Source organism: Delphinapterus leucas, chromosome 16 (genome assembly GCF_059928025.1).
Source record: "Delphinapterus leucas isolate spDelLeu-1000000601 "Yukka" chromosome 16, BTC_Dleu_Yukka2, whole genome shotgun sequence".
Lineage (NCBI taxonomy): Eukaryota > Metazoa > Chordata > Mammalia > Artiodactyla > Monodontidae > Delphinapterus > Delphinapterus leucas.
This window is the reverse complement of record NC_143144.1, coordinates 55,966,387-56,030,999: the sequence shown is the minus strand read 5'-3', so window position 1 is coordinate 56,030,999 and position 64,613 is coordinate 55,966,387. Positions and strand designations below refer to the sequence as shown.

Sequence of the window (64,613 nt, the reverse complement as noted above, 5' to 3'; positions counted from 1 at the left end):
CCAGCCCCCATCTCCCAGGCCCCTACATCGATGCTGGTGATGTGTTGACTCCATCATTGCTGGGATGGGGATCACGCCACGGCCTGGCAGCTGGAGGTGGAGTGGCCCGCCTCCCTCAGCCTGTGTAACCCATTGTTTCTAAAGAGATGTTGGTGCAGGAGTCGCCAGGCTCTCAGGCCAGCTCTGGGTTCTTTGCTGAGATGGAGGTGTAACCAAGGAAGGGGCTTGAAAAGTAAAAAGGACAGAAAATGAAGACGATGAAGGTAGATGACCTGGCCCTTACACAGTGGCCCTGAAGCAGAAGACCATCTTCCCCAAGGGGTGGGCCAAGGACTGGGCTCCTCCCCTGACCATAAATGGCTTGGCCAGAGCTCTGTGGGAGCCACCTCTTCTCCTGTCACCCTTGCTCTCCCAGCTGGATGTTCCTACAAATGCAAGACACAAGCCAATAACACCAGCAAGAAAGGAGTTTGCTGAGGGCAGTGTTTGGAGAAAGCTCTCGGGAGGCTGTCGGAAATGGTGAGTGCTGGTTAGCGTCTTTCCTCTGCCTAACCTTCATTTCTCTCTATAAAAAACAATCCCCAGACTTTTAGATTTCACATCTCCTAATTCAAATATAACTGTACCCTTGGGGCAAGAAGTTAAGGAGCTTGGCTTTTAATTCTTTTCCAATGTACCATCAGTTAAAAACATTCTATCTAGTATTTGATGATTCCATCTTATATTTTAATATTAAGGTTTTGTTTTTAAAACCCCACATACAAGGGTGCAAAGTAAATGTTTCGGCTAATTTCAGTTCCCAGTTGAAGCAATGGGTCCAACCCATGCCTTTATCCTTATTTGTTCAGTCTGCCTTCTGCTGCGAGATCAGCAACAGGGAGAGTCGTAAGTTGCATCAGAAACCCTCCACCTTCCTTATTGACTTGATACACGTTTGCTTATGACTCAGTCGAATGAAGCTTGGTAAGTTAGAAGAGGCTTCTGTGATTCCTTTTTAAAGAGATTATTAAAAGGAGTTGACATCTAGGAGTAAAGTCTGTTAGAAGCATGCACACGTGAACAGATGTAGGATGGGAGGGGTGAGTGACAGGAGGACTGAAGGGCTGCAGGCCCAGGTTAGAGGGCTGACCTCTCCCGCCTCTGGGCCTCAGGAGGTGGGGAGGGGCCCTGCCTGCTGGCACCACATTGGAAGAGCTCTCCTGATCCAGAACCCGCATTTCTATCTACTAGGAGCTGGGGGAGTAGCCAGACTAGAGACTTAGGGGTCAGAATTCAACAGTCAGGACCCAGTTCCTGGGGAAAGGGCGGTTCAGGGAGGGTTCAGAAGGTTAGGAAGAAGACTGTCCTCTAAAGAAGATGCCCTCTGCATTCTTGTTTCTTGAAAATCCTTTTTTTTTTTCCCAATAAATTTATTTTATTTTATTTATTTATTTTTGGTTGCATTGGGTCTTCGTTGTTGCACGCAGGCTTTCTCTAGTTGTGGTGAGTGGGGACTACTCTTCCTTGCGGTGCATGGGCTTCTCATTGTGGTGGCTTCTCTTGTTGCAGAGCATGGGATCTAGGCACGCCGGCTCAGTAGTTGTGGCTCGCGGGGTCTAGGGCGCGGGCTCAGTAGTTGTGGCACATGGGCTTTGTTGCTCCGCGGCATGTGGGCTCTTCCTGGACCAGGGCTTGAACCCGTGTCCCCTGCATTGGCAGGCAGATTCTTAATCACTGCACCACCAGGGAAGCCCTCTTGAAAGTCTTTTAACAAGAAGTTAAAACTTAAAAAAAGAACAAAAAGGAGTTGAATTCAGGCTTTGGAGTTGGGAAGATCTGTGATCTAGCCTCTCCCACTTACCACTTGGGGACCTTGAGAAAACTGTCCTGGTCTCGGTCACCTCACCCATGATGTAGAGGTGAGAGTGCCCCCCTTGTGGGGAGGTTATGAGTGAGTGTGACCACTCACTCATAACAGTGCGTGGTGGTTATCCCATCCCCCCTCCTTCCCATCACAAACAGCAGACTCATAATGAGTGACACTCAGCCACTGAGACCCTGATGTACCTTCAGAACCATTATGTAGATATCACCTAGTGCTTAGACTAGCAATGAGTGCCTTGTACCAAATCCCAGTACTTTGAATATTGCTAATCCATGTAGACAATCCCATCCAACAAGATCTTCTCAGGGGCTTCTCTGTGCCTCGCTCTGTGCTGACTAGGCCATGAAGAATATGACACCACGTGATCTTCCACCTGGAGTATTTTACAGTTTCGAAAGAGCTGCCACAGACATTATTTCCTTTGGGCTTAGTTAACAGTATCCCTGTTTTGAGGATGGAAAAACAGTGCCTGGTAGAATAGATTTGTTTTGAGGAAATGGAGACCAGAGAGTTTGATTCACTTTCCCCAGGCCACACAGCTACTAAGTGGCTGAGTCTGGACTCAAATCCAGATCAGGGGGCTCCAAGCCCAAGGGTGCCTTGCCCCACCCAGCTGCCTCTCTAAAGGACACTGCGTGAGATTCTTCTCCACCCACATTTACGTGATGTTTTTCTTTCCATGAGGGCGCTGTAGGGTGCTTCTACAAAATATAAATGTCTTTCTGAAATTAGCCAAAACCTTCGTCATCCAAATGTTGATAAACAGCACGTGCAATGGCCCACTTGTTGCTGCTCCTCCCTTCTGCTGTCCCCCCAAAGGAAGCTTTGTCCGGGGCCTGCTGACATCAGTACCCGGTGCTCACTGATGAGATAAGGCTCTGGGCAGCTGCGTTTGAGGCAGAGACCATCCAGTGTCCTCTGCAGGCTCAGTTGGCATTACCATGAAAGGTAGTGGTTAGGTCCCTTGAGCAGGAAGACCCTGACCTGAGGTGGCCCAGATGTCCCTCTTGTCCTAATACTGTCCTGGAAGAGGAGGTGCAGAATAATTGGGGGCTCCAGTTATTCTGCAGAAACTCTAGAAGTCCTGAGGAAGCCTGTAATGTAGTAGAAAGAGGCTGTCACCAAAAGACCCAGTCGTGTGAATTTGGGCAACTTGTTCAAATTCTTCACCGATTTTCTTCTCTATAAAGTGAGGGCCCCCTGTTGCTAAGAGACAGAGAAGTGAAGAGTCCCCACTGAAGCGTGCTGGCTGGCTGGGGACATCCTAATTGAAAGACATAATCTCTGGAGCAGGGAGTAGGGGGAACGATACATTGTAGGTGCTTGGAACATTTTTAGTTCACAAAGGGATTTCTCATTCATTAACCTCTCTGAATTCCAACCTTCCAGAAAGCTGGCTAAAACAGGTGTCTCATCAATTTTGCATATATTGGGACTATTGCCTCTATTGCCTCTAGAACCATCTTCCAGGTTGGATTTGAGTCACATGGACCAATCCCACTTGGCCTGTTTTAAAAGATAAGCTCCACCTGTTCTCACTTATCCGTGAGGTAATTTCTGAGGAGTCCTGGGCCTCAGCTTCCTCTTCTGTAAAATGAGAGTTCTGCCCTCTTGCACTGTTGGTGGGAATGTAAATTGATACAACCACTATGGAAAGCAGTATGGAGATTCCTTAAAAAACTAAAAATAGAACTGCCATATGACCCAGCAATCCCACTGCTGGGCATATACCCTGAGAAAACCCTAATTCAAAAAGAGTCATGTACCACAATGTTCACTGCAGCTCTATTTACAATAGCCAGGACATGAAACCAACCTAAGTGGACATCAACAGATGAATGGATAAAGAAGATGTGACACATATATACAATAGAATATTACTCAGCCATAAAAAAGGAATGAAATTGAATTATTTGTAGTGAGGTGGATGGACGTAGAGACTGTCATACAGAGTGAAGTAAGTCAAAAAGAGAAAAATACCGTACGCTAACGCACATATATGGAATCTAGAAAAATGGTACTGATGAACCTAGGGGCAGGGCAGGAATAAAGACGCAGATGTAGAGAACGGACTTGAGGACACGAGGGGGGAGGGGAGGCTGGGACGAAGTGAGAGAGGCATGGACATATATACACTACCAAATGTAAAGTGGATAGCTAGTGGGAAGCAGCCGCAGAGCACAGGGAGATCAGCTCGGTGCTTTGTGACCACCTAGAGGGGTGGGATGGGGAGGGTGGGAGGGAGACGCAAGAGGCAGGGGATATGGGGACATATGGAGACGTACAGCCGATTCACTTTGTTGTACAGCAGCAACTAACACAACGTTGTAAAGCAGTTATACTCTGATAAAGATGTATTAAAAAAATGAGAGTTCTGAGGTAGATGATCCTGAAGGCACCTCAGGTCTGAAATGTTAGGATTCTCTTGGATTCTCTAATCCTTCCCAATCTTCCCATTGTCGGCTACCATTTAATTTTAAAACTTACCAAACACATTGCTTCTAGAACGACAGAACCAGGTCTTGGGAAGCTTCAGGAAGATCAGAAGCTGGAGTTTAAGCCAAGCTGTGGGGAACCAGGGAGGCTGGGGCTGAATGAGAGCCCAGCCAGGAGGCAGGAATCAGGGCTGGTGGACACGAGCGGGGGGCGGGGCAGGGGTCCGGAAAGTAGAAACATGACTTCAGCTCCCTGAACAAGGGGCAGAGAGCGTCGCCAGCTGAGTTGGAGCAAAGTCCACCCATTTTTCACATCCAGGCAGAGAAGGGACTGGGTAAAGAGCAGCCTGGAAAAACTGGCATCAAAGAGCCCAAACTGGAGTGACAGGACATGGGGACAGGGAGGAGGAAGGAGCCACTGGAGGCCCTGGGCAGGGTCTGAGCCGGGTAGGTGGGCACGTGGGCAGGCTAACATGTTGGTGCCCCATCGAGCCAACAATCTTTAAATATTGATGCCATATTTGGGGGGGAGGTAAGGCTGGTTGCTGAGTGAGGGGAGGGCACAGAGGATTAGCATCTCCTCTGTCATTCTGACCAGCTCAGCTCCAGCCTGGAACCCCTGCCTCAGACTCTGCAAAAACAGAAGCTTGTCTTCCTCAGCTTCTCCTCCTGGGAGGGGGTTGAAGGAGCAGGTGGTTTGTTTTTTTTTTTGTGGTACGCGGGCCTCTCACTGTTGTGGCCTCTCCCATTGCGGGGCACAGGCTCCGGACGCGCAGGCTCAGGGGCCGTGGCTCACGGGCCCAGCCGCTCCGCGGCATGTGGGATCCTCCCGGACTGGGGCATGAACCCGCGTCCCCTGCATCGGCAGGCGGACTCCCAACCACTGCGCCACCAGGGAGGCCCGGAGCAGGTGTTCTTGTTGGAGCCTCTGGGGGGGTGGGTCTTACTTCCCATCCCAAGAAGAAAGCGCCATCACTTTACACAGTTTTCTCCCTGAAAGGAGTTCCGGGGGAAAAAGCAATTTTTAGCACTCTGCTGAATTTCTAGTGATGTTTCTGCTGCCCTTTTGGGTCAGGACTGCTCAGGCAATAGCTTCACTGGCTGGTCCCTTAATCTGGCCCTGGTTGAGGACCTGGAAAAGGAGAGAGGCCAAGACTGCCTTGATGCTGAGGGAGGAACTCATGACCTCAGGCTCCGCTGCTCCCCTGCCGTCTTTTGGGGCCAAGACTGGGAGGGGAGGCTGGGACTGACTGAGCCCGTGGGTCAGTAAATTCTCCCGGAATCCGCCAGGGCCAGTGACATTTGGTGGAGGGGTGAGGAGCCTGGCTGACCATTCCTGGGAGCTTTAATGTTTCCTTCTCTCTTCCAGAGCTTTTCGCTGAACTTCACACTCCCGGCCAACACAGTGAGTACAGCGGTCCCCGTTCGCCAGGCAGGTCAGCAGAGATCAATGCAGAGTTGACACTGGGCCTCCAGGATGCCAAAGCTCACGTGAAGCAACAAGTTACACGGGTTCCAAAGGAATTACGAAGAGCTGGGGGTGCTGAGAGAAATGTTTTCGATTATAAAAATTATAAATACACATTTTGAAAAGGAAAATAGCAAAAAACCAAAACAGCTAAATTGCCATCAGCAGAAAACACTGGGGACACTAATTCCAGTCCTGTCTGACTCTACATAAATTTTGAATTTTGTTGCATTTGTACCATGGTCTTCTGATTCTACCCATAATTTTATATGATAAATGTCTTCCATCCACCTTTATAACCGTACTGAGGGTGGTCACATGATATTTCTTCAAGTGAATTCTTTCTTTAAGTGATTAATCACTCTTAGGAATGATTTTGTGGTAAACGTAGGTATAGATAAATCCTTGTCAGCACGTAAGCTGATTCCCTTAGAATGTAGCCTAGAAGGGGAATTAGTGGGTCAAGAAGAATGAATGTTTTATGGCTCTGTGACATTTAGTTGCAAGTCCACATGGAGATTTGCAGTTGATGATGGTGGACCGTTTCAATCCAGAATTGGTCCTCCATCTTCTGTTCTTGTGCTGTGTAGAGGTAACACGCCAGGATTGTTTTCTGAGCGGAAGTGCTGCTGTGATGGAGCCAGGTGTTTTCCTGGCCCAGTTTTTCAGTGGTTTTGGCTGTGCCAAAGTTTTCTGAAAAGTCATATGGTTATTCAAAGAGAATAAACTGAATCATCAGGAAAGAGGACGCTTAAGCCCATGCTCGTGTTTACTGTACCGTGGGGGCGTCATTCTGGAGAGCAGCAGAAAGGTAGAACCTCGAGACTCACTGCCGGCCTTCTGCTGCCACTGGCGGCCCTGACATCTGTCCGTAACTCCCTGGCACCTGCTCTACCCTCCCGGGGCGGCCCTGCCTTCGGACCCTCCCTGACTTACTCTGCTCCCTGCTTCTGCCTCTGCCTGTTGTCTGCAGACAAATTCCCCTGTCCCTCTCCCTACCTGTCAAAACCTTTTAATATGGCCACTGCTGGCACTTCCCCCCGGCTGCTCGAAGCCAGCAGGTCCATAGAGACCCCGGGTTCTGTCTTATCCTGGCTTGGCCCAGCCTACGAAGGTAACTCAGAGAAGCAAGAAGCCGTTGCTTGGGGCAGTGAGGGTGGATGGGTTGAGAGGCAGGCCCTTACACTGTTAGTCATCACTTTGGGAGCATCTCCTTGGTTCACAGCACATTTCTCTGAGAACTGTCCCTCCTCCCTTTGAACCTATGTAGGACAACAGCCACCCCAGCCTGCCTGGGACTGTCTGGTTTTAGCACTGAATGCGCTACCACCTAGGCAATTTCTGTGGAAAACCAGGACGGCTGGCCACCCTACCTGGCAGTTATATTTCTACCATAGAACCCTTCCGTTTTGGTGCAACTGGATGACTGGGAACACCAGAGCCCTGGAAGGTAGGGAAAGGTGGATACTCAGCTCATGAGAGCTTCTCTGCAGGGAGCTGGGGACAGGGCCACATATGCAAGTCCGCCCCTACTGGGCCATACTGAACTGTCAAGTGTAAAAACTGGGTTGGGATGCTGCATTTGGTCATGGAAGGCAGAGTAGTCCAACGGTTAAGAACTTGGACCCTGGAGCCAGACCACTCGGCATCTGCCACTTATGGCTGTGTGACCTTGCACAAGTTACTTGACTCCTCTGTGCCTCACTCTTCTCTTCTGTAAAATGGGGATCGTTATAGTCCTGCTTCACTGGCTATGGTGAAGAATAAATGAGTTGATACAGGAAAAGTACTTGAACAGCCTGGCACATAGTAAGTTCTCCATAAGCATTAGCTGGTACGATTAGCAGGTGTCCATGAGGGCAGAAAAATCCATCTGGAGAGAGAAAGAAGGAAGCAAACAGGCAGAGAAAAGTACAGGTGAAAGGCCATTCTACCCAGGAGTGATGGAGAGATCCCAGGAGGGATGGCTTTGGTTCTGACAAGTTCTCGGTCCCCAGCTTCAGTCCCTAGAGAGGCCAGATTCCCACTGCCCATGGGCTCCATGAGGTACCCCTGAATCCTTAGAGGTAACTCATTTTGGGGGGCCAAAGCCAGCCCAAGTGAGTTTCTGTAACCTGAAGACAAAATATCTTACCCAAAACGATATGCAACTCTTGGCATCACCCTGAGAAATAGAACCCTTAAGGTAAATGCAGCTTTAAGGTGGGGGTGGGGTGAGATTGCACTTCGGTAAAACTGTAGCTATTTATTTTTTTAAATTTTATTTATCTATTTATTTATTTCTTAACACCTTTATTGGAGTATAATTCCTTTACAATGGTGTGTTAGTTTCTGCTGTACCACAAAGTGAATCAGTTATACATATACATATATCCCCATATCTCCTCCCTCTTGCGTCTCCCTCCCTCCCACCGTCCCTACCCCACCCCTCTAGGTGGTGACAAAGCACTGAGCTGATCTCCCTGTGCTATGCGGCTGCTTCCCACTAGCTATCTCTTTACATTTGGTAGTGTATATATGCCCATGCCACTCTCTCACTTCGTGCCAGCTTACCCTTCCCCCTCCCCGTGTCCTCAAGTCCATTCTCTGTGTCTGCGTCTTTATTCCTGTCCTGCCCCTAGGTTCTTCAGAACCATTTTTTAAAAAATTCTATATATATGCGTTAGCATACGGTATTTGTTTTTCTCTTTCTGACTTACTTCACTCTGTATGACAGACTCTAGGTTCATCCACCTCACTACAAATAGCTCAATTTCGTTTCTCTTTATGGCTGAGTAATATTCCATTGTATATATGTGCCACATCTTCTTTATCCATTCATCTGTCGATGGACACTTAGGTTGCTTCCATGTCCTGGCTATTGTAAATAGAGCTGCAATGAACATTGTGGTGCATGACTCTTTTTGAATTATGGTTTTCTCAGGGTATATGCCCAGCAGTGGGATTGCTGGGTCATATGGTAGTTCTATATATATGTATTTTTTGTGGTACGCAGGCCTCTCACTGCCGCGGCCTCTCCCGTCACGGAGCACAGGCTCCGGAGGTGCAGGCCCAGCAGCCACGGCTCACGGGCCCAGCTGCTCTGCGGCATGTGGGATCTTCCCGCACCGGGGCACGAACCCATGTCCCCCACATCAGCAGGCGGACTCCCAACCACTGCGCCACCAGGGAAGCCCCGGTAGTTCTATTTTTAAAAACTGTAGCCATGTAAGTACCAAGTGTCAATACCTGGTTAGCAAATCTCTCCTTTGATGAGAGCTCTCTGGGAAAGAGGCTTAGGCTCGGAATGCAAACATCCACATTTGGGTTAGATTTATGGTTACCTATGAAACCTGGGAGAAGACCTATAACTTCTCTGAGATCTGGATCATTTTTTTTTTTTTTGGTAAAATAGAGACAGGAACTGTCAAAAGTCCAAGCCCCTGGGATTCCAGTGTACTCGCTGAGGTTGATGAGAATATTCAATATATAACAGGTCTGGCCAGAGCTTTGCCAAGTTTAAAGGAATGACAAAAGCTTATACTCCTGGCGCTCATTTGATCCTTTTACCAATCCTAGAGGTAGGTACTCACAGCCCTATTGTATAGATGAAGAAATGAGGCTCGTTAGCTTGTGAGTGGAGAAATCGCCATTTCATTCCAGCTAGTGTGAGCCTAGGACTCGTGCTCTTAACCCCACGCGGCATCACCTAGCGTAGCTCACATGGGTCAGTTGCTAATGTGGAACTCTGTGCCATGAGATTTATTGATCCAGATAAGACTCTCATCTGATATATCTCATAAATGGGTAAAATCCAGTGCCCCTCCTTGAGTGGAGATGTGAAATGGGAACATGTACTGTGCTCATTCAACATAGAATTATCCCAGGAGCATGGATAATTCACAACTTCAGACACCTGCCCAAGCCATTTGCTTCATTGCAGTTTGGAAACAGGTAAGGCCTCCTTAAAGAGCCTGGCTTCCACTGGTATTGAACTTTTTTCCCTTCTAGCAACTGGGACAAGTAGGCCCAAAGTGTGCTGGGAAGGGTGTGGGGACTTGGGACAGGAGAAAAACTTTTTGAGTTCTGAAACCTGTTATGGCAAATCCACCAGGTGAATAATGAAGACCTCACCTGAATTTCTGATTTCTCTCTCCTTGTAACCCAATTTTATTCCTTCTTACCTGAGAAGCAATCAAAGAGGGTTCTGTTCGGCAGTTGTTTTTAATAAAAAGTTTAGCAAAGGTATATACTTCAGGCATTACAGCTTAGCCTTGGACAGACTGTGTTGTGTGACGTGCATTCTATAGATTTTGTTTTCTTAAGACGTATATTCTTTTTCCACCCAGACTTCCTCCCCAGCTGTTACCAGTGGGAAAGGAGCAGTAAGTATATCACTTAAATTATGGAGCCTTAGTTTGGTCATTTAGAAAATGGGGATAATGCTGTACCCATCTCATGCATTCGTTTTGAGGATTAAAGTTTGATATGTGAACTGTCACCAAGCACAGAATCTTCCTCAACTATTATTCTTATGACCAACTCAGTTCAAAAGTGAAGGAGAACACGCAAAATCACAGATGATTCCCAAAGTGTTGAACAAAAGAAGCTAGACACAAGAGACTACATACTTTCTACGTGCATCTAGATGACGTTGAAAAACAGACAAGACTAACCTACGGTGATGGATTTCAGGATAGAGGTTACACATGCAGTGACTGGAACGGAGCCCGAGGGGCTTCTGGGGGGCTGGTAATGTTCTGTTTCTTCATCTGGGTGCTGGTTACATGGGTGGGTTCATCACGTGAAAAGTCATCAAGCTGTATATTTATAATGTATATACTTTTATGTATCATGTCATTCTTTAATAAAATCACCCCCCCCCAAAAATGAAGAAGAATCCAGTATTATACGACATTGCATGTGTGTAGAGATTCTGAACACTATCTTTGGTATTTTCAAATAATCTGCAAATCTGAAAACATATGGAGCTACAAGCATGGCTATTTCCACTCAGATCAAAGCAAAATGGGAGTCTGAAAAAAATTGGCTCGTGCATTTAATGTAAATAAATTTAAAAATTCATATCAAAATGGTGTGGGATGCACTAAAACCTTTTACTTTTTGCCAGACTAATAGATAAGAATGGTATCTAATTGTTGCTTTGAACTGTATTTCAGCTCTTCCTGTGTTGATGCAACATTTGTATTTCTGTTCCTAGGAATGGCCTGTTCATATATTTGTCCAATTTTCTACTGAATTATCACCCTTTTCCAATTGATTTAAACTATGTACATTAACTCCTATGAAAATGAGCCGTTTGTCATGTACGTTGCAAACAATTTTTCACTGTTATTTCATTACCCTTTTGATTTTGTATACGAAACTTAGGGTCCATGTAGGGTTTTGTTTTACTTTTAATCAATCAAACTCTTCCTTTTTTTCTGGGAGAACCTGACTATTTTCTCTGTGCAGGACTGTGGACCTTCTCTTGGGTTAGCAGCTGGCATCCCGTCCCTGGTGGCCACGGCCCTGCTGGTGGCCTTACTATTTACTCTGATTCACCAAAGAAGAAGCAGCAGTGAGTCCACCGAGGTGATTAGCAGCTTCTTTGGGTCTGACGTGTTGGCAAGAATCGGTATTTGATGAACTGGCTTTGGGCTGAGGGTGTCAGGACCCATGTCTGTTTTCTGAGGACAAGGTGGTGGATGTTTCTGTGCCTCAATTTCTGTCTCAGACTCATGACATTACCCTCCAGGCAGAGCTGATTTGTCACACAACCCTTGTGTCACTTGAGGATGGTATCTGGGATGGCAAAAAGTAGCAGCGGAGAGGGACGTTTGTTGCTACGGCAAACACATCAGTACAGTGGGTGTGTTCTCTAACCTTGAGAAACAAGGCCACAAGCTTCACAAAGAGGATGGAGGTGATCTTAGGAAGGATGGGAGGCAAACAGACCCTGAGGCGTCTATCGTAGGGATACGTCCAGGAGTATGTGACTCTGTTTATCTTTGTCTTTTTCCCACTTCTGAACACACATCAGTCACAAGGGAATCTCCCGACCCCACCCCATGCAAATACCAGATTGCTCTGGAGACCAGGCTCAGAATTCAAGGGCCACCCTGACCCACATCCAGCCAGGGTCCATGGTTGTGATACAACTGTGTTGTGTAGACTCTGGGCTCTAATTCCATCCTTATTTATGAACATTCCTGATAGTTCTCACAGTGGTAGGCGTTAATGGGGAGTAAAAAACGTAGGTTCTAACCCTGGCTCTGCCACTGTACAATTTATATGATCCTGGACAAGTGACTTAACATTTTCTGTTTCTTGGTTAGTTCAACTCTAAAATAAGAGTCATAAAAACTACCCACCTCAGGAATTCCCCGGCGGTCCAGTGGTAAGGACTCCGTGGTCTCAGCGGCCAAGGGCCAGGGTTCAATCCCTCCTTGCCCTTGTGGGGAACTAAGATCCCACAAGCTGTGCAGTGCGGCCAAAAAGAAAAAAATATATACCCACCTTATTTATTTAATTAAAAAAATTTTTTTTGAATTTTGGCTGCGTTGGGTCTTCACTGTGGCACGCGGGCTTTCTCTAGTTGCGGCAAACGGGGGATACTCTTCACTGTGGTGCGCAGGCTTCTCACTGCGGTGGCTTCTCTTGTTGCGGAGCACGGGCTCTAGGCACGCAGGCTTCAGTAGTTGTGGCATGCAGGCTCAGTAGTTGTGGCTCACGAGCTCTAGAGCGCAGGCTCAGTAGTTGTGGCTCACGGGCTCTAGAGCGCAGGCTCAGTAGTTTTGGTGCACGGGCTTAGTTGCTTTGCAGGCACGTGGGATCTTCCTGGACCAGGGCTCGAACCCATGTCCCCTGCATTGGCAGGCGGATTCTTAACCACTGCGCCACCAGGGAATTCCCTACCCAACTTATTTTAAGAGGTAAGTGGAGGTGTAAGGATGGAATGAGATCATGGGTATAAAGATGTGTTGACAAGCTGTAAACTTTAAATATATTAAGAAATATTGTGGTTGTTGGTGGTATTATTTAAGTAATGGTTCCTCAGTCTTTCAGGGCACTTTAAAATCATCTTGGAGGCTATGAAAATACCAACCACCAAAACCAATTAAATCAGAATCTCTGCATGTTAGAGCTGTGGCATTGGTACCAAAAATATCTCAACATTTTATGATGGATCACGTTAAGCAGATACTAAAGTAGAGAGAATAGTATAATGAATCTAGTTATTAACAACGGCCAATCTTGTTTCATCTCCACTTCCACCCACTTTTCCACACTGTCAACCTGGATCATTTTTGAAGTAATTCACAGTGGTATCTCTTGTTTATGTTTTTTCTGGGAGGGGGGAGTTATTATCTGTTTGTTTATTTTGTTTTATTTTTAAAGCTCTCTGGTGATTCTAATGTGCAGCCAGGTTTAAGAACCACTGATTTTAATCATGGTCATGGGCAAATGCTGTAACCTTTCATTTCTTCTTCTCTATTTTGTTTTATTTTTTAAAACAACTTAGGAAAGTGAGAGGCCTTGTGAAATTTCAGAAATCTATGACAGTTCCAGGATAGCTGAGGTAAGAACTCTTGGTTATAATCACTATACATCATTCACATGGCAAACAAGCTAAGGGTCTTAAAGCCTCTGGTGTACAGGAGAAGTGCAGGGTAAGCACAAAGGAGGTTCTCATTATATTTTTACTGGCTGGACAGGAATTCAAGATTTATTTAATATTAGAAAATTAATTTAATATCACTTATTTCACTGGTAAAAGAGAAAAACCATGTGATCATTTCCATAGAAGAGAATTCAAAAATATTTTACAGCCATTTGTGATGTGAACTCCAAGCAAACCAAAAATTTAAAAGGCACTTCCTTAACTTGAAACAAGACATCTTTAAAAAAAAGAAAATTACAGCAAATATCATACCTAAAGGTAAAATGTTAATGATTCTTTTTCAGATCAGAAACAAAACAAGGATGCTCGTTGTTACCAGTTCTATCTGATATTATACTTTAGGTCCTAGTCAACACAGCAGGATGAGAAAAAGAAGTAGAAATTAACTCAGTGCAGGAGAATCCTTTCACAATGTATATGTATGTCAAATAATCACACTATTCTCTTTGAATATCTTACAATTTTATTTGTCAATTATACCTCAATAAAGATTTAAAAAAAAGAAAAAGAAGCAGAAAGCATAAGACTGGAAAAGAAGAAACAAAAATGTCATTATTTACAGATGATATGATTATCTACATAGAAAAGCCAAATTATCTACAGATAAATTAATAGAACTAACAACATATTTTAACAAGTTTACTGGATATAAAATCAATATTAAAAAGTAATTCACATTGCTAAAAATCAATAACAATTAATTAGAAAAAGTAATTTTTAAAAAATACCATTTTGTAGTGGTAATAAAAATACACAGAATGATGAGGAATAAATCTAACAAAACCATGTAATCCCTTTATGGAGAATAATAAAACTTCAGTAAAAGATATTAAGTAAGACCTAAATAATGGGAGTTGGTATTCAGTGCTCCTGGATAAGAAGACTCAATGGTATACAGATATCAAACAACTTCAAATTGATCTGTATAATAAATGTAATTCCAGTATAAACCTCAGCAAATATTTTTCATGGAACTCAATAAGGTGCTTCTAAAATCTATACAGAAGAAGACAGAAAAAAATGTTAAGTACCAGCAGACAGGTAGAACGAATAGAAAACAAATAGGAAGATAGTAGATTAAAACCCAACCATATCAATGATCACACTGATGGTGTCCAACGTCTTGAAAACTATTTGTTCCAAACATTTTGTCTGATGGTTGGTTGTTTCAGGTGGGAGGGTAAATCTGGCTTCTGTTACTCCAACTTGACCAGAAGCAAAAGTCTTTGATGTATTTTTTTTTTTCAACCTGTTTGTTTTCTCAAGAATACTAGGAGGTTACCCACACAGGAGAAGAATATCACGGGAGCAGAAGAAGCCCACATATATGTGCAGACTGTTTCAGGAGGTGAGGCGCCCATTCGTGACACTTACCGTCCTGCTGTCGAAGTGCAGAGAAGGAGGGCGTTGTGGTGGCTTATTCCCAGACTGAGCCTGGAGTGATGCAGCACAGCCAAGGAGCAGATCTGGAGCTGGAACAGAGCTAAGCACACAGGGATTTGTGCTCGGAGGGAGGAGAGACGCCACGCTGCTTCTTAACCAATCCAAATTTCATTTGCAGATCCGGAAAACTTTGGGGTTGACTTTACTCTTTAAGGGACAGATCTGGTAAGGTTCATTCCAATGCTCAGACCGTGTGGTTTAATAAGCAGTGAAGTCGTTGTGCATCAAAAGGAGCCCTTGGGTCCTGCTCTTGACCCCGGCGGGGCTTTTCTTTGTGATTTGGGGAAGGGGGTTTGATTTCTCGGTGACTTGCCCCCTCATTTTTTTCATATCCATTTTCTCAAAAAAGCCGTCAGACCTGGCTTCCATGGGCAGGTTGGCCAAGGCTAGCATGGCAGAAGTTGGGATATAAATGAAACGTACAGGGGATGTGTGAGGAGAAGCAGTTCCTTATTTCTGAACAACTCAGGGTAGAAACCATGTGGAACCACATGTTCCCCGACCACAGGGGCAGCCCACTGCTGCATCATTCATCACTTGTGATCAGAGGGTATCTAAGGAAGGCAGTTCTGTAATGGGCTCTGTGTCTGTGTGTGGGTGCGTGCGCACGGAGGGTAAATAGGGAGAAGGGAAAGCAGAGGTTGTTTCAAAAGATTATTAGAAATGAGGGCTATACCCATTTTGTGGGAGTGGAGAGAAAGGCCCAAGTCCTTGGACCATCATGGGGAAAAACTCATTAGCAGGAAGAAAGATCAAGAGGACTCTGAGTGGATGAACACAGGACCAAAGGGATGGGCCAAGTAGCAATGTGACTGTCGTCTGACGGGAGCCCATGGACAGTTTCACCATCGCTTCTGTGAGGAGGCTTACAGGAGTCCTGGTTCCCCTATGCAGGTCCATTGCTTGTGAGCACGCCAGTCTCCTGGTGGGAGAACCTGGGTCCAGGGCATCTAGGGGTCCACCCACCAGCTCCATGGGCCTCCTTGAAATGCTGTGGAAACATTCCTTTCACATACGGGGTGTCTGATTGCTCAGAAACACACCTCCTCTTCTTCAAATAACCAAGGACAGGTTATACACATCCAATCACTGTCACACGCTGACACGTGCTCTTCAAAGCTCTTTGTGAAATTCAGTTTTGTACCAAGTACACTGAGTCTAGTCACGTTAACAAGCAGATTTGTCCGTTTTTAAGCGGACATGCCCAGGGATCCAGGTGCTTATACTTCTCTTACACGTTGGGAAGGACCTTGGATTTGCTGAGAACATGACTGTGGCCTTAGCCTTGACACTCAAAGGTCTGAGCTCTGGAGCATATCATGGGCCTTAGCTGTCTGTGTACAAAATGGAGATAGCCATTTTCTTCCTCCTACCCTTAGGGGTGTTGTGAGGCTGAAGAAGGCAAGTGAATGAGCCTTGTAGTCTGTAACGTGAGACTTGCATTTTGGATCATTTATTTTAATTCTACTTGCAATCCATTACTTAGTATCTTTATTTTAAATGGTTTCTACTAAATTCGCTAGGTTCAGTATTTCTGTCATTTTTTTTTTCTGCTCTGATGCACAAGAACTCATTTTAGAATAAAGTGAAAAAGCAAAATGGTCACTCTTGTGGACCTTCAACACGTCTATGGTGTTTCTTTGCCTATATTAAAGTATATGACATTGACCCTGGGGCTGGAATCAAGGGTATCCCAGGGATATTCCTGGTGCTGACACTTTCTTGGCTGGGCTCGTGATGGAGATGTTCAGTCCTTCACAGAGGGCAGCCCACCTTGTGAGGAAAATGCTGAGACCAGAAGTCAGAAGCTCCAGCCCCCCAACCTAGGGTCGGTGCTAGCGTTGGGATGACCTTGGGCCAGTCACATTCTAGAAAATGCAAACTAATCAATTGGGACAGGAAGCATATCCGCAGTTGCCCGGGGATGGTGGGGTGAGGAAGGGTGGGAGGGAGAGATTACAAAGGGCCACAAAGAAATTTTGGGGGGTAAGGATATGTTCTCTATCGTGATTGTTGTGATAGCTTCGTGGGTGTATTACGCATCAACACTTATCAAATTGTACACTTTAAACATATAATCTATTGAAAGTCAATTCTACCTCAATTAAGCTTTTTTTGTTTGTTTGTTTAAAGCATTCAAGCCACACAGAGTCAAAATCTCTCCTTCTTTATTCAACATTTTGCCAGGAGAACAAGAGGACATGGGAATGTGATTGGTGTCCTAGAAGGACAAATGCAGTCTTTCTCTGGAGAAGTTAGAAATAGACAAAAATAGATTCATGTACTCAGTGCCTAAAATGCAGAATGAAATCTGCTCTCAAGGGCTTTCAGTGTCAGCCTGACCTGAAGACCTGAAAAGCTCCCAACACCACATGTACTGCAGAAGAATTTTACCCTGAGGAATGATGGGCGAGTTACCCAAACTAGAGGCAAAATTAGGACTCCTTTAAACCTAGTTTAGGAAGATGTGAATTCCGTGAAGTTGTATGCAAATTTTATATGCATAATTATTATTCAGGGGCCAGATTCCATGATTCCCTTCAGATTCTCAAAGGGGTCTACAACACCCTCCCAACAGTTAAATGTAAACAGTGGTAATTACAGTTGAAGGTTAGTGACAAAGATGTCAAATTCAACCTTTCTTAAGCGACTTGTCGCCACACCTTTAATACAAACTGATTTGAAATTAGTAATGGTTGTGCCTTGTTAGTTTAATAATTATATTTCTATAGAGAAAGGAAAATGGAGGGAAAAAATTAACCTTTCCTATATAGATGCCTGTTTTCATGAAGGTCATGGAGATTATTTGCTAAGAATACTTGGTAAGAATTATAGGTAAGAAGGCTGAGTGTGAGTTTTGCTGTATTTCATACTCAATGCATCATGTTGGAAAATCATTCAGCCTCCAAAGGAGATCCTGTCCCCCATCACCATCATCATTATCAATTTTGTAGGAAGAAGGTAGAGATGGTGAAGGTGAATAACCTCACTCTTTCTGCCTCCTGCCCCAGGGTTAAGGAAGGCTAAAACACTGGACACACTTTCGGACTTGTTTCTTGTGAAAATATTATCCCCTACAGAACAGGGACATGTGGGATGCAAAACGGATTGCAGGCCACAGTGCCATTTGAATCCAAGTACACCACAGTGAGGGTCAAGAAGGGTCTCCCTTGTTTCCAGCTTCAGCAAAGGAGCTGGATTTCTTTAAAACAGTATATTCCTGTCCTTGGATTTACAGTGCCAGCCTGTATGAGAGGACTGATTTGTCTTCTTAAGTCGTATGCCTGCCTTTCTGGGAAGCAGTCCCCAGGTGCCTGAACGATGCCCAGATTATATGAACAAGACTAATCCCTGTTACATTTATAGCACTTTTTAGTTTTCAAAGCACTTTTCATTCATTATTTTGTTTGATTTTTACACTGAACCCAGGAGGTAATGCCATGTGGGTGTTACTTATGTCCATTTTACAGATGAGAAAACTGGGGCTCTACAAAGTTAATTTTATTGGTCCTGGACATTGTAAAGCAAATTGCTTTTGAGGGATGATTTAAGTTTGCAGAAAGAGTAAAGGATAATGAGTTTAATTGATAATAGAGGTGGGTTTCTGTACTGTTCTGGGTCCTTTGATATACATGTTGGAGGGAAGGGTTTGAAATACTTACAGTGGTGTGAATTAATTGATAAAAAGTGCATTCAAAACAGATAAAGTTGACTCCCACTATAGCTCCCATCTGTCCGTAAGAGATAAAGGTCGGTGAGTACCTGAAAGTCCCCGTAAAGTAGCCCTTGATTTCCAAGAAACTCCAGAGTCATGGGACAGGACCTTTGCCTCCTGTCACCCTCAGCCTGGTGCCTAGAGAGTTTCAGGCGGCGTAGCTGGTGCTGGTCAGGTCAAGACAGGTTCTAGTCTGGGGGTCCAAGAGCCACGACAGTAGTCCTAATCTTCACCACCTCCTGTTCTGGCTTCAGGGGGTTGGTACTTACTGGTATAAAGTACTGCAAGTGAAGCACTGGCAGTGTACTTAAGTGTTACTTCCCCCAAGGAAAGTAACTTGTTCTTTGGTCCTTCACAATACAAAGGATCCCAGATCAAGCACTTTACAGTGTTAGCTCATCTAATCCTCCAGCAGATGCAAAGGGAGAAACCATTATCATCTTGATTTCACAAAAGTGGAAATCGAGGCTCAGAAAGGTTAGGTAACTTGTCCAAGGTCACATAGCTAGTAATGAGGGGAGCCCGGCCTGTGTGCATATTTTCTGCCGAATCAACAGAGACTCTGGCATGAACTGTGTGACTCTGGCAAGGCCAGGGCCTCTCTCCAGACCTTTGTTCGTCACCTGCACAACAAGAGGGGTGGACTAGGATGTCTCCAAGTTCCTGTTCAATATTCTTGGCCTTCTTTGATCTGCTATTATGTTGTGCTTGCCGCCGAAGGTTCTTTTGTTTGCCACCAGAGGGCACTCTGCTCCCAAAGCAGGAGGCACTGGGGAACGCTGAGTTCCAATTAATAGTCGCCACCTTAATTGATAAAATTCTGGCCAAGAACAAAAATTCGTGTGCAGCTTTAGCAGAGGGAATTTGTGGAATTCCTAACAAGGCTTTCCAAATAAGAAAATTACCTCAAGAACCCCTGTTAGAATCTTTGCTGTTCTCATGGGGAAACTCCTCCATCACGTACCTCCTAGGGCTTTTGTGTGGTGGGGACCTTGGGAGAATCAGCGCTGGGCAGTTGGTGAGTGAAGGTAAGCAGGCCACCTGCACGTTTCCCAAACATCAGCCCCCTGTGCTCCTCTACCTTCCCTCCCGATTCTTGCCATGTCCCCATCCCGCTGGTAATATTTACTAAATGTTTTCCCTTACATTGATTCATTTTTCTCACTTAAATAAGTGTACTCAGAAGGGAAACTTTGTGCTTCCCTGGTGGCGCAGTGGTTGAGAGTCCGCCTGCTGATGCAGGGGACGCGGGTTCGTGACCCGGTCCGGGAGGATCCCACAAGCCGCGGAGCGGCTGGGCCCGTGAGCCATGGCCGCTGAGCCTGCGCATCCAGAGCCTGTGCTCTGCGACGGGAGAGGGCACAACAGTAAGAGGCCCACATACCGCAAAAAAAAAAAAAAAGGGAAGCTTTTTATCACTATTATAAATGGAAAAGCATTATTTTTGTAACATGTGTGAAAATAAACACCTTTCTAGAATATAACCTCCATGCTTAGAATCAGAGAGTTTTGTTCTGTTCCATGCCCAATGCCTAGAAAAATGAGTTACTTAGTAGGCACTCAGTGAATATTTTTTATTATATCAGTACAAAGATATTCATCTACATACTACCTAAATAATCTTGAATATCATACTCGGGAAACACTGGGGCAGTGGAAGGTACTAGGAGATAACTTGGTGGATTTGGGGATTTGAGGCTTGTGAACATGACCTGCCATGTGATGTCAGACCATGAGGCATTTCTCAGTGGGAGTAGCTGCTGCCCACTCCCCACCTCCCCATTTCCCCAGCTCACCTTAGCCAGCAACTCCAGATGTGACACGTGTAGATATACCTGAAGCCCTGTCCAGCGTATAACTGTTTTCAGCCTGAACTGTCTTTTGGTTCCAGGATAGGCAAAAAGTCTTCATCTGCCACTTCACATCCACTAGAATGGCTCTCATTAAAAACAAGGAAAACAAAATAACAACAAAAAAACAAAAAAAAAAAGGAAAAAGAAAATAAATCTTGACAAGGACGTAGAGAAACTAGAACCCTTGTGTACTGTTGGCAGGAATGCAAAATGGTACAGTAGCTATGGAAAACGGTACAGTGGTCCCTCCAAAAAATTATAGAATTACCCCGTGATCCAGCAATTCTCCTCCTAGGTTTATATTCAAAAGAACTGAAAGGAAGGACTTAAACAGATATTGTATAGCAATGCTCATACTGGCTCTATTCACAATAGCCAAAAGGTGGAAGCAACCCAAATGTCCATCAACTGATGAATGGATAAATAAAATGTGGTATATTAGATGTACAATGGAATATTATTCAGCCTTCTAAAGGGACAAATGCCACAACATAGATGAACCTTGAAAACCTTATGCTAAGCAAAACAAGCCCAAAACAAAAGCATAAGTATTGTATGATTCCACTTACATGAGGTACCTGGAATAGGCAAATTCATAGAGACAGAAAGTAGACCTGAGGTTACCAGGGATGGGGGGAGGGGAGTGTGGCGCTATTGTTTAATGAGCACAGAGTTTCTGTTTGCGATGATGAGACAGTTCAGGAAATGGATAGTGACGGTGGTTGCACAACTTTGTGAAAGTAATTAATGCCACTGAATTTTACACTTAAAAGTGGTTAAAATGGTGAAATTTATGATACATATATTTTGCCACCAAAAAAGAAAAAAAGCTTTCACCTGATAAATTGGAAAAGCCTTTCTTGGAAAAGTCACTTGTGTTGAGAAGGTTCTGGGTCCAGCAGATTGACTATCAATGTCTACAGGGTAGGGGGAGTGGTGGCATTCCTGTCGCACATCTGTGTTCCCTGCGGGCTAACTTCTATAAATCGACTCTCAAATGGGGAAAGTAGCTCTTGCATCATTGTTGTAACTTGGAAGGGTTCTTTTGACCATTCGGACTCCTGAACTCCACAGGTGAGAGGATGAGCCCAAACACTGACACCAAAGGGAGCCGCTCAGACCCTGAGCGTAGCGGCAGTGACTGATGCCTGGGGGCTGGTGCTGAACTGGAGACCTTGGCCCAGCTCCGGAGGGCAGCACCCCTCAGCAATAGCCCCTGATGTCAGGTAGGAATGTGGCGCATTGTTGCCATGGATTGTTTCCCGAGAGAAGCTATAAATCCTTTTTTTTTAAATGTACTCTATCAGGTTTTAAGCATTGACCGCTAATTTTAAAATTTCCTAAAACACAGTGAAGGCCAAACAAGATACACCTATGGCCTGTATTTGGCCCATGGGCTGCCAGTTTTTATCTCTGTCATACATAAAAAAAACTTCTTATTCCCCCTTTGACATTTTCAGCGTGCACAAGAAGGCTTGGGAAGTTCATTTCCAGAAGTTCATTCCAAAAGCAGGCTCTGGGAATTCCCTGGTGGTCAAGTGGTTAGGGCTCCATGCTTCCACTGCAGAGGGGGCAGGTTCCGTCCCGGGTCGGGGCACTAGGATCTTGCACGCTGCACCGTGTGGCCCCTCCCAAAAATAAAAACAAAAGCTCTGGCTCCTGGATCAGCTACCCTTGTTGCTGCTTATAAAACATGATGTACTTTCCCTAGTCTCTGTGCTGGAACCACGAATGTGGATCTAAATCCTCCCATTCTTTAAAACAATAGAATAAAAAAGAATGAAATTTTGCCATTTGCAAAACATAGATGGACCTGGAGGGTATTATGCTTAGTGAAATATGTCAGACAGAGAAGGACAAATACTGTGTGTTAACACTTATGTGTGGAATCTAAAAAATAAAACAAATGAATGAATATAACAAAACAGAAATAGACTCACAGATACTGAGAACAAACTAGTGGTTAACAGAGGAGGGGGTGTGGGCAAAATAGAGGAAAGGAATTAAGAGGTACAAACCACTAGGTATAAAATAAATATGTTACAAAGATGTAACATACAGGACAGAGAATATAGCCAATATTTGATAATAACTTTAACTGAAGTATAATCTATAAAAATAAAGCATTATATTGTACACCTGAGACTAATACAATATTGTAAATCAACTATATTTCAATTAAAAGAAAAAAACCTCCTCTGTGAAGGCCTCTGGCCCACAGGGCTCTCCTACTTCTAAGCCCGCATTGCCCATCCTCCCCTCTAGGTGGCAGCACTCCTACCGTTGTGTTGACCAGCCATTGCTCTCTGGCATTGTCGTCTTGTTCATTTTCCTCTCTTGTTTTCCAGGTCTCTCCTGGAGAGAGGCTGTTATGATGAAGGGGAGATCTGGATTTTGGACATCGAGGCCTGACTTCCCTTGATCCATGATTCCTCCCTCCACCTCCCCAGGAGGCCTGGGCTCCTTGCTGACTCCCTGGCCTCAAGGATGACATTTCTTTGGTGACAGACGTGCTGAGCGGTGCTGGGGGGTAGACCTCGAGGCCCCTTGAACTTGGAGAGTGGACCAAGCACGGAGGAGGGCCTGAGGCCTTGGGTTCTATGGGAGCGGCTGCTATGGGAGCGGCTGTGCCCTAAGAAGCTACAGCTCCCAGCCTCCAATGGCCATAGCCCTTCCAAGAGGAACGACCTCTACCCACACCCACCTCACCTTACACACACACACACACACACACACACACACACACCCCGTCACATGGCTGATTGGACCCATAATGCACACCTGGCCCAAAGGCAGCGCACCTATTAGCTGGAGAGCAGCCAGTGACCAGTTGGCCTACATGAAACTGGCAAGCTGACCCTATCAGATTCTGTCTTGAGAAATAGAAGATTTCAATAGGAGATTGAAGGACTGTTGGGCTGTAGAAAGAGAGAAGCAAGGTGGGCATGGGAGCCCTGGGAGTCAGCTCTGGCTGTCCCTTCCAAGGGGCGGTTCAGGGGATGCCCAGCTGTGCTCTGTTGTCGACCCTTGGGCTCCTTGAGATCTTTGTTCTTCCTGCTCTTTATGCCTAACGTGGTGTCTGGAGGAGCTTTGATTCAAACATCCTTCTCCACCGATTTGCTCACCTGGTCCCGGGTGCTGCTTGGCCATTGGGTTTGGGGCCCAGCACCCATGAGACGGACGTGCTCATCCTCAATCCTTAGGGCGCGGCTGCGCTTGCCTGCCACGTGTTGCTATGAGTCCATCTCCCAGATGCTGCCTGAGCCCAGCCACAGAGCATTCTGCTGAATAATCCGGAAGAGGAAGGTGGGTGATGATAATCAACCTCACTGTCATGGACCAGCACGCTGAGCCGTGAAGCCCTGATGGGCAGTGGAACAGCTGACCAGGAGAGCAGGCATTCCCCATGTCCCCGCCATCCCTCAGAAGCCAGCTTTGGCAGGGGACCTTGCCTCCATCCTCCTGGCACTACTGCTCCCATTTCCTTCCCTCCCACGGCTTCCTCAGTGCTCTCCTCTGGCCCTGCTCCCCCGTGTATGGGCTCATGGTCACCAGCTGAGCAGAAGAATCCCCTCCCCAGCTTCTAATGGCACCTCCAGATTTATCAGGATTTAAAGAGATGCTTTACAGGAAGAGAAAAGAATGTAAAAGAAACCAAACATGTAACTCTCTGAAGTAGCTCGTATTCATGGGCCCAATTCCTCACCCTCCCTGCATTCATGCCCTTTGCAATACATCCCATTGTGACAAAGCATAACGCCCCATCTCTGGAGGCTTAGCCATGTGACCGGCTTCGGCCACTGGATATTAACAGACATGGAAAGAGTCTTGAAAAGCACATGCACGCTGGGGTTTGCTTGCTCTCTTGTCTCTGCTGTCATCGTGAGAAGGAGAGGGCCAGGTTCGCCCGCAGGTCCCTGGAGTAGGAGGATGGACCCGAGGAGCAGAGCCCCGCCTGGCTCAGCCAGACCCCAGGCTGTGTGCAGATCTGCGCTGCTTTGAGCCACTGAGTTTTGGAATAGTTTGAATTTGGGGCAATACTAGCTGATATACACCCCACCCCCAGGTTCTAGCACCAGGAAGGGAAGGAGGCTCCTTCCCTGTGCCCAGGGCAGGGCATCAAGCTTCTCTATGGGGTCTTGGATCTCACCATCTCCTCTCCTTTGAGGGGGCTGGAAGGAAAGGGCAAGGATCATTGTGAGGCCTCCCAGCTCTCCAGCAGGCTGAGGACACAGAAGCAGCTGGAACAGATGGCCTTTCGGGTCTCTTCAAGGCATGGAGTCGATGCCTTCCTAGAGAAGGCATGACGTCCAAATGGGTCTGCAGCCTGGGAGTTCCAAAGGCTGCCTCCGTTCCCTTGGGTGCCCTGAGATGAAGAGGGCAAGAGAGATCGTCTCCCTGAGAGAGACTCAGAGATGGTGGTTTAGGAAATTGTGCTTCCTTCTGAGTGAAAGCAGTGAGAATACATCCCATATGTGGCCTTGTGCCAGGACACCAAGTGACACAGCTCCAGGTGACAGGGGAGGAGCAGGCTTTGACCTGAGCTAAGAGTCAGGACTCAGTCCCCCTCCTCCAAAAGCTCCAGGAGGGACCCACAACCCCCTCTAGAATCTCTGATCTTCTGATTAAACCTGTTTTGCCCCTCAAGGTAAACCTGAAACTCTTTATTCTTTCATTTTCTTACATTTTTGTTTAAGAATAGTTTAAAATATTTGAGTGAAAAACAAAAGACTCCACCATCTTGTTTTCTCCTATTTTTATTGGAAATATACAGAATTTCAGCTACATTGTGGGCAAAGTGGGCTTTGATGAGCTTTCCTGAGAACAAGCCACCAATTACAACACTGCTTTTGTGGCAAATGCATTGTGAATTCTAAGTAACAGTCCCACAAATGGCCTATTAGAGCATAACCCATTACCAGGTGGGGCATGATCATGTTTCCCAAACTATTTATTTCTAGAAGCAATCTGCATTTCAGTAAGACATAAAGAATCCCAAACTTTCCTAAGGCATCTTTCATTATAATATGAAGCATAATTTATCTAACCTGAAAAAAAGAAACAAAACAGAAAAGAAGTCGACCACTTTTTCCTAAGCATTTCTTTCCCACGGTTCGATGTAATCCAATCCCAGATGTGCAAAGATTTCTTCTTCACTTTCTGCTTTGAGAAACATCCTCTGAAAGCATAACAAGACATGTGTGCATTCAGATATTTTTGTTAAGCATCTCAGTGCTGATGAAACAGTGAAAATATTACTTGTAAAATTGTTTTGTCAAAACAAATTACTGCCAAAACACATTACCCTGCTTCTGAGGACAGAAATTCATCTTACCTGACTTCCGTACTTTTTGTATTTTCCCACCCCCCAAAACTTAATAAATTAAGGTAAAAGGATGACAGTCTTACATATTCAACTAGAGGCATTTGGTATTCTTCCTACGCATCTGTAGTTCTTAACCACAGTTGCTCATTAGAACTACCTGAAGGAGTTTTTTTTTAAAAAATGTTGAAAACTGAGCTATACTCCAGTCCAATGAAGTCAGAAGCTCAGCAGAGGTCTTGTCCTCCATCTGTTTAAGGGGGCTGGGAAATTCTCCTGTGCAGTCAGTATTACGTACTGCTGCCATTGGTAAGAAGGAACGGTGATTATAGGATACTTGTGTATGCTGGGGCCTCCTCCTGGCCTTCCACCCCTGCCCCGCTCCCGCCAGGCTCCCACCGCATGGTCTCTGTTAGAGCAAGCGCCACTTCTCCTCCAGCCCTTCTTGTTATAGCACAGCGTTGGGCCTGTAGGAGGCACTCGCTTATGTTGAACTATTTGTTACGTGTCAATTTGTAAGTCTTCCTACATCGTGTTATGTGAAGCTGTCTCCACTCACATGCTAGACCACTGAGGCTTTCCTGCCAGCATCCACAGCCCTCTCTTATGACAGCAGCACCTTGATCTTTCTTTGGGAAACCACCCCTCCCTACTCTCAATCTCTGAGGGTCTGGTGGGGCTAATCCCACCTCCAAGGAGGGGCACATGACCCAAGCCTGGCCAATAAGAGCCATGGAAAAGGGTTCAGGGATTGGCACATGGCCCAGGTCTGGCCAGTGAACATCAGCTAGGGCTCTTGCTGGAAGCTCTTTTCTGAAGGGGTAGCTAAGCTAGAAGCTTGGAATTCATAGGAATACCCTGCCTGAGAGTGAAACCAACACTGAGGGAAATTTGCATGATCGCCTTGATACAGCCACACCTGAAGTCCATGTTATCCCAGATGCTACAGTATATAAGCCAAATTCTTTTCTTTTTTTTGCCATTTCCATTTTCTATTGGGTTTCTGACACTTGTGAGACAGCTCTAACTAAATACACCTCATTTAGACTGTAAGCTCCTAAAGGGTAAAAGCCATTACTTCTAGTTATTTTGTGTCTTCTTCCTCCTCAGAGCTCTGTTTAGTGTCTTTGATCACCGTAGGAAGAGTAGATCTTGGCACTTGCGGACTTAGTTGAATATTTAACTCTTCCTAATTCATACAGTAATCTATCATTTTGCTGAGGCAGCATTTGGACTACTGCAAGGCTAGCATACCAAGTGAGTCTCAGCTGGTGTGTGAGTCTAGCTGACTGCTCATCTACATCTCAGGGCAGCTCTGTTGCTCTCCTTCTTGCAGTGGACTCTCATTAATGACCTATATGATCACTCAAAATGCTAATTCTCACTGCATCTGAGGGGTACTTGAGTGATATTTGTGATTTGGGGGGATCCTTAGTTTTCTTTGGAGTTACTCATTGCAGTTACCAAGGATATACCAAACTCAATTAATATTCACTGTTGGACTGGTTCTAGGGGCCCAACTAGCCCATCATCTTTGAGTCCAAAGCCTCTGAGATGCATTCTGGGCCAGGTGGGGGCTATGCTCCCATCAGGATCTTTCCAGCTGCCCTCAACTGCGATCTGTGCGGACAGGGCACTCGGGGCAAAGGAAACTGAACCTGGACACTAAAATTAGTTCTGGAAAAGCACTCAGGGAGCCAGCCTTGGTGATGAGGATCAAAGAGGCCCATCTCAGGGAGACAGCTCCACCTTGGTCTTGTCATATAGAGCGTGGTTATCCAGCATCATCTTCCGGTCGTGTGTAGCATAGCGCCGGAGGTCTCTCTCAAACTGCTGGGTAAGAAATAATTAAAATAAATTACTATCAGGACTTCCCTGGTGGAGCAGTGGTTAAGACTCTGCGCTCCCAATGCAGGGGGCCCAACTTCGATCCCTGGTCAGGGAACTAGATCCCACATGCATGCCACATCTAAGGAGCCCACGTGCTGCAACTAGGGAGCCCACCTGCCTCAACTAAGAACAAATGCAACCAAATACATAAATTTTTTAAAATAAATAAATAAATAAATAAATTACTATCAAGTCTAGAATGTCTTCAGTATTATGTGTTTAGAGATATTTAAATCACAATACAGGAAGTCCCCTATATACAAACAAGTTCCGTTCCGAGAGCACATTCGTAAGGCCAATTTGTTCGGTAAGGCCAGCAAAGTTAGCCTAGGTACGCAACTAAAACTGTCGGCTATATAGTACTGTACTGTAATAGGTTTATAATACTTTTCACACAAATAATACAAAAAAAAAACACGAAAAATAAAACATTTTTAATCTTACAGTCCAGTACCTTGAAAAGTACGGTAGTACAGTACAACAGCTGGCATACAGGGGCTGGCATCGAGTGAACAGGCAAGAAGAGTTACTGACTGGAGGAGGGAGAGGAGGTGGGAGATGGTAGAGCTGAAGGATCGTCAGCAATAGGAGACAGAGGGCAAGCTGCGATTTCACTCATGCCAGACGTGGATGGCACAGGTTCTGGTTCCTTGCTGGAACCAGATGCACGTTTGCATCTTTAGAAGTTCACAGTTTGAAGGTTAGTATGTAGAGGACTTACTGTAATGAAATGTCTATCTCCACTAAACATTCTCCAAGCAATTTTCTCCCCCAGGGCAATAGTCTACGATGACAAAGCTCCATGCTCACATGCATACACTAGACTATAAGCTCTGTGAAAAAAGGAACCTGATTTGTTCTGTTCATAACCATATTTCCTCCTCAAATGACGCCTGGCACATAGATGTACAGCAAATATTTGCTGAATGAATAAATGAGGATTGTGAGGATCGTGTCCAAAATAATACCTGGTCCAGAGTAAATGCTGGATAAATAATACTTGGTGTTGTTTTTTATTTGGAATATCACTCATATAAAAGAGGATGAGGAGTTAGGAGACCCAGATTCCAGCCTGGATTTTGTTCTTGTCTGGCTGTGCATCTCTCTGCAAGTCACCCAGCCTCTCTGAATCTCGGTTCAGAGGGTGGAGAAGTGCATGAGTAAAGTCCCCTCTGGCTGTAACATCCTCTCATACGAGATTCTTTAAAACTGATGGTCTGAGCCACCTGCCCCAGAGTAGCATCTCCTATGATCAGGGTGAGCTCGGAGGCTCCAGGGAGCAAAACCTGCAGCCTTAGATAGAGGACAGGGAAACCCTGGAAAAGGAAGACAATGAATGAAGTTGTCGTTGAGGTTAATTTTCCTAAGAAGCACAGATCTAGAAATGTCCTTTCCATGTGGGATTAGGGAGCAAGGAGGGAATCATTGCGCCCTCTAGTGGCGAGTATGGGAAAGCTGGCAGAGACTGGGAACTGCCCTTCCTCACCTGGCTGTGTGAAGACAGACTTTCCAGCCAGAAGTTCTTTATAAGGGAGTGGAAGAGAAACTATGGCTGTGGAAGAATCAGGGTGAAGCAGATTCTGGGTGCAGTAGCTGCTGGCGTGTGAAGGTACAGGAGTGTTGCTTAGCACACGGACTCCTACAGCCCTGGGCCACTTGCCTCCAGTCCCCCCAGCACTTAGAGCAACGGCTCCTCACGCTGGGCATGGGGGGAGGCTGGAGAGGATGGGGTAACAGGTGCAGTGAGAAGCCCCCCTTGGCTCCCCAGTTCTGTGTGGTGCGAGATCTATGCCTGGACTCCTCTGCTAAATCCTCAGGAGCATTTTTCCATATTGTGTTAGGAATTATAATGATGTCTTCCATTTGGAGGGTAATTATATTGACTCAACCAATATTTATTGAGCACCTACTATGTGACAGGTGTGTTCTGGATGCTTGGACTATAACAGACAACAAAACAATGATGTCTGCCTTGGTGAGGCTTGGATTCAACAGGGGACACAAATAAGACACAGTAACAGCATAAGTAAATTACATGATATGTTAAAAGGTCATGCTGCATACAGCGCAGGCCTCATAAAGGAGGTAGGATCTGAGCAAGGACTTGCCCAAGGTGAAGGAGCTAGCCAAGCGGACTCTGGGAAGAGCACACCGTGCAGAGGGAACAGCTAAAACAGAGGCCTTAGGGAGGGGCCAGCCTGCCTGGTTAGGGAGAGAGCAGTGGGGAGGAGTTCAGAGAGATGAGGGTGTGGGCAGGGTCTCGTGGCCACTGGAAGGCCTTTACTCTGCGTTGAATGCAGAGCCCCTGCCAGGTTTTGAGCAGGAGAGTGACTGGATCTGACTTATGTTATGACAGCATCACTTGGCTGTAGGGGGCAAGAGACCAGTCAGAACAGCTGTGGTCATAATCCGGGCAATGATATCCTAGTTAATGTTTGTGGAGGGCTTACCCTGTGCTGGGTGCTGGGCTGATTTCTTGCTTTATATTAATTTCTGATCTACTCTATTATCACTAGTATTTAACAGCTTCTAAAAGAGTCTAACAATACTTTTAAAAGAACAGTATTAAGTATACAATTAGCCTCAGAATTGTGTTAAGATGAAGGCGCTGTCTAATTTAATCCTCATTACAATCCCGTGAGGTTGGTACTGTTATTAGTCCCATTTTTCAGATGAAGAAAGGAGGCCCAGAGAACCTAAGTAATTTACCCAAGGCCACACAGCCAATGATAGAGCTAGGACTCAGACTCCTGAATCCCGAAGCTCAGGTTCTTTACCCTGGACAGTTCTGCCTTCTGCTTTACAAGCTCTTTAGTTTCTCTCAACAACCCTGTGAGATAGGCAGGGCAAGCATGGTGTTTTTTTTTCAGATAAAGAAAGCTGAACATGGAGCAGGGGCAGTGATACTACAGTCTGGCTGTGTCACTGGTCACAACACACTTCAGAGGTTGGCCCGTGCATGCCACATACGGTTGTGCAAGTTGTGCACTGCAAAACTCTAGAGGGCGCCATTCACTGTGTAGTCTTTGTAAATATGCATGTTTCTTATGACAATTTTCTGGGAAATGGCAGTAAGGTATTTTAAGGAAGAGATGCTTTTTAAAGTTGGCGAAAGGGAGCCATTTGGGCTAGTAAAGAGGCTGGGGTAGCCTAGGCATCTAGCCACCATTGTCCATGTGTTTCCGGAGGAGAGAGTGTACTTCCTCTAGCCTCTGACACAAACGTGGACAATACTCTTGAAGGAATCTCAGCCAATAAAGTCATGCTGACAAACGGCAGATCTAGTTTGAAGAAATATGATTCAGAGGAAAACAAAAGCTTCTTTTGTTTGTTTTTTTAAACTAATGAAGTCCATACCCAGTCCAGAAATTGCACTGTACTTGGATGGTTCTAGAAAAACCTCAGCTTAATGTGTCCCAGTGGATGCATCCTATTCAAGAAATCTTTAGGGCACAAGATCCAAAGGAAACTTTGTCAGCTTAGTAGACGAGACAACCTGGTAAGTTAATGACCCCAAACTGGGGTGAGATTAATAGGTGAAGTGGCTTAAGAACATTTCCCAGGTGCTGAAATCTTTGGGTTAAAAGGTGAAATTAAATTTCTCACCTACAAAATTTTAGACCAGACCTAAACCTGGTCACCCACCAACATGTATCCACCTGGGGACAAAACACATCACGTTCAGCGGTCACATAAGCGGGGGCGTAAAGATGGTGACACAAGTAGCTACTGTTTGCTGAGCTCTTACCACGTTTAAACACATGCATCTCATTTAACCGGATGGCAAACTTGGGAGGTGGGCACCACTATTATCCACAATATAGATGGGGCAACTAGGACTTGAAGAGGTTATAATTTGTTTAAAGTCACCCAGCTAAAAAGTGGGAGAGCTTAGTGCTCTGTTAGTGCCCCGCAGAGCCAATAACAGTAATTTCTGAGAAAAGAGAATAAAATGTGCTGAAGAGATGCCCATGTTCAAAACAAAGTGAACAAAGAACAACCATCTCTGCCAACGAATCCTGACTGGCATGACCTTGTATAACGCTGGGCTTCTTTTTGGAACTCTCCCCTTTCCCAACAGACTCTGTTCCCAAAGATGTATGTCTATCAAACAAAATGCATTTATGATGTATTGTTTCATCAGCTTTCCTAATTTTAATGAATGAAAGATGCCAGCCAACGTTTTTGATTAGGGTAAGAAGCTGTGGTGCTGAGATCCTGTGCTGAAATGATTCCGGCCGAAAGCAAACACACCTGACATTTAACTCAAGGTTGAGGACAATTAAATTCTACGTCATTTATCATATAAAATCCTTTAACGACTCATGTCACTCAAAGCAACAGCCAACTACGTGGGAAAACAGTGTGGGGTGTTAGATGGGAGGGTGGAGCACAAGCTAATGGGACAAATCTCGGGCGCCATGTCTATGAATATCACATGATGGGAGCTGGGAGCTGCCACTCCGCCAGCCCTGGCCCCGTGCCTGGCGTGGTGCTGGGGGCTTTGCCAGCTTCATCTCACTGGATCTCTGCAACCCAGGGAGGTAGAGGCATTTTTGCCCTGACTTTCCTGACGGGAAAACTAAGTCTTAGAGGACATGGGGAACTTGACGGAGATCACCTAGCTCGTAAGAGTCAGAGCAGGGGCTTGTGACCAGGTCTGGGATGAGCCACACTGTGCCCTTAGCCACCAGACTGCTTTCTCTGCTTCCATGGTTCTCATACTTTAGCTGCGTCACCTGCAGGGTTCTTTCAAACACAAATTGCTGGGCTCTTCCCCCAGAGTTTCTGATTCAGAAGGTCTGAGGTGGGGTGGAGAATTTACATGTCTAACCTGTTCCCAGGTAAGACTGATGCTGCTGGTCAGGGGATCTCTTTTTTTTTTTTTTCTTTTTGTGTGTGTGTTTTCAAAGCCTATGCAAGCCTTAACTTCTAGGTGGTATTGCTTCCTCTATATGCAGTCACCTAAGTCCTACTAATTTTTACCACCTAAATAAGACTTGAGAGTCTTTCTTCATCTGCCCTTCCCGGCCATTACTTTAATTTAGATCTTTCTCATCCTTATCTAGACTATTGTGTTAATCTCCTGGTCTAACTCAGTAGATGGTTCAGATCATTTAATAGTTTCCCTGTTACCTATAGGCTAAACTGTAAGATCCTCAACGTTTATAATCCATCCCCACATTCTATTACCTGCCCACTTCCATCTTGTATTACATTATAAATCCCTTGAGTGTAGGGACCAGTATCTTTGTATTCCTTATATTGTGAACATAATAACTGCTCAGCCAATAGTTGTTGACTTAATGAAGTAGGCAGGCTCTTGGCTTGGCAGTTAAGTATACTTCTCTAGAATTAAAATGAATTACTCTGTGTAGTAGGAATAAGAAGATTCTTTTATTTTCATATATTAATATTTCACACATTATTATTTTATGGTAGTAATGTCATACATTCCTCCGGTAATATTAATTTGAATTAATACGATTTTAAGCTATTACATGCAGTTGTTCTGAGTTCCTGTAGAATTGTCTTTTTTTTTTTTTTTTTTTTTTCCCCAGAAGGGAATTAATAGAATTGAGACATAACAAGAGCAGAAATACTTGGTTTTGGACATCCGTTGTGGTACAAAATAAAAAATTAGCAGTCATTGACTCCTTGTTAGAAATTTGACTCCTAGTCAAAGATTTTTAAACTTTACCTTGTGTAAATAAGTCTGTAATCATAATCATTTAGGATGCTCAGAATATACCAATGATCCATGAGCCACTCTAAGGGAATCGTGTAACTGGTATAAATCCGTACTTGGTTTTGTTTTAATTTGCAACTTTTCTTCTTAAAGTCTTTTTTAATCTAAAGTTTTGATGGGTACATTGAAACACGGTAAAAATTATTGACAGTTGTGACATTCTTTTTAACAAAAATGTTTACATCCTAAAAACAAGTTTCTTAGACTTATTAGAAGGGTAAGATTTCATGACAGATGAAATATTTAAGATATGCTTCATTTAATATATCAGTAAGTTTCACTAACTACATATTTTGTGCTCATTCATTTATTCTTTTTTTAAATTGAGGTATAGTTCACATACAGTAAAATTTACTGTTTTGTAGTGTACAATTCAGTGGCTTTTAGTATATTTATGAAGTTGTCCAACTATCACCAATCTGTAATTACAGAACGTTTTTATCACCCCAAAAGAAATCCATGCTTGTTAGCAGTCACTTCCTTTTCTTCTCCACCTAACCCCTGGCAACCACTAATTTACTTTCTGTCTCTATGGATTTACCAATTCTGGAGATTTCATATGGATTTATACAATATGTGGCCTTTTGTGTCTTGGCTTCTTTCTTTTTTGTGTGTGTCATTTTTTTAAAAATGTTTATTTATTTATTTTCTTATTAGTCATCCATTTTATACACATCAGTGTATACATGTCAATCCCAATCTCCCAATTCAGAGGGGATCTCATTTTGAGAATAACTGTTCTAAATGCATCTGTCTCACGTGACCATGTGCAGGTGGAATGCCCTGATTTAGAGATTTCTGTCCACTTCCCTCTCTCCTGTCCACCCCCTCCCCCTTCCTTGTCCGTCTCCCCCCCATCCCCACCCCCACTGCCATTGTCTCTCCCCTGGGCCCAGGTAGACCCAGTCTACCTCTTCTGGAAAGCTAAGACCATCCCACGGATACAGGTAGCGCTTACCCGGGAGCCAGTCCAGCCCAGCAGGGCAAAGGCATATTGCTCGTAGGGGCACATGACCAGGTCCACACGGATGGCCTTCCAGGTCTTTCCTTCCTGTTGGATGGACTTGTCACTGTCCACTCTCTGATGGTGCAACTTTAAAATCAGAAAGCATTTTTGAAAATGATCTAAAGCATCCACTTGCCTGCTTGGCACCTTGAACTTTTCAAATGTCGACTCCACAAGGTCACAGTATAAAAGTAATCCCTGAAAATAAACAGAAAGACATCAGGAAGAGTCCCTGATGCAGAGGGTCGGAGATTTTATATTGGGCTCTTAATGAACGCTCTTAAAGAAAGCTTTGCAGATTTAAGCAAAACATGGGTGCGTTTTGTCCGTGCGTTGTGAGCCCACCTGGCGACACTAGCAGAGGGAGCCATGGAGTGGGTGTGTTACACTCCCTCTGCAGCAGAGGAATTTAGCGATTAGAGGGGCCAAGCCAAGGCCACTTCATGGCAAAGCTGCCAGAGAATCTACTCCCGCAAGGTCTGACGGCTGACCAGTGTTCACAAACTTGCCGCATTCCCTTAAGTACAAACCAACTTTGAACAAAAAGCCGTGCCGTTTCTATGCGGTTGTTCAGATTTAGTGTCCCTCCATAAAATACTGATGACTAGGTCTACTTGGCCCCAAAGGTTGTGGCTGAGGCTCAGCCGCGTTGGGGCCTGATGACTCACTCTTTCTAGGGAGCATTTTGAGATTGTTACTCTGCCTGCCTTGGAGACTCAGACAAAATTGGTGGCACGTCACCAAACGTCGCCTAGTCAGAAAGTTACGCCCAGCAAGCTGCCATCCTCCAATTCATCTGCTCCGTGGGACTTCCTCACGGCACAGGGCAGATGTGGGGTAGGGAAAGGCAGAACTATGCAACTAACTGCTGAATCTGAGTAGCAACTAGAAGAGCAAATAACCTGAAAATAATCTAGTCAAAGCTATTAGGGTGTATGATTTGTTCTCGGATTCTTTAGGTCAGACATTCTCAAATATTATCATCAGACACATTTGGAAGGTTTGTTAAAGCACAGTTTGGGAGGTCCTGTCCCCGGAGTGATTCGTGCTGGGGCGGGGCCGGGGGGAGATGAATTTGCATTTCTAATAAGTTCCCAGGTGGTGCTGATGCTTCTGATCTAGGGACCACAGTTGGAGCATCACTAGTTCCATTTGCTATTGTTATTAGAAGCACTTGGCATTTCCTGTGCAATCCACCCCCACCCCCAAGAGACATTGTTTCAATTCAACTCAACACTTTGAGGAGGGGATGCTTTTCCTTTTGCTGATCTCAGAAGAGGGAACACTTGGCCCTTCAGTTCCTCTCCCAGAAAAGGCATGAGGAAGAACCGGTGCCGTCTGAAGCAAGCTGGGGTGGGGAGTGGGGGATTGTGGGGGGAGCGCTGATGTCAGGAAGAGCCTCTGGTGCAGCAGGCAGGTGTTGCCCTAGGCAAATCTAACAACCAACTCCGGGAAGACACAATTCTGCTTTTTAAGGAAACTTACTAAGATTAGTCAATATCACAACTTTTCATGTCAATTTGAATTATGTAAATCTGAAAAGCGAGCTATTAAAATATCAAAACAGTCTTACTTTGAAGCCAAGTTTGTAACTTCCCTCCCCCCTTTAAAAAAATTCACAAAGCTGGCTTCCTAAAAGCTGTAAACTGTGTTTGCACTATTGCCACGTGCCACTTTGGCTGGTCATAGACACACGGGCCACCCACCAGGCAGGAACCCAAACTACACCCAGCCAGCCCTCCCCTCTTTGGGGTGAATTGCTGGTGGCCAGTGGAGTCTTCTGGATGGCACCCTCCCCCCAAGATCAGTATTTCCTAGCTCTTTTCCTCCCTTTCTCCCAGGAGAGGTCTTCTACAAGGACCACATGTAGAATCATCTGATAGGCAACTGAAAACCATACCCATTGGCTGTTCATTCTTTCTGCAGGTGTTTTAAAACATCGTATGTGTATACGCATGTGTCGTGTAAGCATGTGCTTGAGTGTGCCTGCATGAGATAGTCATTTTAATCTGGAAAGTGCAGATTTTGGTAAGAAAGGCAGGGGTGGGGAGTGAGGTAGAGGTGGAAGTTAACCATGATTCACAACCGAGGTGTTGGGGGCAGGCGTGGAGCTGCAGGGGTGTGGACAGAGTTGGTGCCTGATTGTCAGCAAGGGAAGGGGAACAGCTGCTCGCGTTCTCCCCTGGGTCCCCTCGCCCGGCACAGTGCCTGGCTCTCCGGCAGAGTTCAGTATACAGTTGTGCAGGAGAGATCATGACTACAGCCACTGTTTAATAGGCATTTATCAAGCCCTGCACTAATTCTCTCAGTTAATCCTCCCATTAACAAATGAGAGAGGCTTGCTATCCCTGTTTCACAGATGAGGAAAGAGAAGCTAGGAGAGAGTCTCAGCTCCTACAGCCAGTACATGGCAGGGTTGTGCTTTTAAAATCCTAAATCTAAAACCCACGTGCTTAACCTCTGCATCCACCAGTGTCTGCCCATCTCTTTGCTTGGGGACCAGCAGTATGGCTGCCTGGCGGCCGAAGACAGACCAACGAAAATGAGGCTTCTTGTCCCCATCTCCCAACCCCATCCCATGTCGTGCTGGGACAGTCTCAGAGCGTGGGGAGGGTGGTGACTGTATACCAAGGTCAAATAGGTCCACCCTTGCCAGAGCCCCTGATGGGGGTCCAGGCAGCCCTGTCTCCACCCAGGCCGTGGCTGGCAGAGCCCCTCAGGGTGCTGTCTGTCCATGAGAATCTTTCAGCTTTCCTGCTCGAGTGGAGAAGTAGGGCCAGCCTAGGTTCGGCTGACTCTTTCTCGTCCTGCATTCCCCTGGCTCAGCCTATGATGCTCACGCTCAGAGCTCCTGGCTGTCTGGATCCCCGCTCCTGAGAGAGAGAGGGGCCTCGTGGGTGAATTTGGATCTGGTTCCAAAGTTGGGTCTTCAATTCTAGTACTCCTGGCACCAGAGTCGTGTGTTTCTTAGACTAACTGTATCTGAGGTCTTCTTTCTCCTGTGTGTCAGGGAGATTTGTCCACACCCGGAAGATGCTAAATCACTCAGGAAAAATGAAGCTGTGCTGGAAAAACACCAGCCCCAGCCTCCTCAAGCCATCCAGGCCTACGGGTTCCTAGGGAAGGGCCCTCTGTCTCCTCAGCACTCTCACTGGGGTTGCGCAGGAGTCAGGGCCCTGCAGGGGGCTCTGGCCACAGGGTCATCCTTAGTTCCCTCCACTGGGCAATATGCGGCCCGGAGCAAATCTGATCTCAGTGGGTGGGGGCTCCTGAGCCATGACCCCTGCTGGGCCCAGCTTGCCCTCATTAGCTCACTTCTTCCCATCTCAGCACAAAGTCAAGGTGGTTATTGACCAGCATAGAGTTCAAGGCAGCCCCAACACCTCTTGGGCTGATTTTATCCTAGTATTAGCCCCACCCCTAAGCTTGCTCTACCCTGGTTCACACCTCCCAGGTCTTCTCAGCACACGCTGTTCATTTTGTTTAGGGCTCTGATGCCTCCGCACATCCAGCACAGAGACAAGCCGCCCTCGGCCCCTTTGGTAATAGGACGAGTGCGTATACACAAGCTCACAACCCGGACTCTAGGACCCAAAGCAGGTAAGTCTCACTGCATGTCACTGGCACTGTGTAAGCTGTTGCAAACCACTGAGACTCAGTTAGATGATCATTACACATTTACAAGGTCAATAGTGTGCCAAATTCAACGGTATTAATGCAATTCTTGAGTGTCCAAACATCCACTTATGATCTTTCTTCTTACCTTTCTTTCCCATAAGTTTATCACTTTCGGCAAAAGTTGTTGCTCTTCATCCTCTGTTGATCCTGGGCTGGTAATTAAAAAATCTACATCATGCCCAGTCTTCTTACGCCTGATTTTAAAAATTGTATAAAATTGAGATGAATTAGATTTTTAGCTCTCAATTTAAAAAAGCCACCTGTGTTTCTATGCCCCATGCTTAAGGTTTGCAACACAAAATGCTCGTGATGTATCTTTTAAACAAAAGATCCTTGGTTACACAACTCTCCTCCTTGCAAAATAAATTTATGACACAGAAAAATTAAAAAATCACATACGGTACGTATATGATTATGTACATGTGGGTAAAAATGGCAAAGATTATTTCTTCTCCACACCCACACGTGCACACACTCCCACACACCAGAGACAAGCTGGACAACAAGCAAACCAAGAATTATATTCACGTAACATGAGATAGGGTTCTTGCAATTATGACATAGACTAAGGGCATTTTCTTGGATTTGATCTTGTCTTCCCACTTTCTCCATCACCTCCACAGCCAACAGCCACCATGTAAGAGGACCACGGGGAGAGATGGAGAAGGGTGTGGGAGGGAAGGAGTCTCTTTCTGAAACGGGCTTCAATATCCAAAAATTGCACACATCTCTGTGAAGAGTTTATTTATTCACTCATTGACACAACCAATATTTCTCGAGTGCCTACTGTGTGCCAGGCACCATGCACTGGCTCTCACTGAGCACTAAGCTCCCGAACCTTAGTGGGGAAACACGCATACAAACAATACAAACAATTACTTGACAGCTGTCCAGGGAGAACCGAGGAGGGGTGCCTCGCCCAGCATGGGGAGGAGGGAGTCAAGGAAGGCTTTCTGGGGGAGGTGGCACCTGAATTGAAGCTTAAAGGATGAGGAGAAGTGAGCCAGCTGATGAGTTGAGGGAAACAAGCCCAAGCAGAAAGGTGGGACAGAGCAAAGTCACAGAGGCGAGAAAGAGCTCCATGTGTGCTGAGAATGACAAGCCACTTGGGGTTGCTGGAGTGAAACATGAGGTGCAGGAGTTGAGACTGCAGAGAGAAGCTGGCGCCAGACCCCCGAAGGCATTTTGTGCCAAAACTCCTGAGCATGGGGAGCCACTGAAGGTGTTAGAGCAGGGGAGGTAAAAGCAGCCGTCATCATTATTTACCTCCGGAATCCTCCCGTCATGGTGACGAAGGCATCAGGCATAAATGCCCAGACGGCCTCTTTAACCAGCACACCGACTGCCTCTGCTTCGGCCCTGGTCACACAGCTGACAAGGTCTTCATAATAGAGGAATCCTGAGAGGCCATTGGACAAGTCAATGGAGAAAGGAACATGTCTCGTGTGAAATGACCAGCCCTCAGTGAGAGGGGATTCGTCCCCACATAGAGCTAACGTGGCCACAGACATCAACGCCAAACTGTTCCACAGAGACCGAGTGATCTGCGTTCTCTTGGTTGTGAATTTTTCATGTTAACAATGGCTCTTTGCTTTCTGACTGAGAGACTTACAGTTTCCTGACTAAGGAAGAGGCAATATTTCATATCCTAGAACCAAGCTGTTCAAATCTGACTTCCTATTGAAGAACCAGCCCTCCTGATCAATAAGCTGTGCCCTATCATTTTAAAAAGCTAATGCATAAAGATTAGGGGTGGGAAGATTTGGGGTTGCACGGTTATAGATGAATTATAGAATTGAAGTCAAGAATAGGAAGGCGGGGGGCTTCCCTGGTGGCGCAGTGGTTAAGAATCTACCTGCCAATGCAGGGACACGGGTTTGAGCCCTGGTCCTGGAAGATCCCACATGCTGCGAAGCAACTAAGCCCGAGTGCCACAACTACTGAACCTGCGCTCTAGAACCCGCGAGACACAACTACTGAGCCCACGTGCCACAACTACTGAAGCCCGCGTGCCTAGAGCCCGTGCTCCGCAACAAGAGAAGCCACCGCAATGAGAAGCCCGTGCAATGCAACGAAGAGTAGCCCCAACTCGCCACAACTAGAGAAAAGCCTGTGTGCAGCAACAAAGACCCAACGCAGCCAAAAATAAATAAATAAGTAAATTTATTTTAAAAAAAAAAGAAGAATAGGAAGAGGGTAGATTTGTCTCTGAGGAGAGTCAGAAAATGTCTCTGGTGATCTGGCTTATTGCTTCTTTGTCTGACCATCACGAATAAACGAAAGCTCAGACAGAGTGGTCATGACGAAGAGTTGTTCTAAGGACTTGGTTAACCCCACAGACCCACAGAGGGAGGCGTGGCGCAGAGGAGTAAAGGAGATGGAAGCTTTATCTCCAAGAATTGGGATGAAGCGGAGGAGGGGAGGGGAGCAGGGTGCAGGAGAGATCCATAGAGCCTGAGGGCCATCTAGTTATCCTTCCATACAAGGCACTGCTCTCTTCCCTAGGATCCACAAGAGGGAGGCATTCCAACTCTGCCTGAATCTTTCTAATAATGGGAGGCTTTGATACCTCCAGAAGCTGCCCATTTCCTAGTTGTAAGGTCTTTTGAGGGCAGTTCTTTCTCTTTTTTTCCCAGCTTTATTGAGGTATAATTGACAAAAATTGTATAAATTTAAGGTGCACAACACAAGGTTTTGATATATGTACACGTTGGGAAATGGTTACCACAATCGAGCTAATTAGCATACAATGGAATATTATTCAGTCTTAAAAAAAGAAGGCAGTCTTGTCATTCACAACAATGTGGATGAACTGGGGGCATTATGCTAAGTGAAATAAATCAGACACAGAAAGACAGGTATTGCATGATGTCACTTACATGTGGAATCTAAAAAACTCTCTTAGAAGCAGAGAGTAGAATAGCAGTTACTGGGGGCTGGAGGGTTGGGGCAGTGGAGAGATGTTTGTCAAAGGGCACAAAGTTTCAGATACGCGGGATGAATAAGTTCTGGAAATCTAGTGTACAGCATGGTGACTATAGTTAACAATACTCTGTGGTATACTTGAAATTTGCTAAGAAAGTAGATCCTACTTGTTCTCACCAAAAACAAAATGGGGGGGAGCATCAAAAGTTCTTTATTTTCATGAGCTTAAGTCTACCTCCTAGCAGTTTCACCCATCACTGCTCTCTGGAAAGATGTGGAGCCACCATGTTGGTCCTTCTCACCTCCAGGATCACGGGAGGGAGGAGGCAGGAAGCCATTTGGCTAGAACATCACGGTCACAAAATTCTCCAGTTCAAACTTCCCATGTTATCTCTAAATAAGGACAGTTGCAGAATCATATTGGCAGGACCAAGAGAAGATAACGTTCACACTAATACATCTATAAACTGTGCCCAATACCAAACCACACAGCTTGTGGAACACTATTGTTTTTTATATCAATCCTAAAACTCTCTCTCTCTTTTTTAAAAATAAAGTCACAAGCACAGAGAGATCAGCTAGGTGCTTTGTGACCACCTGGAGGGGTGGGATAGGGAGGCTGGGAGGGAGACGCAAGAGGGAGGGGATATGAGGATATATGTATATGTATGGCTGATTCACTTTGTTGTAAACCAGAAACTAACACACCATTGTAAAGCAATTATACTCCAATAAAGATGCTAAAAAAATAATAAATAGAATAAAGCCACATTTTTATTGCAATATGGCCATTTTTGTGTGTGGAGCATTTGATTTAAAAAACAATGCTTTCAGGGGGTTGCTGTGCAACGGGTACAAAGTTTCAGCAGAGATCTGCTGTGCATCATTGTGCCTGCCACACAATACTCCATTAACAGTACTCTATTGCACACTCAAAAATTCATTAGTAAATGTGATGTGGATCATAGACTTCAATGCAAAAGTTAAAAAGAATCAGGCTTCTGAAGGTAAACAGGAAAATATCTTTATGGTGTTGAGGGTAAGCAAATATCTCTGAAACAGAGCAGGGGCGCAGGGGCACTAACTATAATGAAAAGATTGATAATTTGGATTTCATTGAATATAAGAACATATATTCATCGAAGGACATTGTCAAGCAATGAAGACACACGCTACCAACTGGGAGAAGATATTTGCATTTTATGTATCTGACACAGTGCTGGTGGGGTGTCTGCTAGAGCTAAATCAATACCTATTCAGCCTCTGACCCAGCAATTTCCCTCCTAGGTGTATGCACAAGAGAAACGAGAACATATATCCCCAGGTACAAGAATGTTCATAGCCAAAAGCTGGAAATAATTCTAATGTCCATCAACAGGAAATGGGTAAATAAATTATGATACCAATGGAAGAAAAATTGCCAAGAGGGTAGATCTCATGTTGTGTTCTTACCATATTTTAAAAAATCAATTTAATAAAATTAAACAAATAATGTATAAATGTGAAAAAAATGAACAACAATGCTCCATTTGGCTCTTTTTTGATACAAAAATTTCATCATGGCTGATATTCACAGTACAACTCATTTGGTAACCATAAAACTCCTGTGATTATTCAGGATGTACCTAAACCAAAAGTCATGATTAACAGCAATTTCTTTAAGGGCATATGCAGGTATCAGGAACGAACATGGAGATAGTTTAATAATTTGTTGACACCCATGAAAGCAACTTAATTGGCTTTCCTTTTGGGTATGGTAGGGAGGTGAACTTATTACAAGAAACTTATTAGCCTGTACAGTGTTACATGTGTGCTGTTATATTTCAGAAACCAATGTGGCATGTGAATCCTCAAGCCTCAGGGAATTAAAACCAAGTATGATTATAAGTAAAACTGAATCAGGGTTTCACCCCTGGATCGTACTTTCAACATGTTCAGTTAGCTTACCCTTGGCAAAATGCTAAACTATTCCCATTGACAAGTCCATTCATTGTAGCGCTGCTACAAGGGACACATAAAGCCTGGGTTTTTCAGCTATAAGTATGATAGGAAGGCATTCCTCGAGTTCTACATAAAACAAAAGCATTAGATAGTCAGATGGCCATCACTGATGGATTGAGAGAATAATAGCTGCTTCATTCATCTGTCTGGAAGAGCCCAAATAGGAAGAGAAAAATCCAGTTTACAAAGCTGGGGAATTGGGGGCTACTTGGATCCCAAGAGCATTCGGTGTCAGTTGATAAAGGTTTTCATCTAAGGGAAATACGGCATTGCCTCCCATTTTCTCTCTATGTGTTGACAGCCCTTACTGTCATTCTGAGCCATGTTTAATACTTACGTATATTTTAATACTTATGTATATATTTCTATGGCAACTCTAGAGCTGGTGTACATCACGCTTATTAAGTGTGCACTTTCAGAAGCCCAGAATATGAATATGGGTCTTTTTTTTCCTTAGGCTCTTTTAGTTCCTATGTGGCATCTTATAAACCTTATTAGCAATTTTTCGGAGGCTAGCAACTTAATGAAGTTGGGGAATTCTATGGTAGTGTTGATGTGAACCACCAAGAATTGATTTCTTCCTCTCCTCTTGCTTGTTTCTTTTCATCACTTAAACAGAAAATAGCTGTTTTCTCTTTTCTTTTCTTTCTGGTCTCCTCTTGTAGAAGATTCCCTTACTTTCATATGATTAAAAATGTTGATGGCGTCCTCATTCTTTGTAACTCAGAAGGCATAGTGCTCAGAACTGTGGCTGTGACTTCCTTTCAAATCCCAGTTATATTGTATTTCTATTGCATATTAAAAATAAACATTTAAATCATACAATTTTTGACCCTGTTTTTTGACATTCCTTGATTGAAAAAAATATACCAGGACCCTTCATAAATAGAAGTGATCAAGCCATCTTCAACCTCCGTGAGGCCCTGCCAGGCTTTCAGATGCCTGTCTCTACACTCTTCTGGGTTAAGGAGTCCTGGTTGGGTAGATAAACCCCTGTCTAGATTTCCACCATTTCCCTTCTATGTCCTGGTGTCTTACAGTTTCTAAAGCAGATCCGTATTTGTACCAAGCAACAGCTCTAGTTCGTTCAAATATTCTTTACTCCCCAACCCTCCAGGTCAAGGTTCTGTCTTGGATTCCTCCCCCATACCTCTTACCCAGCCAGGACCCAAATATCTGGAAGGGTCAGTTCAGTAAGAACTAGATCAGTGGTGCAACCAGGTTTGACAGCGGGATAAAGGAATGACAACAGCCCTCATGCAGGGTATATTTGCTCTGTGCCAGGCTAAGCGCTTTGCCTGCAAGATCTGATCTGTTCCCCACTTACGTACTGATGTTACCTCCCTTTTATAGATGAGGTAACTAAGGCTCAAAGATTTTAACTAACTTTCTCAAGATGACACGACTGGAGAGTGCCAGAGCCAGGATTTGGATCCAGGTCTGTCTGATTCCAAAAGCTTGGGCTTTTAGCCATAGCATGAAAAGAGGCCAAACAAGAGACCAGCTCACCAAGACTGGAGTTGACGTATGAAGTACAGCAGACAGATCCCTACCACAGCCTGACCAGCCCATGTGGCAAAAACATGAGATTTTTTTAGGAGAGACAATTCACCTGCTTTCTGCATTCTTGTGAATTTCAAGGTTTTGTCCGACCTTATTTTACTCAGAGATCTGAACCCCATCCTGAACCATTTCTCAGATGTCTTCAATCCCACTCCAAATACAGAAGTAAAGAGCTGAAACAAAGGGAAAGGCATGCCTTTAGTTTCTAAAACAAACATTATGTCAATGAAATGATACTTTTCAAGGTCAAGCGATTAAGAAAAGGTGTAAACAAATCTCTGACCTAGTTCCTCCTGAATATGACAAGCAGGTGGGCAATGGTAATTTTTCAGAGGCATTTCTATTTCAGGAGGGTCCCTTCCTGACATATGTTATTACTAAATGAAGCAGAAGGGAGGAGCCAGCATCTGGCACTGCCGAGGGCTTCCAGATATCCAATAAGGATTGCCTGCACTGTCAATGCGTGACAACAGGGATCTGTACCCAGCCCTTTGCCAAGAGTGTCTTACACACACTGATGCATATTCACCCTCACAATTTAAAGAGGGATGCACGTGTAGGTTGCATAAATTCTCCACCATCACACAACTGGTAAGTGTCAGAGCCCAGACTCAACCCAGTCTTTCCGCCCTCTAAGCCTGGCCTTCTGCCCTCGACCACAGTTTAGCCTGAGCATCACTTCTGAACCCAAGGGATTGGTAGGTGGAAGTCTCTGTCCCCTGCAACTCCAAAGTAGGGAACACTGGGAGGTAACAAACCCTGCTTCAAAGTAGACAAGGATTCAGTGAGGAGCAGGTTTCTTAAAGAACAGGTTTGTTCTTTAAGAGTAGGTAGGTTTGTTTTGTCTCACAGTCTTAGTGTACCCAGGAGTGACAGACTCTTGGGAGGTAAGGTCATTTGTATCTCACCATAGCATGGCAATAAGCTCGAGCACCCATATTTATTTAGGCATCTCCTTCCTAGACCACTGCTATGGACTGAATTGTGCCCCCTCCTCCCAAATTCATATGTTGAAATCTTAACCTCCAGTGTGATGGTATCTGGAGATGGGGCTTTTGGGAGATAATTAGGTTTAGATGAGGTCATGAGGTGGGTCCTCACGATAGGATTAGTGCCTTTATAAGAAGAGACACCAGAGAGTTTGCTCTCTCTCTGTGTCACGCGAGGACACATTGAGAAGGAGGCCGTCTGCAAACCAAGAAGAGAGTCCTAACCAGAGCCCAACCATGCTGGCACCCCAATCTCAGATTTCCAGGCTCTAACTGTGAGAAAATAAATATTTGTTGTTTAAGTCACTCGGTCTGCGACATTTTGTTATGGTACCCCAAGCTGACTAATACAACCACTTAGAATAAGTAATAGGATTAACTGAAAAACCATTTTTGATAAATACATATAAAAATCACGTACTTTGAAGGACTGATATCGTTCATCGTTTAACACAGCTTTAACTTCAGAACTTTCTCCATCTTCAATAATTTCCTGCACGAACAGTTGAAAAATATATTACATTAGTGATGTTAACTGCAGTCTAAGATTTTCAAATCCCCAGATCTAGTAGCTTAATTTTTCATGAAATACACCTGTTGTATACAGGATATTTCCTTAGCTGATCTGGAGAAAACAAGACATTTCCTGCTTGAAAAATCTCAGGTTATTATATTTCCAAGGACCCCTTTACAATCCTCAAGGAGGAAGGTACAGAATGATTAGGGTCCAAATCTATAGAACACCAAACCAAAAGATTCACTGAAAAAGGTGTGTCTAAATATTTGAGATAGTTTTCTTTTCAATTAATATAAACTAGCTGAAACAAGAGGACTTTTCATCTGAGCCGGTTAATCTTGGACCCACTGAAAAGCTAATCCGGGTTCAAGCCCTTATGATGTCTAGCTCAGAGCCACCCAACATCCTCTAAATAGAGCTGGGATTATTTCCCTTGAATAATTTACCTCGAGCTTGACTATATTGAAACTTACTCTTGGATGACCAATTTGCCTTGCCAGGGAATCCTTAAACATCATTAAATAAATAACTACCCATCCCTGGCTCTCTTCTTAGAATATACAGGTAGAGATACAGAATCAGCTCCACGGCCCATCACACCCACCACCATTCTGGAGGGCAATGTCCCCTGAGTGGAAGTGAGGTTCTTCACACAGCCTGTGTTTGAAGTCATAGCATCCTCTCCCATTGAGCTTTCAGGTCACTAGAGTCTTTCACTGTGATTAATGATACGGGAGAGTTATTTTCCCACTAGCTGACCCCACATAGCTCCAGGAGAGAAAATATTGGAGTATGAATTACACATATATATATGTGTATCTATGTAATATATATGTTATATAATATATATATATATCTATATAATCTATATTAGAGAAAAAGGAAAATAAGTCACGAATACCACATCTATATAGTTAACAGGAAAATCCATTAACTGCATCTCTCTCTCTCCCTCCCTACCTATCAGGGGTTGGGACGAATCACCTTTCACCCTTACCTCTATGACACACTTCACTCTGTCCCCCAGGCAGGGAATTCCTTCTGTGTCCCTCATACTGATGATTGTGAATGGCAGAGATTTAAGTACAGAAGCTGCTCTCGTAAATTCCAGACAAGAGAATTCATTTTCTTTAAACTCATAATTTTCAGCCAATACCTCAAAGGCATCCTGAAGAATAAAACCAGATGAGCAAAACACAGTCTGTTTCCTGGCCCCTAGCCCGCGAGCCAGCAGCCACTTGCAAACGCCTCTTGCTCTCTGTCAAGTATTAGAACACCTCGTGACTATTTCCTCAAAGATCAGGATTGGGTGTGCTGTGCTTTTGCACCCGTCCCTTGGTGGATGAGCGGAATTGAGTTGAAAAGACAGGCCACAGAGTGCTTTGTAAGGAAACTTTGAGTTCTCTGCCATTAGATATTCAGGAGTGATATAACTATAAAATGATACTGTGCTCATTGCATCTTCCTAGTTGTTACTTGGCATGATCCTTCCCTCTTTGCTGACTTTCCCACCAGCCTGTGGCCAGGATTCTGTCTTGATCACTGGGAAGCCCCATCTCTTATCTCATACGTGAAATATAGTCAGCACTTAGCATAGGCTTGTTGAATGAATGGGTATAATCATAAGTGGCGCAAACCCACAGGCAGGGTTATTTAAGGTAGGGGGTTATTTAAGGTAGGGCACGTTTGCATTTCTGGCAGAGGAGGAAACAGCTGCAGCTGTGCGGCATGATGCTCAGTGTGCCCAGTAGCTGCAATTTCCTGGTGCTCCTTGCACACGTGGGGCTAGAAGACTAGAAAGGAGAAGTTTTGTATTTGATATACTAATGCATGTTTTATCTATATGACTACTGACTCTAGGCTGGAGGACAAGCAGTTATAGGCTTGTTCGGGTCATTTGAAACATAATTATTGAATTTCAGGGCTGAATTTAGAGATGATCTATAGGTAATTCCTTTTTGAGCAGATGAAGAAACTGAGGCTCAGAGAGAGGAATTGACTTGCCCCAGCTAGTTAATATCAGAGAGGCTGAATCCAGGTCTGCTGACTCTCAATCCTCTGGCTTCCCAGCAAAGCTATTTATGCACAATTGCTATTTCTATGTAATTTGCTCTTACTATGTAATGGACTAATTACAGTACATATTTGTTTTATCAGAATATTTGCCTTTGATAACTGTTGCGTCCATTAATGACAACTCCTGATAAATAGTAACCTACCGTCTCTAAAGAATGTGCTCCGAATATATTTGTCTATTTCCATGACAAAAGGAGACCCATTCTTGACAGAAAGAGGAACCAGAGATCAGGTTAGAGGAGTGGGTAAGGGTGTGAAAAACATTCCTAGATTTTCAGGAATATTCCTAACTTAATTTGGAGATTCATGGAAAGAAGCAGAAAGCCCTGCGTTTGCTCTAGGTGTTGTTGTAAATCTCCATTACCGTGAATATGTGGTTCCAGTTGTTTAAAGTGGTTCTTCTCTGACACGCGTACTGAGAGATCTTTTTTACAGCAAGTGGTGGAGTCTTCTGGAAGCCCGGGTTGGGAGTAGCTGAATAGTCTGTTCTCACCTAAACAAATGCATCAGCATCCATTTTAAATAACAATTAATAGTGGTGATAATAATAGATGTGTGTGAAGAAAAAGGCAGTTTGATGGCAACTGTCTCTGTAAAGAGAATAAAATCATAGGAGGCTCAAATTTTATGTTATATGCATCTCTAATATTTGAATTTGCTACAATTAACATGTATTATTTTTGCAATCTGAAAAAATAACATGAAAAAACTACCAATTAAATATCATTTTTCTTTTCTGTGAACTTATGTAGTTATGGTCCGTTGGTGATGGGTGTGGAATTAAGAGCTTAACTTTATTTTTTTCTTTATGAATGATCACAGTAAGAAAAAAAATAAGAACCTTCTACTTTTCTGACTGCTAGACATCAAGACTTCAATATTTTGAAATATTTGTGTATAGACTTGTTTGTAAAAATAGCTACCATTTATTAAGTGCATATATAAATCAGGCTCTGTCTTAAGCACTTTACATGTGTGTTATTCTAATCCTCATAACCATCTTACAAGATAGGCAGGCACTATTGTTCTCATAATGTAGTGGAAGAAACTGAAGCTCAGAAAAGCTAAGTGACTTGTCCAAGTTCACACAGGGAGTAAGCAGAGAACCTGGGGTTTAACTCAGGTCTGTTGGTTCTACAGCCCATGTTCTTAATCATCAAGCAAAAGGCAATGAAAATCACATTCGTGACACTTACAACAAGCTGGTGTTTTCCTGTAATCTCCACCGGTTTTCCTGCTCCCATACTTTCTATCAGCCAGGAGACGTCGAGGAGTTCTAGCTGTGAGCTGGCTCTTATGTTCTGTACCTGAAGCCAGTCAAGAACCTCTGAACCAGAGTTGTTTTCTGCCACAATGTGGGTGACAGAATCACTGCAGAATGCAAGACAAAGTTACCAGCTGAAGGGACTTTTGAAATGAGAAGCTCTCCTCTTTCCCTGAGGCGTTTCAGAGCATTCCATCTGATGGAGAAAGATGCACAGTAGACCTGACCATAGGCACAGAGAACCTAGAACTCCATGCAAGGGAATTCTACTTAAATTAGTGTAACAACAGTGGTCTATGTTACATATCAGATGCAAGAAAAATTAAGAAAACATTAGTAAGATTGTGGTGTCAATGGAAAACCAAGGTCCAGAGAGGATGGAGGATAAAACCGTTCTTAAATTAGCACCTTGCACTCTGCTTGTGGCTTTGATGTGCCACTTCGTTTTTATTTATAGAAGGCTTTAACCCAGTGCCTTTCAAACTTATTTGTGACCCACAGTTAGAAACACATTTTATATCATCACCCAAAATATAGATGTAGATGTCGATATGCTTATAACATCCCACTAAATTGATCTCACAACCCATTAATAGGAGGTGACCAGCCTTTGAGAAATATTGTTTTACATGTTTTGTGGGGTTTTTTTTGCGGTACACGGGCCTCTCACTGTTGTGGCCTCTCCCGTTGCGGAGCACAGGCTCCGGACGCGCAGGGTCAGTGGCCACGGCTCACGGGCCCAGCCGCTCCGCGGCATGTAGGGATCTTCCCGGACCGGGGCACGAACCCGTGTCCCCTGCATCGGCAGGCGGACTCTCAACCACTGCACCACCAGGGAAGCCCCTGTTTTACATGTTTTTCAAAGTACAACCCTGTGACGTAAGACCCTGTATCTTTTCCCTAGTAAGTACTGAGCACTTACAATGTTTCAGCACTGTCCAAGTACTTTACATACATTATCTGATTTAATACTCATATAGCTCCTCAAGTAAATGTCATACTAGTCACACTTCAAAAATGAGGAAACTGAAGAACAGAGAGGTTAAGAACATCCTGAAGGTCACACAGCTGGTAAATGATATTTATCATTTTTGACTGTCTTTTCTGGGTCAAGTATGTTATTTCTAGTTTTTAAGAAGTCTCCACAGTCAGCATTATATCATTGGAACTAATAATTTTTAAGGCTCCTTCAGTTCAAGTAGTCTATGAATCTGGGAAATAACAAGAGCAAATAGTGTACTTAGGCATCTAAGAGAAAAAAATCAATTTTCTCTTCTTTTTCCCACTTCTCTTGCTTGACTTCTTCTTTCTCCTTCTCCTTTTCTTGACTGACTCTTGGATTCATTGGGTATTTTTTGGTTCACTGTTATATGCACAGCCCTAGGTTTCTTGTGGTGGTGATGGGTACCGAAGAAGAAAAGAGAAGTCTCTGGGCATCAGTATCTTATGTTAACAGTATGTTATGATAAGACACAAGATATGGACAGGATCTGCAGATGGTACACAGAGAGGGAAAAGAATTTGGTGTGGGCTGGGAGAGGTGGATGGCTTTGTGGAAAAGCAGGATTTGTGCCCTGTCTGGGTGGATGTGAGGGATAAGGTACCTGGTAGGCAGAACTTTTGGTCGTCCTGGAAGAAAAGGTTCAGAGGAAAGGAAGGAGAATGGCCTGTACTGGAGTGAAGAATTCATGTTGGGAAGTAGCTGTAGATGTGGCTGAGTACCACATTACAGAGGGTCTTGGAAGCCTGGCTGAAGAAGTTAGATCTTGTTTTCTGGGATTATGGAGCCACTGAAGGCTTTTGTGAGCAGGACATGGATAGCGTTGTCATGTTATTTTAAAAGACTAATCTGTTACACACAATGATTTGGAAGGGGGAGTCATGGGTTGGGGAAAGGTGGGGAGCTACTTAGGAAGATGAATCACTGGACCAGATATAAGATGACTTAAACCCCACTCTGGTTCCTATAGCTCTAGAAAGGAAGGCAAAGAAGACATATGATGGACAGCTGGCATCGCCTATGAAAGATGGTGTGGAGAATAGACTCAGATATGACTCCAGCATATCTATCACACTCAAGTATTATCACTTTTGGTAGAAATAGGGATTTAGGAAGTTGCATCTGTTTGGGGGAAGGGGTGGGGGAGTGGAATTGAAGTTTATTTCAGGCATGCTGCATTGGAAGGATGGCTGGAGATCCAAATGAAAATAGCTGGCTGACAGTTGGGATCTGAGGCTGGCACTGGGAGAGAGGTGAGGGCTGGAGATCAGAGCTGAGACCATCTGGATGGCAGGATGTGCAGCAGGCCCAGGCAGAAATAAGTCAGGGTAAAACAACCTTTTACAGGGGATGAGGGAAGACGGCTAGCTGCTTCCCTATTCCAGATCCATACAATTCCAAAGATTATTTATGGTAAACTTCTTGAAAGATTGTTTATGTCAAGACTTGAACAACAAAAGAATTAACAGGGCTACATAGTAATTATTATTCCTTCTATATTTCTGCCCTTTGAAGGGAAATTTTACTATTACATTATTTATTATACTAGTTATTCTTATTATTATAAATAGGGTTTTGTCTGAACCTCAAAGGGAGCAGGGTGTGCTGAGGAGGCGCTCTGGGGCTCAGTGTCCAAATTTAGACCCCCACCATCCACTCTTGTACCACCATCCCCCAGTGGGGATATGTGAGCTCACCCTATTGGATGAGGACCACGTTCATCTCTTACTGAATTCATATAAGCGTATTTGTGAATATAGGCTATACATCATATGAAGGAAGACTCTGATTTAGACTTCCAACCCCTGCTCATTAAGCAACTAGCAAACAAAACAAAACAACAACGACAGCAATAAAGCACATACAAAAACAAAAAATCAAACATTCACATTGTGCTATTCAGAGTTCAGTACTGTTTGTCACTCGTTCCCACAAAGGAAGAGCTCGAAAGTCAGCATTAGGAACTTTGACATCACCACACTACAGTCACATCTCAGAGATATTGCAGGTTCGGCGCCAGACCACCACAATAAAGCGTTTGTTCACTTTCTGTTCTGAGCCCTTAGCGGATAGTATTACCAAGAAGGGTCACCCCCTCTAGAGTGTTCTGCTGCCAGTGTCTTACTGCTGTGTTGTGGCAGCCCTTTGCTGATACAGTGGTTTCCTCTCCGCCCTGAAGACTCCAGTATTGAAAAGACTAATAATATTTGAATATTACCATGTACCAGAACCATGGTAGGCACATTTCATACGCTACCTCATTTAATTGTCAATAACACTATGAGGTAGGTATGATTATCCCCATCTAAAAATAAGAAAAGAGAGCTTTTGAGAGACATTGAAAATTCACCCAGCTAATAATTGGTGGAGCTGAAATTTGATCTGAGGTCTGTTTTAATCTAAAATCTGTGTACTGGGGGACTTCCCTGGTGGTCCAATGGTTAAGACCCCATGCTTCCACTGCATGGGGTGCTGGTTCGATCCTTGGTAGGGGAACTAAGATCTTGTGTGGCACAGCCAAAAAAATAAAATAGAATAAAACCTGTGTGCTAGACCACACTGAGCTGTCCCTCTGTGACTTTGTGCTTAATTCCATGGCTCTGGCGAGAGCTATTCCTTTTCTCAAAAGGAATACCATCAGGATGAGTATCACCACCACCACCACCACCATCATGATCACGATGAAGATTCTCTCCGAAGTGCAGAAATAGAGGTGGACTGACACTTCCTACATAACACTGTTAGACACTCTCTCCCTGCTGCTGCCACATAGGATTCATGTTTCGATGTTTTATGTCCAGTATAATATGGGCTACAATAAGGACTGTCCCAGAAAGTCTGAAAGAACAGTTGCTATGGCTACACACCAGGTTGGAGTAGTCACAGAGGGGCTGTCAGGCTCCCTGAGCTCTGGGTTTTGCCTAAACTTCGGAGGGAGATAGATGTGCTCAGGAGGAACCCCCGGGGCTCCTCTTCCAAATTCAGGTCCTTCACCATCCACACTTACCACCCCCTGTTCCTCCACACCATCTCTCAGCTAGGGTATCTCTGGACTCAGCCCTGCCTCTAACAGACATTCTGAATGCCTAGGGATGTGGGGGAAGGGTGCTGTAAAACAATCAACAAACAATTAAATACTGGTATACACGAGAGAAAAAGACTAGAGAGAAACATTCCAGACAATCAGCAAGAATAACAAAAACTACGCGCATGCACGCACACACACACGCACACACTCACACACACACACACACACACACACACACACACACACACACACGGATATATTCTTACTCAATCTGCCCAAGAGTCTTATGAGGTGGGGAATAAAATTTCAAATGAGAAAACCAAGCCTACAGAGGTTACATGAAGCCCAGGTGTTCATGACTCGAGCGATCTCTTAACGTTCTGCTAGACTGTGGTTAGACCCCTGTGCGAGGTTTTGTTTGTTTTAAGCATTTTTCTATATTTTCCCATTTTCTGTCATGAACCATCTTTCATCACTTTTCCACTTAAAGGTATAAATACACATGCATGTCATTTTCAAGGGCAAATCAACCTGGGATTGGGGCTGAGATGGCTGTTTGGGGCTGGCCCCAAAGACCTGGGCTTTCTTCTTTCTTCAGCGAGCCTCAGGCAGCCATCTTCAATCTCTTCTAAAGACCCCAAGGCAGTGCTGAGATGGCTGTTCCTGAAATATCAGTGGATTCCATTCTTTAACTGCATCCAGTTTCTTAGCCATGACCAATTAATAGTGCCTTGGAGTAGGTTTGGGAGGCTGTGAACCAATTACAGGAATCCTGAACTCGGATTTGTCCTTCAGCTTCCCACAGGGAAAACCATGCAGGGTCCTGTTCCTCAACTGGTGCTGAACTGAAATGTGCTTGACTTGATGCTTGGCATCGCTAAGGGCAGGGACAGTGTTATAATCTGCCTGATTATAATCTGCATGGTTATAATCATGCCTGGCGCCCAGCTCATGGCCAGATTCATAGCAATGGTCAATAGAGAGCCCACTAGTAGAATGAATTGATTAATCTATAGCTCTAAAGGAAAGTTTCTAAAATTCTAGTGTCTACTAGAGACACACAGGAAGGTGGACTAAAATTCAGATGCATGAGCCTTATTACCAGAGATTCAGATTCAGTAAATCTCACCTAGGGCCCAGAAATATGGATTTTGACAACTCCCTTGGTGATTCTGACATAGTCAGTTCTAGTTATCTTGTTGGTGCACAACCAACAATCCGCAAATATAATGGCTTTGAAAAGGAACAGTTTTGTTACGTCTCGCAATTTTGTGGGTCAGGAATTTAGGCAGCTCAGCTGGGCCATCCTTCTGTTGCATATACAGCTGATGGAGGTACTGGTGTTCCACACAGCATGCGTGTCTGGCACCTTGGCGAGGGTGGCTGGGAGGTTGGGCTCAGCAGCATCGATCAGCCTGAGCACCTTTAAGTGGCCTCTCTCAGGGGGAACTCAAACTTCTTACCTGAGGCTCTGGGGTCCAAGGAACAGCAGAAGCCTCAGGGCCTTTTATGACCTAGCCCCCAAAGCCACATAGTGTCACTTCTGCTGTACCCTATCGGGTACACCAGCCCCACCCCCACCCCCAATGCAAGGAAAGGGAAAATAGTCCCTGTCAGTCCGTGGGGGCCACCATATTTCAAAACCACCTCACAGCCCAAGAACTCCACCTTGTGGAACGGAGCTATAGAGAAAGATCGCTCTTTACCTGCCCCAGCTTAGATCTGATCCCCATGCTGGACTTGCTGCTTAATTACAGCAATGTTTTCCCACATGGTACTCATTTCTCTGCAGGCACATGAGATAATTTTAAGGAGTACATAACTGAACATTTTAAAAGTTTATATGTTTATTAAATCTATATGTTTAAATTATGTATATCAGACCCATGGTTTTTATGATTATTATTCCTTAAGATAGGGCTAAATTGCAATGATTCCGTTTAGGGGCAATTAAAAGAAACACATTAGGTATATAATAATCCATATGGTAAAAGATATTATAAGAATCATGAATGTGGCCCTCGGATGTCCAGAAAGCTCTAAACTGAAAGATTAACTCACAAATCTCAGTTCCGATTTTTTTTCTCAGATACCAGTATCCCTGATCTTTCTGTCTTTCTTTTCCCAGTTGGTCCTGCCTCTTGATACAATTAGAAAAACTCTCCATGAGGAAAGAGGCAGCCATCCTTCTTTGCCAGGAGCCAGACTGACACCCCAAGCTGTCCTCATGGATGGTCACCTGCTTTTTTCTTTGTCTTTAAAACTCTTTTCTTTCCCTGGGGAGGGTATTCTTTTTTTTTTTTTTTTAAATTAAAGTATAGCTGATTTACAGTATTGTGTTAGTTTCAGGTGTACAGCAGTGATTCAGATATTTTTTTCAGATTATATTCTATTATAGGTTATTACAAGATATTGAATATAATTCCCTGTGCTATACAGTAAATCCTTGTTGCTTACCTATTTTATGTATAGTAGTTTGTATCTGTTAATTTCTTAATTCTTTCCATCTGACATAGGACTTATTTTATAAACAATAACTTTAAATAGTTATTTATAGTTGAGCAGAGACATTCACAGTTTAAAAATATCCTCTTGCAAATTTCCCTAGCAACCGATCTGTTTCAGAATCCCTGACACCGAAAAATCAAGGTAGTTTTATTTGGTTTTATCGCACATTCTTACTAGCACCAGTAAAGCCAAGTTTCTATTCCAGTCCTTGATATACTTAAGACTGAGAGGGTCTTGCCTTGAGTTTTTGACCCACAGTAAATGAGACTGTGAACATTTTCTTTTTTTTTTTTTTTTTGAGGTACGCGGGCCTCTCACTGTTGTGGCCTCTTCTGCCGCAGAGCACAGGCTCTGGATGCGCAGGCCCAGCGGCCATGGCTCACGGGCCCAGCCGCTCCACGGCATGTGGGATCTTCCCGGACTGGGGCACGAACCCGTGTCCCCTGCATCAGCAGGCGGACTCTCAACCACTGCGCCACCAGGGAAGCCCAACATTTTCATTTTTAAAGTCCACAAATTTTGAAATATAAAGCACTTTGGACCAGAGCAGGACTAATTTTTACACTGCATACTCTTGAACTCAGAAAAATAAAGTCTTCATTACTTTGCTGATTACAAAGGTAATACAGGTGCGTTGTAGAAAAAAAAAATTTAGTGACAAAAATTACTCTTGGTAATCATAAGTTCCTTTGGTTGGCTTCATATTCACCAGATAAATCGTTCTTTGAGCAAATATTTCCTGAAGCCTACTCTGGGTAAGAAAATTGTCAAGGGTATGAAGATGAGGTCTACACAATGGCCCAGGTGACGCCCTTGCCTTTGTGGAGTCAGGGACGGGCAACTGGGTGAGATGAGGAACAAACCCAAGTGGAAGAGCCGGGGCCCATCCCTAGGCCATGGGTCACACCTGTGTCCACGGAGGAAGTTTATTCTTCTAGGAAGGCTTCCAGGGGCCTTAGGTCTTAGATGCAGAGAGGTGCAGGGAGGAGCCATTCAAGGTTGGGGGAGAAAGAGTGAGAAAAACCCATAAAGAGAAACCAATGAAGATGTGTTTTGACATTGGACCCAGAAGAGGCCTAGAGGTGGACCAGTTCCACATCGTATTTTCTAGAGCAGGTAACAGCTCTTTCATCTGGTGTTCAGTTTATTTGGCAAACAATGACTTTTAATATTTTTATTTGAGATACCACAAATTTGAAGTGATCAGACATTGTCAAAGATAAACAGAGCTGGATACTACTGAAAGCAGTAAGAATAGATTTTATTCAGTAATAACTATTGCAATAGGGAAGAGGGTCCAGCATGAATGGAACTCAACTTCGAGCGAACAGAAGGCAGGAGACCTTGTAAAGGCTGGAGTGTGGGAAAGGCACCGAGAGGCATTAAGGGGGCTGGTCCTTGTGACCTGGCCACCTGGATTTGCTAATTGCTGCTTATTCAGAGGAGAAAACGTCTGGAATCTTTGTGACAGGAGGCAGTGGGGCAAGTTAGAGCAAGGGGCCCACTGAAGTTAGGCCTTTACCTTCCTGCAGAGACTGGGGGTGAGAATGATCTCCTTGGATGTTTGCTCTCAGGTCCTTGAGAAGACAGTTCTGGGTGGTTGGAAGATTTACATCTCAAAGGGGCAGAGAAAGGGTTTATACTGGCAAGGTTTCTAAAGTACCTGCTCTAAGAGGGGGTTCAGGGGTCTATCTGCCTATTGCCAGGTTTTGGCTGGAACAAACAGTAAACTCTCTGGTAATCTTGAACTTTCTCAGGCAGGCATTTTAAGGCGGGGCCAGGGGTACAATCCTAGGGACATGGCCTTAAGCTGCTAGAAGCCACGCTAGAGTTTAGTCAAGGAAAGAGTCTTTATCAATATTCAGGTGAAAAACCATGGATTTGACTACCAGGAAATTCTTTGAAGACAATAGTTTTGGGATAATGAGTGAGGCAGAAGCCACATTTCAAAAGTTATGTAGTGAATGGATGGAAACCAAAATGACACAAGAAGGCTCGAAGTGTTGGGTAGGAAAATGCTAATTTTAAAAAAAGAGGAAGACGAGTACATACTTGGAAAATACATTATGCTATCTTTTCATGCTAGGTGACAACAAAGGTGCAGTTCCTGACTCTCCTGTCTGATTTTAAACTCTTTGCTTGCAGGGTTCAAGTCTTCTACTATTTTTTGTCTCCAGAACCTGACACATATCGTGCAGAGTGGGTACTAACAGAACACTTTATATGTGATGCCATGATGGTATATCTTGCTTTCAGTAAAATCAGTGCCTTCCAAAGGTACCCTTGTAGACAAATTATGCAGGTCCAGGAAGGGCAAAAGTATCCTCTGATGGGTTTCTACAGCTTGAACAGTGGAACTCAGCAAGTGTTAATCTGCTGGGCGATGTAACCATGGAGATCCACCCTTCCTACCCAGCCCTTTCTTCCTCAGCATCAATGATTTAGGTCAAGACATAGATGGTAGGCTTAGCTAATATGTTCATAGAGGAGGGTTGATGCAGATAAAGTTTTAAAATAGCTCAAAGTACTGGAATCAAGGATAAAAGAAGAACATGACAAACACTAGATTCTGATCCTTCTCTATCTTGTCCCAGCTAGAGTAGCTCGAATATTATGAAGCCGCTCTAAAATTTAGGATGTTGGCCATGGAATAAAATTCAGAAACCTTTTTAATGAATGTGCACAAATGCCTCAAAGGACTTGACACCTCTCCTGATTTATATTTCAAGAACCAGCTTCCTATGGCACATGGAATAGCATGTCTTTTGCAATATAACATAAATATTAATGAAGTCCAATCCAAATATAAAGATACAGTGCACATATGCTAGAAATTTAAATAGTTCCAGATAGTTCTATGCATTCAGGTACACCATTTCTAAGCTGTGTGTTCAGGTCCATGTAAAGTAGGAATCAGATTTTTCCTCAAATTTAATCCTCCTGGCAGCCAAAGAATGTGTTAGAAACTATGGAGATTACTGTCTATTTTCAGAGCATTTTTAATTTTAGCTCCTCTTTCTCTGAATCCTATATATCAAAAGGAGAGATCTAGCTGTTCTTATTGAGAAGTATCCTTTCTTTTAAAAAACAACTTCCTTTATTTTCATTTTAAAAATATACGTTTATTGTAAAAACATTTGGAAAACACAGAGCATAAAAGCAGCCATAATGTCTCCCTACGACCTCCTCCGCCTACTACCTAGTCTCTCCCTACTACCCCTTTCCCTACGAAATAGACGATTTGATGGGTTTCCTTCCTTTCTTTGTTCTATTTATTTATGTCATTTGATCTAGTTCAGAGTGTGGAGAGAGAGCCCTCTCCTTAGGGATTTACTGTAAAGGTCAATGAATTCAGCTAAGTAACAAGAAAACAACCACACTTTACATTTGTATAACTGTTTTAATTTATCCAAGTATATTGACATCCATCATCACATGTGGTCTCACATCAGATAGACTAGACCATTTATCAAGAAACTAAGGTCAGAGAGAAGAGGGGGGTCTTGCCCCACATCACATGGCTGGGAAGGGTCAGAGCCAGAATTTGAGGTCTCTAGATTTCTTATCTAGAGATTTTCCCCTACAATAATTTCCATCGTCTTTTCCAGTTAAAGTCTATATAGCTATGTATGGAAATTCCGTTTGAGAGCTAGGACTTTTACTTCTTGTGGTTTATTTTTGTGCCATAAAACACATTTGTATTTAATGTGTCTTCTGAGCAGCCAGCCTGGGAACCTTGCCACCGTCATCTCACAGCAGCAGTTGGCTCACCGTGCGCCAGTTTCCTCTGTCGCCTGAGCAGCTGGGCTCGGTCCCTGGCAGCAAAGCTGCCTGTTGGGCTCTTGTCAAAAGAAGAAGCTTGCCTCCCAGCGTCTCTCCTAGTACCTGCCTCAGCTACCGTGTGCATATTCGTAGCTGTGCCTGTAACTAAACTAGTCAGCTCTTGCTGGAAGTGTGGACATTTCAACAGAGAGCTTTCTATGTAAGTGATGCCTTGACCATCTGGCTCTCACCTTCCTGTCTGGCCCTTGCCAAATTTCTTTACCGCAAAAAGCAGTTCCATATTTGCTAAGGCTTCTAGTTTCTACTTTTTCAGTTTCCTTTTTTTCAATTTCGGTTTTTAGCCACTTACCTATGTCGTCTTTCCCCCTCCTGATTCCAATATTTTATGTAAGTCTGTTAAATAAGGCAGACTCAACAATTGGATGACATCTATGATTTTGTGGAAGGGATGTTTCAATGAGATTTTGAGCTTAATATCCCAAATGAGATAGGGGTTAAAAACGAAAAAAGAGGCAGGAGTTGGGGGAAGGAGACCATGTAAAGAGAAATCGGGTGAGGGAGACCATGGGAAACTCAGGAATTTCTAAATGGGGCACTTCAGTAAAAAATAAATAAATAAAATGTTTCTATGAGATTGACTCTTCATATGAATTATGGGTATTGTGAAAATTATCATATCTGATTATTGACTTTTGACATATGTTTCTCTAGCAATCTGAAACTGACACTTCCTCAGGAAATGCTTGTCAGTTTTATTTTTTAACGTCAAAGACTATCTTCAAAGTAAAAATGTATTTTCACACAGAATTCTTATCGATTTTCCTGAAAAAAAAAATGCGGTCAAACTATTCCTTGGACAATCAAAGCCAGCCAATTGCATTAATTATCATTCTTTATTCATTACAAGCCCTCTGGCAATTCTGTTTGGAACTGTTTATGCCAAGGTTCTAATACCATTTGTGTCTGGATTTTGTTTTGTTTGAAACCAGTGAAGAGTTCACGTAACCGTTAGAAAAAGAGCAGGGCCAGTGCTGGGATGTGAGTGGGTTTGCTAGTGAGCCAGTTGAGGTGCCCCACGCGTCCAGCATCCCTCTCTCTACAAATCCCACTCAGACTGCTGCTTAGGAAAGCATGATCAAAGCCACATTTGGGTGCCTATGGTGAGCCAGCTAGTCACTCATCCTAGACCATCACAGACACTACCCACCTCAGCACAGTCAGATGCACAGCTCAAGGGCCAAGCAATCAAACCACTCTTTTTGCTTCCAAGCAGCTGACAGTTCTTGATTGAACTCAGTGGTGCTTTAGTTTAATTTGGTCAAGAACAAACTCGAATGGTTTCATCATTGAACTTCCCAACTAGGTTTCTGTTGATCATCCCTAGATACCTCATCTCATAATAGTGAAAGGCCAAAAAAAAAAAAAAATTACGTTATCTTTCGGTGCCAACTGGTTTCAATATAATTGCATCAAATCCCCACTCATCTTATTTCCCTTAACTGATTGCCTCAAGTTTGTTGTTTAATTTCATACCTGTTCTCCCAGTGGGAGAGTCACCTCTTCTGTAGGTGGAGGAAAACACGGGTTCCAAAGAAGCCCTGCTTATTCACAAACTGAAATCCGTGATGTCTTACCTGAGCTCATTTTCAACCCTGAATCCTTTCCTTCGAGCCAGCTCCATGAGGAAGGTTCTGCGGGTGGTTCCCATTTTCTTCTCCAAAATGAAGAGGACCAAATCTCCAAACTTGATGTCATAAGAAGGGGAGGCCATTGAGGTGCCCAGCTGCCTGGGTCTCTTCTTCCGAGGGCCTGAGGGGGCCACATGCAGCGGATCCATGGGAAGAGACTGCTGCTGCCTTTGGCTGTGCCAACAAGTGGTGTCTCCAGAAGTGAGGGAGAGCCTGCCCCTCCTTCATAAGGAGCCCTGATGTCATCTCACCATCTCACTGGGCTCTGCCCTGTTCATGACTTCCTGCTGAAGATCCATGGGGAATTGCCACCTCTGTTCATTTGTCCAGTACAGAGATGATAATGGAAATGGTAAATTAACTTTTGGGTTCCTATGCATAATCTCATCAGATCCTCAGAATAACCTTTTGAGGAAGGTAGGGAAGCATCATTTTTCCCATGTTATTAATTAATTAATTAATTAATCTATTTACTTATTATAAATTTCTTGAGACCCCTCTTGTCTTTATTTATTTATTTTTTAACATCTTTATTGGAGTATAATTGCTTTACAATGGTGTGTTAGTTTCTGCTTTACAACAAAGTGAATCAGCTATACATATACATATGTCCCCATAACTCTTCCCTCTCGCGTCTCCCTCCCTCCCTCCCTCCCTATCCCACCCCTCTAGGTGGTCACAAAGCACCAAGCTGATCTCCCTGTGCTATGCGGCTGCTTCCCACTAGATATCTATTTTACGTTTGGTAGTGTATATATGTCCATGCCACTCTCTCACTTCGTCCCAGCTTACCCTTCCCCCTCCCCATATCCTCAAGTCCCATTCTCTAGTAGGTCTGTATCTTTATTCCCGTCTTGCCCCTAGGTTCTTCATGACCATTTTTTTTTTTTAGATTCCATATATATGTGTTAGCATACAGTATTTGTTTTTCTCTTTCTGACTTACTTCACTCTGTATGACAGACTCTAGGTCCATCCACCTCACTACAAATAACTCAATTTCATTTCTTTTTATGGCTGAGTAATATTCCATTGTATATATGTGCCACATCTTCTTTATCCATTCATCTGTTGATGGACACTTAGGTTGCTTCCAGGTCCTGGCTATTGTAAATAGAGCTGCAATGAACATTGTGGTACATGACTCTTTTTGAATTATGGTTTTCTCAGTGTATATGCCCAGTAGTGGGATTGCTGGGTCGTACGGTAATTCTATTTGTAGTTTTTTAAGGAGCCTCCATACTGTTCTCCTTAGTGGCTGTATCAATTTACATTCCCACCAACAGTGCAAGAGGGTTCCCTTGTCTTTATTTTTGATGATTTTTTAACCTCCCAAGTAGCTTGCATTCTCTTCCCCTCATAGATTAGCACTGCAATACATTGGATTTCTGTAGTTAGCATGGGTGTTATTCATCGTGTATGGTTGTTTTGATTTTACATAAATGGCACTGTTATACTTCTTATCCTGCTGGCCACCTTTTTATTTTTCACTCAGAACTGTGTTTTCAGATCCTTTCACATTACTCTGTGTTCTAATCTGTTGCCTCTAATTGCTCCATCGGAATTTGGGCATTTTAACTATGCTGGTGCATTTTATAAGTTAGGAAACAAAGGCTCAATGTACTCAAGATCACAGAATAAGGGGCAGAATCACATTTTGATTTAGGTCTTTGGGTTTCAAATGCTAAATATCTCAGCTTTTCAGTAGACTAATGTTGTCTGTTCAGGAGACTAAGTAGTCTGTTATATAAGCCTAAAATTAATCTTTTGGGATGGGATGGGATGATCTTTAGGTGAGAATTACTGCCATAAAGAGACATTTTCATAACTTTATGTGTAAAATAAAATTCGTGTCTTTCATCAATACACTTTACTAATCTCATTTCCGGAGCATCTACTCTGTGGCCATGGCAAGCACCTAAAAGCCTTAGCTGATTGAATCCTCACAACACCACTGTCTGGTAGGTACTAGCATCCCCACTGGGTTTAACAACTTTCTCAAGGTCACAGAACTAGTCAATGGTCACAAGTAGGAAATGACTGAATTTAATCTGAGTATGAAACCTGTGCTCTTAACTGCAAAGAAGCCTTGCTCTACATGTGTCTTCCCCAATAACAAATCTGAGCTCTGCTCATCCATTCTGCCATATTTGAGACTGTTGCTACCTTCAAAAGTACATGAACTCCTCACCACAATACCAGGGAAAAGTGATATGACAGCTGCCTTCAAGCATTTGGAAAGCTATCTGTGTTGATTAAGAAAGATCAAAAATTTTCAGATGGAACTTATAGAGTAATACATTTTTTTTTGGTCCCAGCCGGCAGCTTGCAGGATCCTAGTTCCTGGACCAGGGATTGAACCCACGCCCCCTTCAGTGGAAGCACAGAGTCCTAACCACTGCCTCCAGGGAATTTCCAGAATAATAGATTTTAACTCTCTGCAAGTAAGAACTTTTTATTAACTAGGGTTCTCTAAAAATAGAGAGGCCACATTGCACAGTGGGATATTACAGGTCATGAAAATTGTTCAAATAGAGTCCAAACAACTGTTTGTTGAAATGTTACAGAAGGGATTTAAACATCTGGTAAGACCTTTACTGCAGTTCTACCGTTCCAGTGTGCTGTGATTGCTTGCCAAAGATCAAAATCTGGGATGAGAGTCCACTGTGGTCTTCACTGGTAGGCTTTTGGTTACTGAAGTGCTGAATGTTTCACGTGAGAATGTAGTCTTAACTACCAAGTGGCCCCATGGCCTGGAGTAGGGGAAAGATTCTGGCAAGAATCTGGGATTGTCATGTTCACCTCCAGGGTATGGCCAGAGGAAGAACCAGTATGTCACCTAAGTGGTAAAAGGGATGGAGAAGTACAGAGACATGGCTGAGAGCTCAGGCTCTGACATCGGGCTCCCTGTACAAATCTCATCATCTCCATTGCTTTGGAACTGTGACCTTGAGCATGGTGCTTCACTTCTCTAAGCCTCAGATTTCCCCATCTGTAAAATGAGGATTGACTGAGGTAACCCACAGCAACTCCTGAGTGGAGTGTTTGGCACAGAGGAAGCACTTTAAATAAATGTCAGTTGGTAGTGATTTCGTGTTTTGTTTTTAGAGAAGTCCCACTTTGATCTGAAATCAATTCTATATGATTTATAAAGCTATTAAATCATTGAAATATTATGCTAACCA

At 44.0% G+C, this 64,613-nt stretch overlaps 2 protein-coding genes across 2 annotated transcripts; one reads left to right on the top strand and one right to left on the bottom strand.

Moving 5' to 3' along the window:
* Window positions 1–5,486: 5,486 nt before the first annotated feature.
* On the top strand, window positions 5,487–15,181 carry OPALIN (oligodendrocytic myelin paranodal and inner loop protein). The gene is made up of 5 exons (XM_022569209.3): window positions 5,487–5,704; window positions 10,096–10,131; window positions 11,222–11,341; window positions 13,272–13,328; window positions 14,697–15,181. The coding sequence occupies exons 1-5, from the start codon at window positions 5,648–5,650 to the stop codon at window positions 14,871–14,873; spliced, it is 447 nt and encodes a 148-aa protein (XP_022424917.2). The 5' UTR covers window positions 5,487–5,647; the 3' UTR covers window positions 14,874–15,181.
* A 10,009-nt stretch (window positions 15,182–25,190) lies between these two features.
* On the bottom strand, window positions 25,191–62,063 carry DNTT (DNA nucleotidylexotransferase). The gene is made up of 11 exons (XM_022569537.3): window positions 61,376–62,063; window positions 49,355–49,529; window positions 48,523–48,651; window positions 47,080–47,250; window positions 45,987–46,058; window positions 44,626–44,749; window positions 39,354–39,486; window positions 38,173–38,281; window positions 34,362–34,607; window positions 27,514–27,597; window positions 25,191–25,620 (listed from the first exon to the last, which is right to left on the bottom strand). Exons 1-11 carry the CDS (start codon window positions 61,576–61,578, stop codon window positions 25,534–25,536), a joined length of 1,533 nt encoding a protein of 510 aa, XP_022425245.2. The 5' UTR covers window positions 61,579–62,063; the 3' UTR covers window positions 25,191–25,533.
* Between the last annotated feature and the right edge of the window lie 2,550 nt (window positions 62,064–64,613).

Excerpts from the sequence above, each read along its gene's own strand:
- OPALIN (XM_022569209.3), top strand. The coding sequence starts at position 5,648 with ATGTTTCCTTCTCTCTTCCAGAGCTTTTCGCTGAACTTCACACTCCCG. Across the intron at positions 5,705-10,095 it reads TCACACTCCCGGCCAACACA|ACTTCCTCCCCAGCTGTTAC; the intron begins GTGAGTACAGCG and ends TTTTCCACCCAG. Across the intron at positions 13,329-14,696 it reads ACAGTTCCAGGATAGCTGAG|AATACTAGGAGGTTACCCAC; the intron begins GTAAGAACTCTT and ends TGTTTTCTCAAG.
- DNTT (XM_022569537.3), bottom strand. The coding sequence starts at position 61,578 with ATGGATCCGCTGCATGTGGCCCCCTCAGGCCCTCGGAAGAAGAGACCC. Across the intron at positions 48,652-49,354 it reads CAGGAAAACACCAGCTTGTT|GTGAGAACAGACTATTCAGC; the intron begins GTAAGTGTCACG and ends GCATTTGTTTAG. Across the intron at positions 27,598-34,361 it reads TGGGCTGGACTGGCTCCCGG|CAGTTTGAGAGAGACCTCCG; the intron begins GTAAGCGCTACC and ends TTTCTTACCCAG.